We start from the raw sequence: 70,348 nt of genomic DNA, 5'->3' as shown, positions 1-70,348 counted from the left end.
GGGTCTAAACTGGAATCACTCTGGGCCAATAGCAAGATAAGGTACAAAGGCAAAAGCCTAACCCTAGACACATGGATTAAGAAAGGAATACTCTTCCCCCATCAACTAGAAAACAACACATACCCAATTACATTCTCAGCCCTCCAGGCGAGGTATGGTCTGGCGGACTTGGAGTTTGACAACTTCTTAAAAATTAGATCAGCCCTCAAAAGCCAAACCCTCTACCGCCCAACCGTCAAATTTCCTTATTTGTGACAAATATGAACAAACTGGGCCACCAAGTCTCGCAAATATACACACTCCTCCGACCAAAATCCTCTAGACTTAATGGTAAGGTTACAGCCTTCTGGGGGCAACTGCACCCAGAGCCACCAAAAGAACAGGACTGGCCCGCAATTTGGAGATCCGTCTCATGTAACAAGATCTCCCCAGTTCTCTCCAAACCAAATACTGGCTTCTACACAAGGCATATTGAAACCCGGCCAGGCAATTTACACTAGGGCTGAGAAAGGATGCAATATGCTGGAATTGTAATAGAGAAACAGGGGACCTAGCCCACCTTATCTTTCAGTGTACAGTACTTAAGTCATTTTGGGACAAAGTCTTTGCCCTCATAAGTGGTGTTTTTGAGTGTACTATGCTCAGAGACTCCTTCAACTTGCCCACGGCATGCATAAACACAAACTTGAGAAATTATTCTGACAAAGACCTACTTGACCGGTTACTAACCTCGGCAGTGAAAATGGTTCTTGCCAATTGGAAGGACACGAGTAAGACTACATACAAGAGCTGGTTAAACTGGATCATCCATCTCAGAGGGGCGGACACCATAATACAACAAAACTCCCCCTGGAAGCCGTCTTCCAGCTCGCTGTGGAACTCATTGGACACGTTTCTAAACTCTTATGAACCCCCATGAACAAAGCCCTCACCACAGAAACCTAATCGGTGACCTCAAAGCCGTTGCACCTGTACTATTGTATGTAAGCAAAATATTCTTTATTATGCGTACCAGTACGTCAAAGTATGTAAAGTTGCCAATGTTGTTCCCATGTGCCAAAATATGTATCGTCTGACCGTGCCCCTCCTCTCTCCGCTACTAATTTCTCTTACTTTCCCTCTTCCTTAGCCTGTCCCTTTCTCTTCTACCACTGGACGCCTGATTGGGCTCATGGGGTCCATAAAGGCGCATTACCCACATGTTTTATACGCACGTGTAAATTTGGACACCTCGCTTAACTGAGTATATGCTTTCTGTATACCCTGTGAAAACCAATAAAGTATTTTGAAAAAGAAAAAAAAAAAGATTACGAGTTTTACAATTTTTTAATCTTTTCGGATAATACTTAGTGGTACAGGTCTTGTAAGAAATTACACAGTTGCTGTAGGAAGTTACACTGTTGCCGTTTACTCAGTCCTTGTTTAACAAGAAAGGAGGGAAAACATTTTGCATTTTAAAGAGGAAAATTGTTCAGTGCATGGTCTGATACTGTGTGGATGGTCCATTCTAGATTGCCTTCGTTTTATGATGTAATGTTCTTTCAAGTGCTGCGTGCAGCGGCATTAGAGGAATAATGCATAATGTTAGCCTTCGTGTCTTTAATGAAAGTCATATTCTCTTGCCATTTTATTTGGAGAATTGCAATTTAAACCCCATAGGAAATAATGTTAAATGATTTAGAATAGTTAAAATCTAAATAAATGAAATATAATGTTAAAAATACGTAAATTTACAAAATATTTATTAATGAATTATAAAACATTTTAATTACTAATTGGGAATTCAAAAATTAATGTAACAATAATGGTTTGTTAGAAATTGGGTTTCTGGTTGGTGGAGGAATGCTCCCTATCCAAGCAGGAACCACAGTCCTAGTCAGGGTAGGCCACAAAACAACCTAAATTATCCTGTGCTCACCCTGTGGTAGCTTGGGACAGAGCTGTCAGGCTTAACTTAAGAGGCAGTGTGTAAAGTATTTGTGCAACAGTTCATACAACAACACAAAACGACTCCACACCGGGTTAGACAAATAATTATGATTTTATAAATAAACCAAGACCAAAACAACAAAAATCCAATATGTGGAAGTCACGATATGAATTTTTAAAGATTAAATGTAAAAGAAGCACTTAGAAGCAAGTAGCACCTAAAGAGTTAATTGGTCCTGCTGAACCAGGACAAAGACAAGAGTTCAGGCCACCTGCAATGGAGCAAAGCAGGCTACAGGACCCTCGCAGCACAAGATGTGTCGATCATCCCCACGCAGTTTGGGTTTTGCACCGGAGTTCTCCATGCAACTGTGGCAATGCATCGTTTCCTTTGAGCGAAGTGCCAGTTCCGAGTGTGACGGTTTCAAAGGTGCTGCGCCGGGTTAATCCACACTGGAGGGGCGATACGTCGATCTTCTCCACGCTGTGGCACCGATGCGTTGGTTCCGAAGCAGTGGTTCTGGATGCGATGCGTCTGTTCCCATTGCAGTGCACCAGTCTGGTTCCCGCAACAGCGGCGATGCGTCGATTCTGTACTTGCAGCGGAGGATATATCGGTTCTACTGGAGCCAACCCCTAGGTCCACTTCAAAGGGTCCCGGACTGGGGTGGCACCACTAGACTGGACAGACTCACATGCAGGTGAGCCCAAGGGTTGGAACAGAAAGGAACTAAGTCTTTAGTGTCCCTGAGACTTGGGCAACAGGAAGCAAGCCAGCAAGCCCTGGAAGTCACTCTGAGTTCAAGTGATGCCAGTTCAGTCCATCTAACCCAGGCAGGGAATAGCAGGCAGCAGGGCAGCTCAGCCAGGCAAGAACACAGCCAGGCAAGAACACAGCAAGGCAGAGTTCAGCAAAGCAGAGTACCGTAAAGCAGCAGTCCAGCAGAGTGGCAGTCCTTTCAGCAGCACAGCAGTTCGTCTTCCTGGCAGAGTAGTCACATGTCCAAAAGTGTACTAAATTGGTAGTGCCAGAGGTCCAATATTTATACTCAGTGGTGCCTTTTAAGTGGGAGAGACGTCAAAGAAAGCTGTGAAGTGCACAGAGGCCCTCCCTTCCTGTCATAGCTCTAGACACACTACAAGAGGGTAATCAATCCTTTGTATGAGGACAGGACACAGCCCTTTCAGGTGTGTCAGTTCCTCCCTCACATCCTTCTCAAGATGACACATCTGCATGCAGATGACCACTCGGGCACACCTACCCTTCCTTTGTTTGTGGCTGTCCAGAGGAAAGGCGGGAAGCCAGCTATCACCCACCCCATATGTGTATTCCAGAAACAGACAGAAGCCACCAAATGGCTAAAGTATGTAAATGTCAGATTTCTAAAAGTAGCATTTGCTAAACTCGAATGTAAAATCCAACTTCGCCATGAGTTGTGATTTTAAATTGTGAGGTCAGTGACATTAAACTTTACAAGTCTATCTCTTCACAATTGGGAGCTACACTTAAAAGATGTAATAAGGTAATCCCAATGTTATCCTAAGGAAGAGATGGGCCTTGCAGTAGATAAAAACTAAATCGGGAGTTTTTCACTACCAAGACATTTAAAAGTATGTCCTGCCTTTTAAATACACGCCACCCTGCCCAGTGTGAAACTGCACACACAAACTCTGCAGTGGCAGGTGTGACACATGGTTAAGGGGCTACTTATGTGGGTGGCACAATCAGTGCTACAGGCCCACTAGTAGCATTTAATGTACAGGCCCTCTGCACATGTAGTGCTCTTTACTAGGGACTTAAGTAAATAAATATGCCAATTGAGTATGAGCCAATTTTACCATGTTTAGGAGAGAGAGCACAAGCACTTCAGCACTGGTTAGCAGTGGTAAAAGTGCACAGAGCCCTAAAGTCAGAAAATATGAGTTCAGGAAAAAGAGGACGAGGGAGGTAAAGTTTGGAGTGATCCTGCAGAAAGGGCCATTTCCAACATTTATTATAAATAATGAAATTATGTTTAATTAGTTCTATATATCACTTTTAGTAAAATTAATGCATACTAATTTTTTTAGGTGGGAGATATTTAAGTGGGAGGTTGTTTTTACATTTTAACTTGCATTGTATTTTAATTTAATACTTTTCCATGCATTAAAGTTTTAATTCAAAACTAAGTCATAGTACTGTACCATTTTCTATTTTGTTCTACATTTAAAAAATATGAAAACATTTTTAATATTTATTTTTCCCTTTACCTTACTATGCACAGATTTGGTGTCTCCCAATGGTAAAGCAGAGGAATAATTATAACAAATATTTAACTTGTAAATAAATTTAAAAAATATCTTTTTTCATTAACTAATATAAAATGTATTTTATATACAGCTCCTATAGGGCACATTATAGCTACATTGTCTTCGCAGAGATAAATGGACATAAGCAAGAATCATGTGTGTATAGAGAACAAGGGAAACCCAAATAGAATAGGTCAGGGACCTTGGGAAATTACAAAAAACAGTGGTCCCTGGAATAGGGAAAAGTATACGCACAATGAATATAGCACCAATCAGTGCTATATTTTAGCCACTGTCCAGCCGGACAATTGCAAGTTTAATATGCAATATAGTTACAATAGAACAAAGATGCAAGTCGATTGACAGTGGGATACAAGCCTGTATCCATGAAGTCACATATTAGGCAAATAAACAAAGTAAAAAAGGCTCAGGCAGTTTGTAAGAATAGGGAAACAACAATTATAGAGAGGTCACCTTTACACAAATTATATACAGAGATCACTGTGTATAGGGCTGACAACTGTGTCGACAGCGTTTCGATCCTTATCTGTAGGATATTGGATCATCATCAGGACTAAGAGATAAAGTGCCTGAAAACATTTGCCTGTAAATTACTGTAATCTGCAGTCAAGCCCTGTGGGTGGGGGGTGATTAATCTTGGTCCGGATTGCAGGTGGGGCAGCTCCCCTTGTACTGCGCCCACTGAGGATCGAACTGCAATCCTTGCCCACTCTGGACCCGACCCCCACGGCCGGAGTCTGAGTGACTCACCTGTCCAGTGAAGTCTTCCCAGCGATCCTGACCTCGACTCCAGCGTTTACTGACCTCTCCTGGACTCCACGAAGACGCCTGCAGCCTCATCTTGAAGAGTCCTCCTGACCGCTACCAGCTTCGGTAGAGAAAATCTGACACCAAAGGGCACCCCTACAACCCAAACCCCCAACTTTGGGGAGCCCAGCCGACAGTGCCCAGCCCTCCTCCGAAATACCAACTTACCTGCCCTGCCAATGGTCACCTTCATCCAGCCTCCTGGTCCAAGCCTGTAGCCTCCTTGTGGGACCAAGATTGCCCATTGAAAATCATTGGGTGCCCGCCGCTAAATTGCACTCTGCACCCGACTGCCCCAGTGTTGCTGGTGGTGTAAGGTTAGTGCTTTCTTGTGCCCCCCCCATACTTTCTTTAACCCCAGAGGCCTGTGCCCTAAAACCACGGGTACTTACCTGCAAACCGCACCTCTTGTGGGTGCTCCCAGTCTCAAATGACTAACATTGGGCCCAGTGACCTCTGCACCCGGCCGACCCAGTGCCGCTGGTGGTATAGTACCTACCTAAATCTGATCCTTGCCCTGTGACGGTCCCCCCCAGCCCCCCGAAGAGTGGATGTGTAAGTGCTACTGTTTGATTTACATTGCTAAAGTATTTTCATATTATTGTAAAGTATTTGACTGCCTTTACAAAACAAAACCTACTGCATTTGAAAAGTCCAACCATTCTTAAAATTGTTACTTACCTGCAACGGCGTTCCTCTAGGTTCTAAAATAAAAATAACATATACAAATCAATTGGTCTTGGATTCAGTCTTTGAGTGTGTGTAATCCTTTCTTGTCTGAGTGTGTACAACAAATGCTCAACACAGGCTTATGATAAGCCTAACTGCTCGACCACACTATCACAAAAGAGAGTTTTTAGAATTATCTACTTAAGCCTCTATAAGCCTCTAGTGGTCCACTGGACTCTGCACACTTGAAGAAATCAAAACCTTCTCAGGGGTTTCACTGATACACCTGGTCCTTTTAAACCAACAATGAAGAGATTGGCACAGAAGCTGTAATATAAAAGACATCTTTTTTTATTAACCTCAGATGAGGGAGATTGCATCACACAGTAATCTTAAATCACTGTAGGAGGCATTCTAAGGAGTACAGAGAACAGGGGCCTTATATACCCAATCATTATAATCAAGGAAAGGGTAAAGTAATATTTGTTAACTGCTCAGATGAACTTTTCTCTCGCAGAATAAACGTTATTACTAATGCAAATATTAAAGCAGTCAGACATATTATTACAAAAATAATCCTGGATCCAGGGGACCAGGAGGACCACACAGGGCCATAGGAATTAGGATGAAGAGCTGCAAAGGGCTGCTCCTCCTCAAAAATGGGACGACTAAAGGGGTACATTTTTAACAAAAAAGAATAAGTCCTTGGGAAATTGAAGCCACTGTACAACCAGCCAGAGGAGAGTCTTCTCCCTATGTCCGTTTGAGCCTCACAGGCAGGCTCTTGCTGTTCCCACGGTGGAGCTGAACAACTCGCAACTCAGGAATCACGGCCCAGTTTCAAGGGAAAAGTTTCTTCTTTCAGGATAGGGCAATCACCCACCAGGGCAAATGCCCTCAGCGATCCGGTCCAGTGTCTCAGGCAGTGCACCAGTTTTTTTCACTTCAATCTAATAGGCACCAGAGACACAGCATCTGTACCCTGAACTCCTGTATTGCTCTGCTGGCACACTGCTCTTTCGTTGGGGCCACACATTGCATCCAGTGTGCCCAGGTATCTCTTGACCAACAAACAAAGGTGCATACTTGCAGTCACATTGGGACCAGGATTCAGAGGCCTGATGCTAGGATCTCTGAAGCAAACCTTGTTTTAAAAGGAAAAGAGAAAAATAATACAGACATACTCCAAATCCTTACATCTGTGTATTGCTATATTATTCATCTGAAGACCCTCAAGAAAAAAGGAAATATTCTACACTTTTACTCATAGACTTTGCATTACTTGTACAGGACTGCAGACACTTCTAAAATGATTTCTCTTAATAAAAGCACCTACATTGCACGCTTAGGACCATGCTCTCATGTTATAGGAGCAACAGGAAAATCTAAAACTGCTAATTTAACAGGGATTTTTATTACAAAAAGAACTAAAAACGTCAACATAAGGGGTACATACATTTCTCCAGCAGAACATAGTGTGACAAACAAACTCCTATAAAACAATTTCTTAAACATGTTTGCTAAGGATCACATGGGCATCTTTCCTGCATTCTACTTTTCACAATCCAAACTATGCAACATCAGCTCTAATAAGGACTGTCAGTTTATTTACACAGACTAGCTAATAAAAGACTAGCAATGCCATTGCAAAACTGTATGTAACATGAGAATAACAAACAATAATGGTGTTATCACCTGAGAAGTTTAGAACAAAAACTACCCACATCTAGTTCCCCTTAAAGATCAAATAAGGGAACAGCAATCTAGACTACTCAGCCTTTCATAATTTCATCAGACAGGATGGGCAGTAACATAGCATATTTATTTATTCATTTTATCAATGCTAACAATTTGTAAAACCGTATTACTGAATAGTCAATTAAATGTATCATGGCTATTTCATATACAGTTTAGACAGGCTCAAACGAAATTGAGAAAAAGAGAGAGAAAACATAAATTTGCCTACCCTTAATTTGTAGAGGAGCTAGCCTTCTTCCCCCATTTTGACAGTAGGAACCCTGAAACAGGTTTTACTTCTGTCAACACTATCAACCCATATTTGTAGCAACTAGGCACAAACAAAGTTATAGGAGGTAAATAGCACACTGAGCTAGCTAGAGAACATGAATAACCAACCACCAATTCCTTTAGCAAATGTGCAAGTGTAACATGAGGGTGCATGAATTCAAACTAAATCCCATTGCTTCCTTATTTATCTCAGTTTTTGCACAGTAATCTTCAAACCAAAAGCATTAGTGCTGTATATATGGCAAAGCCATCTGTTAATCATAGCTCACATATACCATTATATTGCCTTTTGTTCATATCAGTGCACAAAAACTTGCTTTTGCCAAAAAAAGTAAGCAAAAACTCTTTCTCTCCCTGCCCTGCCATCTCGTCTTTCAAAAAGTTTCAAATGTCGAAATGTCAAAGCAAACCTTGCTCGGAGCCCTGCTAGGCTTCTAAATGTAGAACTCAACCTTTAACCCATTACCAGCTGTGCCATTTTGTTTGCAAGGGTTTCCATGTGGTTCTCCCAATTCAAAGTGACCCTGGAGACTGAGAGCTGAACAGCAAACTCACTCCATTCCTGTCTACCAGCAATTCAGAGGTAAGCTTAATAACTTCTGCTGGTTTTTTTATACATATTTATATTTGTAAGCAGTGTGCGGAGTGCTTGTCTAGCAGTATAGATGTCAGCTACTCATTCTATACTTACATATGTGCATATGCTGGAGCCGAAGGCAGTTTAAAAGCTGTTCTGATTGGCAGAACCTCATTTAAATAGTGAATTTTGCCCAATTTCGAATTTGGTGTTTGGGGCACTTAAAAATGAATATCCTACAATATTTTTGCATACTAGTCATCCTCAGAATGTTCCATACACATTCCAGAGATGTGGCATCAGAAATATATAATGTATACCCTTATAAAAATGAGTTTTGTACGCCTGGGTAAAGTGACATTTCACATGTAAGTTACCCCCTATTGCTTGTAAATCACTGCTTAAATTCAATCTTAATGCTAGGAGTTCACAGTATTATTATTAGGCATTATAAAAGATTAAAAAACGAATTTAAAGCACTTATTTTTAATAATATTTTTTTCATATAATTCCCCCAAAAAATGTTTTCATAAATCCAATCATTTTGATGAGTCCACATATAAAAAGCAAGCTGCATCCCTTGACTATCATATTTAAACGCATTCATTCATAACCCTAAGCACAGAAGCCTAACTTGGAACATGAAAAATCTGCGCCACTTTTTAAAGGACAGTCATTATTTAACATCAAAACCACAGATATGCTTATTTAAAAAGGCATTAAGAAAAGAAATCCCTACTGTCAATCTGTTCTCTGTTATCCAAAATAATGAACCTGATTTTTTGTAACTTTTTAAAAGCATGCAAGCATCTATACCATGTTAATACTGACTTAAAATCCTAGTTGAGTCAGCATCCCTTTCTCTCTGTGGGCTGAAGGCAAAAAGACAGCTGCTTCTCAGTGAGACAGTTACTACACAGCTGTTGGAAAGCTTCTTTTTAGTGTGGAAATGTAAGCACAGTGACAGTCTATTTAAAACTGAGGCATTTCAATGCAGTCAAATCTATCGTTCTATAATGTATGCTTAGTTCAGCAACAACCAAATTCACTCACATGATGTGAATGCCTTTTAATATCCAATACAATGTATCTTAAGGAAAGTGCTGTAACATTTTGTATATTAGTTTATTTATTGCAAAACACACAATTTCGTTTTTGAGGCCTATTTTATTCCTATTCAATGTGAATTCTAATTGTATCTTTAGAATTGTGGCAATTTGCACACATGTATAGTGTCTTACTCTGTCAATTTTAATGATAGCGTGCATCTATTTAGCATATATTACATAATTCATTGCTGGATTATTTTAAAATATATTTTATTTTAATGATATTTTGCATAACAGAATGATGATAAAGAAAAACACATTGAGCTCATTCCAGACATTTTCAGAAGGGGGTCATACACTCAGAACACACAATACAGCGCGCTTAAGGCTACCCATTCTTGCACCAAGACCGCAATCACTACTTACTCACACAAGTACCACTAATGACAAACCACATAGACATTTAAACACACATTTAACCCACAGATCAACACTTAGGACAGAAACAAAAGACAGCCCACAGACTGTACTTAAACCAAACCATTTGTAAATACTAGTTGTAAGTCATATTTACAAGAAAAGCTCTCAAACGTAGTTCAAAAACAGCCCAAAAAGACTTTCCCATTTTCAAGAGGCCAAAATACACCAAATTCGCCAATTTGGCTGGCAGAACACCAAAAATCGCTCTGCATATCACCACTTATGCATGTTACTAAGTGCATAGACCAGGATCATTTTTATGTACATATTTAGTTCCTTGGGGTACTAGTCACCGAGGAAGAAATATGTTTTTATACCTAAATCTAGTTAGGTATCCCCTCTAGGGGAGCCGGCTGATTTCAAACAAGTTCCAAGATGGTACCTCCAAGAAAGCAACACATTCTACGATGTGTGCTAAGAACAGGCATGCCAAGAATATTGCAGCATATACAATATTATACACAAAGTAGCACTTAACTCAAAGTGCGCCGTTCAAGTTTAAAAAAAAGTTTCTCATTACCTGCCTACATAAATTGCAATTCATATATTTCCAAATTCCAAAAATTGGCCAATTTCCATACAATTCCAAAAAATCTCCAAACTCAGTGCCAAGTTCTGAGTGCCCAAACGGTTGTTTTTTAGAATACTCACACCAAAAATGTTCTCAGTCAGGAGTGGTAAGCAGTTGGAGAAGTCAAATCAGGAAGACCAGAAATATACTGGACTGCAGAGACAGAGAGTCTCAGTTTAGGGTACATTCCTTCTAGAGTCCTGTTCTGTCCTCCTCAGTAGATTCCTGTCTCCCATCAAGACCACTCCCTTGGATAGCCACTTCTCTGATGAGCCTCACAGAGGGCACCAATTGAAGAAATCAAAACCTTCTCTGGGGTTTCACTGATACACCTGGTCCTTTTTAAACCAACAAAGAAGAGATTGGCACAGAAACTGTAATATAAAAGACATCTTTTGTATTAACCTCAGATGAGGGAGATTGCGTCACACAGTAATCTCAAGTCACTGTAGGAGGCATTCTAAGGAGTACAGAGAACAGGGGCCTTATATACCCACACAGGGGCTCAAAAGAAGGTGGTACAAGTACTACACATGAGAAGAGTTACACACATAGATGGTCATACAGAAAATGCACAGTCAACTAGTAGGAGGAGTAATAATTTGCTGACATCAGTTAGAACAGCCTGACAGTTCTATACTAGGAGCAGGTGCATTCTACTAGCTAGGCCCTTCTGAGCATGTGCAAGGCTCTGGAAGAGGGAAACAGCAAATGGCAAGCACATAGCTAACTAAAATGGCTGCCAAGTACAAAATGGCGTTCAGCTCATGCTAAAAGATCCCTGTAATCTTTAACACACTATGCCTTACTTTGGTATAGTATATACAGAGCCAGCTTCCTTCAGACTTCCACCATGTGGGGAAACTGCATTCCGTGCTCCATCTTGTGCTATGTTAAACCAGGAGCTATCCAAAATTGGTCCCCCTTTTCTTATTCTCTTACCACATTCCTCATATGCCCACACTCAACACAAAAACGGGATGTCAGTTTCACAGGAAGTTGGGTCACTAAGGATAGAGTTAGATACCCCTTTACCACTATGTACCATGCACTGGAAATTCCAGACACAGCAGAAGGTGATTAGAATCAGGTGCTGCCAAACAAGTGCACATCATTATTACTTGATCACCGGAAAGTGCTGGCCCTGCACATAACATCAGAAACTTTGTCAATGTGGTCAGTAGCATTCATGATTCTGGTAAAATGTCATGCTTCGGTCTAAGATTATCTCCGAGGGTCTCAGAGAAACAAAATGCAGCTGTTCATCAGTCTGTGAAGGGCTACAAAGCCATTTTCCATCAATAGGAAGTCATTCTCCCACCATGATAAGTATTGACCCCAAAGGGTGTAGCTGTAATCCACACGTTTGGTGAAAACCAAATCCTGCTTTCACCTCAAGAACCTGGTACTCATTGGCGTGCATGGTTATTGAGGGGTTATGATTTTGACCAGTTTTGCAACTTCAGGTCCCAGATTCCTCATAATCATTGAGTTGACCATGAATTCCCCTCTATAGGACTGCCTTCTGGAGAAACATTGTGAGGCCATCTTCTCAACAGCTTAAGCTCAGCCGAGGGTGGTTGTGCCCCATGACAAGGATTCAAAACACTCCAGTACATCTAAACCCTAGGTTTCAAAGGAGCAGAAAGACTCTGCCTCTTTCTGGAAGACCGTGCACTCTCAGAGTCAGGAAGAACACCCCTGAAGGTGGCGCATTCCAGGAAAAGAGCGAGAGAAAGAAAAACAACTGATGGGAATGCTGCCCAGGACTTCACACAAACTTGTCAGACCTTTGGGTTTCTACAGCAAAAAGCAAAGAGTACATTGGAAATAAAACTTTAACAAGTGTGCATCACTCCAAAACTCAGAATCAATATAGTGCTTAAAGGGATCAAATAAGGGTAGCTTTGCAACTAGCCACATGGCTACAGCCAGAGAACGGAAGCGTGAGGGAGCATGGGCAGAGTTTCGGTCATAGAGAGCGCCAAGAATGGAGGAACGCCACTGGTAAGTCACAAGGAACAGACACAACTGAGACCTGCTTAGCAGGGGAACAACTTCAGAGGGAAGGGAAAACACAAAAACGTGAGGGGGAGCAGAGTGGGTGCAAACTGAGTTGAAAGCACAGTACTCCATGCTTGCTGTCCTTTAACTGCCACTCATGGGGCTGATGCACCATGGAAAACTTACACGTTTCTTTAAGTTCGCACTCGCAGTAGTAACTTGACTTTTTGCTATCCACAAACTAAATGTCATTTTAATAGTAGTAAATGTACTAGTGATAACGTTTCACTCATAGTTTGTGAATACCAATGACAGTAGTAAAGGTCCCTGCGGGACTAATTCACAAAGGTGTACTTACACTTTTGAGTATGTTTACTCGTGCTGTAGCAACTTTGCTACTGTTTTTGGAATTCACAAAGTAGTAATAAAGTTACTAAACTTAAACAAAAGTGTAAGTTTACCTTTGTGAATCAGGCCCGTAGCCCGGAAGTGAAACCAATAGCTGACCCTTCATGCCTGAGCTTTGCAGCCTGCCCACCCCCACCCCCTTAATTGGCTTTTCAGGTTCCATCTACCTGGTCTGCATTGCTTCAAGACCTGTGTGTGTTTCCGCTAGTGTAATAGCTTTTTAGGGCTTTGGGAAAACAGTGTCCTTACTGGCTGGGAATATATGTTTGTGGCCTGCACCCTGGAGAACCTAGAGCCTGAGACGGATTCCTGACATGAAAGGGTAAGACAAAGTGCAGCCCTCAGTCCAGTTAGGATGCTGCGGGAGACCATGAAGAGAGCTGGGCATTAACAAATGACACCAAACATCACCACGTTTTAGAAGACTTGTTACAAGAGAGGTAGAGATCCTCCCAAGTGATGTGAAGAACTGATAAACTCTCACAAGAAACTTGTAAAAGGATTTAATTTGTTAAGAAAATAAGACATAACACAGTAATCAAAAGAATATTACATACACACAGAATTATACAGCTAAAATATCTGGGGAGAGGGAAAGGAACGAAAGAGAGGGGGGTAGAAAGATAGAAAAGAAAGAGGAGGGGATATAAATCTCACAACAAACTTTGACTTCCAGGTTTTGCTGCTATAGAGTGTCCTCGCATTATGGAATCCCAGCTGCTCTTACCTTTTCACACAAGGTAGCTGATAAGTGGGTGATTTTGTTTGCATTGTAAATTACAACAAAGTGAAATGTGTTGTTTGTGACATTAGGTTAGTAATATTGAATTTTGAGACTTGGTGAGAACTAAAACCAGAGATGTCGTAGTATGTAAAACCGCAGAATCTTAAGAGGATAGGCTTTAAATTTCACATCACTGTATATTTTGCTACTAACTGAAAGGTCATAGCCCATGGGTAGCGAAGGTGAAATAGATTCTTGCATTAAGAGGCAATTATTTTGGAATTAACTGACACATTCTAGAACATCACCTGCAGTTTAGAAAAGGGTGAAACATACAGACAGACACCCGGGTATATTTTTATAAAAGGTTTGGGTGGTCCTTCAATGAATGGACTGAAAGTATTAGACTTTGAAGGGCAGATTCTGAGCATAGCTAAAAAAAGGTTGGCTCTGGGCAGTCACAGCCCTTTAGATAACTCCCTGGGTTCTGCACCTGCTGCTGTTACTGTTGTACACCTGCAAGATCACAGACTCAACCTCAGCAAGGAATACTTAGCTTTTCATTTTTCCAAGGTCAGTATGATGAATATCCCTGAACTGTGTAAAAAATAACACCAAGGGGCTTATTACGATGTCCGGTGGACTTGCGTCTGCCCAACACCGTCATGGATACAGGTCGGCGGTCCCAACCGCTTAACTTTTATGCGACTGCACATGGTGCGGTTGCAAGCACCTGCTTCTGTATGGGAGCTTGTGCTGCGGTCGGAAACTGGCCACAGCACAAGCTCCCATGCAGAAGAGGGAGTTTGTGTTCATCCCTGCACCACGTGGCAGGCACCTCAATGTGCCTGTCATACGGTGCAAGAATTAACAGGGAGGCACAGAAGCCACAGGAAGAAAGGAGCCCTGCTGGGGGCCCCAAACTTGCTTTCTGACAGGCTTTCCATGTCGAAAACCGAGCATCGTAATTCGGACTGCATAGAACTCTGTCCATATGGATTACGTGCTGGTTACGACTGGCAGGTGGGCTCCTTGAGCCCATCGGAAGCATGGCAGAATGTCCTGCTGGTTTCAAAACCGCCAACCTCCATTGTAATGAGGCTGTCGGTTTTGAAACCGACTATCTCGGTTGGAAAGCCTCCGACCGAGATCGTAATCAGCCCCCTAGTGTTCAAAGGCCTGGGTACTTTCTATATTAAACGATCAGCGCAGATGTTTGGCCCTCACTGCTTCAGTACATTTGTTATATTAGTAAAAAGAACTTCATTTGAAAACTCAAAAACAATTTTATGTTATGTATTTATTTGCCAAAATGCATCAATAAGAAGCTTGTACCCAAGCTGGAGTATATATAATACACAATGAAAACATAACTTACACGTAGTGCACATTTTGCTGTATAAATAAATAGTTATCAAATAACTGTGTTGAGTGGAGGAAGGATTATTAAATTAAATATATTTGTTGAGGAGCAGTCTGAACATTATGCCACGAACACAGATGCTCTATTTTCAACTTGAGACCTTGTGTGTTTTTTTTAGATTGGAAATCCAAGACGTTCGCCTTAAAGTGGTAAGACAAATCCAGGCTCTGTGTAAAGTGCATTGCTGGTGCTGCTGCAAAGCCAGATGGGTTGGTGTGTGGAGAGTCACATGTCCAGAATGACTCTTCCCCAGCACCACCATCCTGTCCTGCTTATTCTTTGTTTCCTTGCAGACAAGTCTACCTCAGGTCTAAAGCTGCCTTCAGCACTCTGTGTGCATCCTGGGCTATCTCATCAAGGTTGTTCCGCAGCATATTGTATGTGGTTCCAAATGAAATGGCTGCAGCGGCCAGAGATCCGAAGACTGGGAGGCGTCGGAGGACAGACTCCGCGATCATTCTTCCCCCACCTGTAGCATTGGCCAACAGATTCACCACCAGGTTGGCTGATAGTTCCTGGATCAGCGGGGACTTGATCAGAGCTCTCAGATCCACAACAGATATCTTGGTTTTGGCTGCCAGTTGCTCCAGAGAGGTCCCATCCAGACCAAATGTTTTGCAGTAACCTTCGAGAGACCTTACCAAACTGGCAACGTCACAAACAACGGATAGTCCTGGAATAGGTATGGCAGAGATGGCACAAGAAACAGTGGCAAATTTCCAGATCTGCCTCCTCAGGGCTGTTTTTTTCTTCTCCAAAATGGTCACGGAAACATTGGGAAGGGAGAGCAGGAACACGTGCCTCTTGTAAGTCGGGAGTTCTACTTCCAGATCTTCTGCCAGCATCTCAAAGTCATATTTACCCAGGTCAGAGCACGACAGCAGGTAGACATGAGGCTTTTCCAAACCTTCAACCGCTAGGTCTGAAATGCTGCTCTCGCTGATCTCCTGTAGGATGCTGTCCTTGTCATAAGTTGTGCCTCTTAGACTTTTATCTTCACGGTCAACATCTGTTGAGCACACAAGGAATACCTTTTTTCCTGCTGTTTGAAGTTCCTGTACTAGCTGGCCATGAGGCCCCTCAAGGGATTGGTGCGTGATGATGATGAAGACATCATACCTGCTGAAGTCGACCTTCTGGTGGTACGCTGCAGTGGATACGTCTGTGCTGAAGATACCCGGCACCACCCAGAATGTCAGCTTTGGATACTTGGGATGTGGGTATGGCCTTGGCCCATTTGTCTTGCGCTCCACTGCGGGCGCTTCTTGTTTGACTTCTTCCTCCCCAAAGCCAAAGAAGGACCTGATGAACTTTGACTTGTCACTTTCGGACCCCCCAGCTATAGCAATATCCAGGGAGGAGTTTTCCAGATTTATCAAGTGTTCAAGAACCTTGGTGGCCACATCTGTGAGCCTCCCCTGCTTCAAGTCGGGTGAGAAACCCTCCAACTCTTCGTCCTCGTTGGACTGTCCATCCGTCTCCGCTGGCCATTTCTCCAAGTCTACAAAGGTCTCTAGCTCCATTGCGGATCTGTTAAAACAAAAACCACACTCTTGAGAGCTTTCAAATACATTTTTAAGACACAAATAACCAAAACTAATAACTGTGAAGAAACAAGATACGTTTCCTATGAGTGGTGCTGTGAGATATCCAGGCATTACCATACCTGTCCTTATGTCCAGCATGCTGCGATAAATGAAGTCCTGTGTGGTAATCCTGTATCCAATATCTATATCTATATCTAAATATAAATATATAATCCTGCATTCAATATATAGAATTGTCTATTTCCTTGGTGCGGGATCTTAGAATGTAGAATGTGGAAGGTGCCTAGCTGGAGGGTTCCGTGATCGACAGTTGCGGATGAACCTCCTGTGGCTGGGACGCGGTTTCTTACTATCCTGAAAATAAAGAAGCTACCATCTACACTTCAACATTGTGCAATCCTGCTTATTACACTGGCGACGAGGATGGGATCACTCAAGAAGACAAGACACCCATGGTGAACTCTTTTCGCCTCGTTCATTCGATGATTCACGAAGATACTTCTGGGTGAGGTGAGATCTAACCATTTAAGCGTCCTAGCCACAGGAGGTTCATCCGCAACTGTCGATCACGGAACCCTCCAGCTAGGCACCTTCCACATTCTACATTCTAGATCCCGCACCAAGCAAATAGATAATTCTATATATTGAATACAGGATTATATATATATATATTGGATACAGGATTACCACACACCTCCCCCCGGATCCGATCAGGAAGAGTCGGCCTCCTAATTATTTTTCATCCAATTCCAGATGGAAAGAGGATAACAGAGTCAAATGTTTTTGTTGTGATCTTTACGGTCATCTTGCTAATGATAAATCCTGTCCTGCTCTTTAATCCAAATGTCATAGTTGTGGGATAACTGGTCATGTATCTAAAGCCTGTAGGTCTAAGAAACCCAAGTCCAGCAAACGTGTTAAAGAAATCTTCTTTGATGATGTTGACTCTGAAAGTGAACATGAAGGTCTACATTGTGGAGAAATTATCTCTTCAGGTGTTGGTGTTCTTAACAAGTGTCAAGGTCCTGTAGTTTCTGTTCTTGTGAATGATTGTAATATTAGAATGTTGTTTGATTCTGGTGCTAAGATTTCTCTAATACGGAAAGATTTCTTTGACTTCAAGTTACAAGGTAAAGTGGAAGTACATAAGCCTGACATCAAACCATTGGCGTATGGGGGGCAACCCATAAAGCTCTTTGGTTATTTCCTTGGTAGTATAGAATACAAACGGAGATTAACAGCTGGAAAAATCTACATATCATGTAGGGGTGACAGCATCATCAGCTGGTTTCACCAGGCCGACCTGGGGGTCTCCTTAGTTCCTGGGGCAGATCCTTGTATTGTTCTTAGGGATTTAACAAATTCTGATTTCTTAAAAGCATTAGGTGTGTAGGACTTCATGATAAACAGGTTACTTGCAGGGATGATTTCAAAATGAATTTACAATCTGAATTCCGTGAAGTCTTCAATGAGAGCCTGGGTTGCCTTTCTAACTATGTACACGAGATTGTTTTGAAACCTGGTTCAAGTCCCATTTCTTGCAAGGTACGGAACGTTCCCCTTGCTATGAGAGATTCTATGCATCTTGAACTTGAGAAATTAAAACGGGATGGTATCATTGTAGAGACTGAAGCTGGTCAGTGGTTGGCTCCGGTTGTTCTTGCACGCAAAGCCTCAGGTGAGGTGCGTCTTTGTGTGGACTTGCGCGCACTTAACCGTGCTGTGGTTGCGGACAAGTATCCACTTCGAAATATTGCTGAAATGCTCACGCAACTAGAGGACTCATGCGTTTTCTCAACTCTTGATTTGCGTGCTGCTTACCATCAGGTAAAAATTGATCCTGAATCCATGGATCTGACAGCCTTCGTCACCCCGTTTGGGACTTTTAAATTCACTCGTCTTCCATTTGGGCTTGTCTCCGCCGCCTCTGTTTTTCAGAGAGTCATGGAAGATGTGTTGAAGGATATAAAGGGAGTACAGATTTATCAGGACCATGTCCTGATCCATGGCTCTTCACAAGCTGAGCATGATTCGAGACTAAGGTGTGTCCTTGAACGATTTAGCAAATGAGGCTTGACGCTTCGCGAGAATAAATGCAAATTTAATCTTAGGGAAATAGAATATCCTGGACACAAATTAACTCCTGATGGTGTTAAACCCAAGGAATGTTTAGTCAAGACTATTGATAACTTGCCTGTTCCTCAGTCACGTGAGGAACTCGTAATTTTTTTAGGTATGGCTGAGTATTATAATAAATTCATGCCACACTTCGCCAGCCGCACTCATGCTCTTAGCTCCCTCTTAAAAAAAGGGGGGAAATTTATTTGGACATCTCAGTGTCAGTTAGAGCTTGAAGAAGTCAAGGAAGCTCTTAAGTCAGCTCCTTCCTTACAGAGCTTCGACACTTCCTCAGACTATCTTGATCACAGATGCAAGCTCTAAAGGTTTGGGGGCAGTCCTTAAACAATTCAAAGGTGGAAAAGAAGAAACCATTATGTTTCTGTCTAGAGCGCTTGTCGGACCAGAATTACAATATTCTGCAATTGAAAAAGAAGCACTTTCTATCTACTGGGCCATCAAAAAACTAAAGAAAGTTTTGTGGGTTCCTCTTTTCTTGTTCATTATGACCATAAACCTCTCAAGGATTTATTTGGCAAGAAGGATCTTAATGCAGTTTCTTCTAGAATCTGTAAGTGGATCATTGCCCGGCAAGATTTTGAATTACTTGTCAAATACATCCCTGGTGTTGACAACAAAGTTGCTGACTGCCTGTCACGATTGGTACCTGTATGTCATGATGTATGTGACCCAGAAGATTACTGGGAGTTTGACACATTCAAGGTGTGCGAGATTGCTGATGGTGTTGTCTCAGATGGAATGGCGAGTCTTTAAAGAATGACAAAGTATTACTTGGAGTATGCCTGTTTGTGTCTGATGGATGGACAGGCATTAGATCGCTATCTGATGATGCAAAAAAAAAAAATTGGAATGTGAGACATGAACTCTCTCTAAACAAAGATCTGTTGTGGCGAGGTTCTCGTTTGGTTCTACCTAGTTCTTTACAAGAGAAGATTGTTCGTCTTGCACACGATGGCCACCAGGGTATATCAAAAACAAAAGAGCGAATTCGGGTGCACTTCTGGTGGCCGGGGGTTGATATTTTAGTAGAACGGTTAGTTAGAGATTGCTCAGAATGCAGGTTGTCGGACAAAGTGTGCAAGACAAGGACCCAACCTATGATTATTCGTGAACCTCCCTCTAGGTGTTGGCAAGATGTTGCTTTAGATCTCCTGGGACCAATTCATTCCAACTCTGGTCAGTTCTTTGTTTTGGTTCTTGTTGATATGTACTCCAGATGGCCAAAGTTCAAAGTCACTCAGAGCTCTGAAACCAGAGATGTTAGAAGGTTCTTAGAGGAGGTATTTTTCAGAGAAGGTCTCCCTGAGACTTTGTTAAGTGACAATGGTGTGCAACTTGTCTCAAAGGAGATGGAAGACTTTCTGTGCAAGAGGGGTATTGTTGATAGAAAATGCTCTCTCTATCATTCTGAATGTAACAGGATGGTTGAGAGATTCAACCGTGTGTTGAAGAAAGCTATACAGTCTGCTAAGGAACTAGGGCGTGACTGGAGAAATGCTATTCAAGAGAAAGTTTTAGCATATTGTTTAACTCCTCATTCCACAACGGAAAAGGTTCCTTTTGAGTTGTTTAGAGGACGTACTCCTAACACTCAACTATTTCAATCTTGGATGAGAGGTTATGGTTCTGATGTTAGTATTCCTGAAGATTCTCAGTGGAGGATTCGTCAAGATTCCAAGTCAAGAAAGATGAAGGCGAATTTCGATGTTAGACATGCTGTTGCCCATACGATAGTCAATGTAGGGGACTGTGTGCGGGTTAGGTCTCCACAAAAGAGTGGAGGTAACAAGTTTTCCATTACGCGTAAAGTTGTTAAACTATTTCAAAATGCAGTGAGACTTGATGATGGACGTATTTGCTCCTGTACGTTATGTTACTCCTACTGAGTCTTCTACTCGCCAGCCTTACCCTGTGCAACATGCACCTCCTCTGCGTAGGAGTTCTCATACTTGTTCTATTCCTTCTAAGTTCCAGGATTATATCTGTGACTAGGTTATCTTCTTTTGCTTCTTTGTTTATGTCCGGGGGGGGGGGGGGGAGGGGGGAGGTGTGTGGTAATCCTGTATCCAATATATATATATAATCCTGTATTCAATATATATAATTGTCTATTTCCTTGGTGCGGGATCTAGAATGTGGAAGGTGCCTAGCTGGAGGGTTCCGTGATCGACAGTTGCGGATGAACCTCCTGTGGCTGGGACACTGTTTCTTACTATCCTGAAAATAAAGAAGCTACCATCTACACTTCAACATTGTGCAATCCTGCTTATTACACCCTGCTACTCAAAAAAACTTTAATTTGCTGTTCAGCCACCAGCACATTGCGAGGCCAAGGTCAGTGGTTATTGTTATTATTTTTGCCTTACAACTTCCGGGGTCATTAGAAGCAAAGGGACGGACATTACTGACCTCTGGGCTGTGCCACCGCATTCATGCACTTAACACCCTCGCTGCCAGAATTCTAAGAAAAACCCGGGACTGGACCATCTAGTCACGCCTGGACCTGGGAGGCATGGCAGCTGTTGAACACCGCTGTCTAACCATGCGGAGGCGTTTTAAGTCTCATTAGAGCTTTCCGCACTCACAGAGCCGATAACATCTTTTTCTGGCTCGCCCATGGGCACGATTCTTTCCATTTTTGTCAGTTAGAAAAGTCAATGTTACTAATTCCCGAGGATTTAGAATAGAAATGAGAGAGACCCCTTTAGCCAACCAGGGGAATAGGGTACTACTTTCTGGTAGAAAGAATTTTCCTGTGGTGCAATATAATGTAGGAATTAATCGTGTTAGGAAACTGAATTGTTACATTCAGATACACAATCATAAGCCCATGTGTTAGGATATGTCTAATTAATATAAGTCATGCCACTATACAATTTAATAAAAACATATTTTATAAAAAACCAAGCAAAACAAAAGCAATTTGTGATCTTGTCATAAATGCGCCTGTTGCCAACATACAAATAACATATGTACTTAAAGTAAATTCTACTAAATTCAAGAGCACAACTGATACACCTTACTTGAGTACAGTTTTTCGGCCCTAACAGTACACAATAAGTACACCCATCAATTAACAATCCCACGAACTTAAAACAGAGAGACAGAAATAGACAGTACGATTTGTCATGAAGTAAACTAATTCCCGAGGGCATGAAGCGCACATGAAAATGTAAAGAAAACCCCAGCGGCCTCCAGTTCCTTTTTGCCCTGGAAGTGGCGCTTTGGATTTATAAGAAGTCTGGAGGGCGCCACTGAGCGGCGGTGGGTACAGGATGCTTAACGGAAAAGATAAACCCCCACATGAGGTATTAAAGAAGGAAGAGGGCGGGTACATTTAATACTTTATCGTCCATTTTACGAAGTAAACATTTAGTAGACTCCACAGAGTATTTACTACATTTAACGCAGCAGTACACCGACCTGCCCCCCCCCCACCAGCTGTTGGAGCCCCTTTACCCCAGACTGTGTAGCTACGTGTACCCCACATGCTCCCCAGGCACACCTGCTCTCGGGTTACGCCTACTCTGTTCCAAGATGTCATTCCTTCCGCTCTATCCGCACCCCTCGGGTCCCTCAGTCCATGGAACCGGAATGCCGCTGCCCGCGTCCCACGCAGTGGGACATCAGCAGGGCAGCTCTCTAGTGGCCGCCCGTCGCAGCCTTCCCCCTCCCCCTTCTCTTGCCTCGCTAGGGAGGCCACGCCCAGGGAGGAGATCTCCCAGTAGTGTGTAGGAGGAGTCGGGCCGTTGGGGGGGGGGGGGCGAGGCTAGCCCCCCTATTTAGGCGTGCAGCTTGCCCAGTTCCCCCTCTGCTTCCCGCGCGCCGCTCCAACTCGGACACGCGTATTCCCACCCTTTCCGCTTACCCTGCGTGACGGAGACAGCGCGTTATTGGAATGTTTTTAATGTTTTCTTTTGCGTTGCAGGCGGAGTTACAGGGCGATCTGGAGGCAGACGGGTACAGTAAGGGTACCTCTGCGACAGGCGGTACAGTAAGGGTACCCCTGTCCGGCACAGTAAGGGTGCCCGAGCCAAGGTCCACGAGCCGAAGGAGGTTCTGGGAAGACCGCGACGGCGCCCCGTTAGTCCTTCGGGCGGTTGGGGGGCCTGACCAACCGGGGGTGTGCCACAACACGCTCCGCCCCTGTCAGAAGGGGCGGGAGTAGGAGACAGATCACGTGACCCAGTGGATGATCTGAAAATAAATGTGCCGCACTGCCGGGCATCGACCCACCGTGCGTGCTGGCTCACCAGGCGGGCGGAGCAGCTAGGGGCTGCTTGCCTTGGATCGCCCGTAAGATAACCCATTTATTGTCATACTTGTGTTGTATGAAATAAACCTGCAGCAGTTCTTCACCCACAAAGAAAGTGTCAGTGTAATCATTGGGTGACGTCTGTGCTTGCGTGTTGATTGAAGCGGATGACGGTGTGGTCACTAGTACTCATTCCTGCCATCAGTGCAGCTACTTGGACCAGGAGTAGACAAGCTGCTTACGAATTACTACAAGTCCAACTAAGGGAGGCCTTCTCTGCTCCTACCTGCGCCAACTAATGCAGCTCATATGTTGACAATACTTGTAAAGCCGGCGGAAAACCCAGGTAAGCGTCTTTTCCAGTGATATAAAATAATTGTTTTTTTCCCCCGAGTGGCTGTCACGGAGTTGAAAGTGGAGTGAAATCCGGAAATGCGTCATTTGTCAATGTTGAACCACAGCCCTGGACAGGAAAGGCCACATGGCAGACTTCCTGCTGTAGAACGCCCCCAGCATGTACCAAACCGAATCATAATCACTAAACATTTATAGCGCACTCTACTATTCGCCAGGACTCTAGGCACTGATAACAAGTGCTATTTACTCCGTACGACTTCCACCTTTCCCCGTTGATTCCCCGAATCTTTTAAAATACATGCTATCAGCAGGTTTGATCTTCAATTGTGAATATGTTTTCTTATTAAACTTTTTTTAATGATTAGTTTGCTTGACACTTTTCTTCTGCATTTCATCTAATGTTTTGTATGTGCAAACATAAATTAAATATTGCTATTGGGGAAGTGAGCAGAGGGCACGCACAGAGAGAGGAGACAGGCAGGGAAAGAACTGGAATCTCTCAACCATACTAGCATGATCTTCAGATGACACTCACCTTAAACTCAACGCATGCCGCTTCTCGCAATGACCTTTCAGAACTCCCAACGCCCAGGCGGGAACACACTGTTTGCATCGTTTAAAGCCTTACCTCTGCTCACCGTGGTTTCACAGTGACTGCAGCTCGTGTGCGCTACGCACTTTTATTTTTCTCAACGACGTCCTGAACTCTCTCTGCCTGCCTCCCCCACGCCAGCTCAGCCACCAGCCCGCCCTCAATCACCTATATCCAATGGAGTTTGGAAATGAGGACGTGCCTTGGGGAAAGGCAGACGTGCACTGCTGACATCACTAAACGTGATGCAGTCATTGTGCCTGGACCCGGGTGGTTCAGCCCATGCAGACATACACAGATAGGCATCGGGACCGAAGAACAAGAACAGCAGGTAAATTTAATTTAAATTTTTAGTGGGCACAACGCCCAGAGAGGGAAAATTCAATAGACCCGGCCCTGCAAAATAAGTTCTGGTGCTGAGCACCGGCACAAATTAAGCACTGTGTCTTCCACTGAGTAACAGTGAAGGCACACGTCCTTACCTGGATGTCTGTCCCGGCAGGGTCGGGCTGGATACCGCAGCAGCAGGAGAGCCGTGCCAGTCTGACAGACGTGGCTTGGAGTGGACTGGCCAACAGGTGCCAGGGTAGGAGTACACATGCCAGCCTCATCCCTGCGGCACTACCTGCCGTAAGAAGCATTCCCACATTCCGGGAGTCCCGTCCAGGCACCCCTCCCAGGCGGGTGTGGGCTGGCCCAGGCTGTTATTAATAGCAGCCATCATTGTGCGTGGCTCACTCACTCTCTTGACGCGGGTTGGTGAAACCGTTCCCTCTGCTGCTTTTAATAGCAGTGGCCCTTGGCTCGGGGCGCGGACTAGGCCCTGATAATGGCCCTGCGCTGTTCTTCCTTGGGCGGAGGCGCGGGCGGTGTCGCCTCTGGATTCCTCTCCTTGACTCAGGTGCCTTTTCCTGCTCGACATGTCGGACACTCACGGCCCTGGCAGCCGGGGTTACATAATCCGCAGGAGGGAATGACAGCAACGTCATCAGCATCAGCAGAGACAGGTTCTCTGATGACGTCATCGCATAGCATGCCCAGCCGGTGGAGCGGTGGCACTGGAAAATGCCAACTACCAGAGGTGGTGAGAGGTGGGACAGGGACGGGGCAGTACGGGGCCCCGCCCCACCCCGCTCCAGAGCCATGGCAGTAAGGGCCCCTCTCCAGGGCCAGGGCAGTAGAGGCCCTGCGCCAGGGGGCCCCAGGCACGAGGGGACCCGCTCCCTCTTCCACCCACACACACACACAGGCTGTCGAGGGTGAAACACTCGTGTACACCTGTTGTTTTTTCCGCACCCTCAAAAGTTTCGATTCTGTTTGCCGTGGTTCGCCACGTACCCCCGCTGTACCAAGGGCGTAGCACAGCCCCCTGCGGCGCAGGGGTGGGTGCATGCCTCTAGGGCCCCCAAACCCTTCGGAAGTGCCTCATTCTGCACAAGGCCGATGCATAGTTGTGAGATCTGGGAGACTCCGGGGCCCCTCTTCACCTTCTGCGGGGGGGCCCATCATCTTACCTTAGGCCGCTGCATTGTGCCCTTGACTCTCCAGCTGTAGATGTGGGTGAGCACTCGAGGCTCATTCTAGGAAGAGAGTAGGGCGCAGTTCACCCTACAAACAATAAAAGTCACTGTCTGTAGAATTATTTTATAAGAGACTGCTTCTCTATTGACAGAGTTAGAAACGTGAAACAAGTAAAAATAGAGTCTTGAATTGAATTTGATTAACTGTACAGTTAATTAAAATCATTACAGTAAAAACTATAGACATGTAGAGAGGTAAAAATAGTAAGAACTTCAGTTTGTATTTGGTAAAAGTGCCACCCCCACACCCCCGGCACCCACTGGTACAGCCGGCATCTGGATTTGTCGTCATAATCCAGTGCCCTTGCGCAACTTTGTGAAGCCCCCAATGTTTCATAAAAATAGTCTGCTTAAAAAATGTATAACCAGTTCGCCTTGGCGCTTCCATTACAGTCCATGCGATAGCGCAGTCTTACTGGGGCGGTTGAAGGGGTGCAAGAGTCTCAGTGCTTGTTCGGGGCTCGACTGCTTTCTTCCGCTGGTTTTGCAGTGCTCGTCGCCGGGGTTCCATTGTGTTCATTGGCAGCCTTTAGGGCGATCCTGATCTGATGCGTGAATTTCCCCAGTCTTGCTAGGGTCATCGTGGTTGTTGTAGAAAAGCACAAGGCTGACGCTTCACTGCATGACTTTATTCCGTGGGCAATACAAATCGGAACGCAGGAGTCGCCGGCGCTCGTTGTTGAGGTTAGGGCAGCAGCAAAGGAGGTACAGCCAAGATTCCCCTGTGTATGAGCACAGTCTACAATTTGTGATTTCCCCCATGCGGGCCCATGCAGGGTTAAAATCAGCAATTCCTGGTGCGCTTAGTCTCGTGAAAAGGATTTTGTTTCATCCTTGCGGTGTGAGAGCCTCGCTTAGGTAGGGTTGTGCTTTACCTACCATGTAGGAATCGTTCAGCGGGTCTAAGTGGAAGCTTGAGCGGAGAGATTTGAGATCAAAATCAAAAGATATTTAGCGCACTTGTCTGTTTATAGCTTTTTTCCAGGCATTCAGTGGAATTTCCAGCAACGGTATACTCTCTACTTCGATCTTCAGTATGTTGATCGCATTGCTAAGGCTGGTGTGCCCGTCCGAGCGTGGCCCCTAACATAGATCTCAAATGATGTTTTAGAGAATCGGCTGGAGCACTTAGAATCCTTAGATAGAGCTTAATGATCTCCCCCTGGCACGTCGGATCCGGCCTCGCCAAGCCTAGCTCCAGTCTTAAACTTGATTTTCTCGCTGACCTCGGGATGTGGAGCACTGATTTATATCCTCTGGCTTGGGCCGAGTTGTAGAGTTCGTCCTGTGACCCTGGGAAATCCAAGTGGCCATAACTAATAGCCGGGAGCAATTTCGCTTTTAAGACGGTTAATATTGGACTGGCAGATGGGCTTAACAGGTGTTGGTTCAGTTGCTTTAGTAGGTGTGTGACCTTATTGGCCTTATAGGACTGCTGTTTCAGGTGAACGATCGCATTGGCCCGTTTCTTGAGCCAAACCCCTGGATAGCTATACGAGGCCCCTGTGTTAATTTACAGGTTTCCCATTAGCCACTGTGCTTTCTTTTTCATTCGGTATCTCCCAAAGATGACGACCTTGGTCTTCCCCTGGTTAACTGTCAGGTTGTTCTCGTTGTGGAAGCGGTTTAGTGCGTTTAGGGCTCTTTGTAGGCCCACCTTTGTGTGGTCCATTATAGCTGTGTCATCGGCGTATTGTAACACCGGCAGCCTCACGCTTCCTAGTCTTGGTGCTACTAGACTGGCTCCTTTCAGGGCGTCCCCCAAATCCGCAGTGTACAAGTTAAATAGATGGGGGCCAGCACGCATCCTTCTTTCAGCACATTATTCGTTGTTATTTTGGGTGACACTGTGCAGGCGCTTGTTTTAACCCACACTCAAGTGTCCTCGTATAGCGATCTTATTGCCTTCAGGAGGTATGGTGGAATGCCCCAGGTTTCTAGTTTCCACCATAGTCTTCTGCAGACTACTTTATCGAAGGCTGTCCTATAATTGGTGAAGCAGCAGAAGAGCGGTGGGTTTTTCTTCTTTGCTTCCTGGGCTGATAGGTGCGCTAGCGCCAGTACATTGTCGATGGTCGATGACTGTGACCTAAAGCCGGTCTGATAGAAGGGGATGGTGCTTTTTTCTTCAGCCCAGGTCTCCGGATCCTTCAGTAGGAGGTGGGCATAGGCCTTGGCTTCGAGATCAAGCCGGGCGATGAGCCTGTAATTTGATGGCTTTAGACAATTCCCCTTTTTTATAGATAGGGACCAATATGGAGCCCCTCCAAGAATCAGAGGTTTTAGTTGTCGAAAAGGTGTAGTTGTAAAGGGGAGTTAGAATTGTTGCCCAGAAGTCGGGGGCCTTTTTAAGGACTGGTGCAGGTATCACATTGGGCCCGGGGGCCCCGTCGTTCTTCATGTTTTTGAGGGTCTTGATGATCATTTGAGGGTTTAACTGGACTGGCGGAATGCAGTGCACCTCGGCCTGGGCGCTCTCACCCATGGGAGAGTTGCCAGGGCTTGGAGTCGTTTCTTCTGTCTTTGTACTTAATTGCTGAAGTTGTCCCGCCCCATGGCTGGTCTCTTCTGAGCTGCCTTTGTTTACAGGGTCGATTGAATATAATTGTTTCACGTGGATCAGCTAGTCTTGCTCTGCTACTCCATTTTATCTTAAGACTCCTCTGCTGCTCAGCTGATTTATATGTCTCCAAAGTCCTGATGGGTTCTTCTGCTTGAGCAGGGAGAAGACTTTGAGCCATTCCCTCTCTGTGTGGGCTTTCTTGTGTTCCCACAGTTTCTTCCTTAGGGCTGCCCTCAGTGATGAGACCGGAGGGCCTTCCATTTGACTGACCCCTCTTTTCTTTGTTGCGAGGGCCTTGCGCAGGAGCCGCTTGCTTTTCCGTATGTCTTTGGTTAGGCTGTTGCTTCCAACATTTAGTTGCCCTTTGGACCTGGGGCATTGTAACTCGGGGTGACCCATCCTCGCATGTAGGTCCTCTACAGTGTTCTTCCAGTCCTTTATGGGTGAGAGTGGAGTTGATAGGCTCCCTTCCTGTTTCTGATCCAACCATATTTGAAGCTTCTTGCCTATCTTGTCTGACCATTTGATCCTCCTCAGGACGCAAGGTTTTTCATCCCCTCTTGCCTCTCCAATGACTTGGAGAATGGTAGCTGACCGTACTTCCACCTGGAACACTGCTCTTAGTGGCCTGTGATCGCTTTCCGTCCTATCCTCAACTACGAAGTCTTCCAAGCTAGTCGCCATTGCTTCACTGACCAAAATGTAGTCGATTCTTGAGATGTCCCAGAAGGTAGGCTGGGGATGCCAGGAAATCGAGCGTGCTTCTTTTAATACGTGGGTTGTAGTCAGCTTGTGATTGTTGAGGAGGTCGTGAAGGGGAGCTGCCCGGCCCAGTCCCCGTGTGGGGGATTCGGCTTTGTCAAGATCCTTCAAGTGGAAGTCCCCGGCTAGGATAACCTGGTGAGATTTATATTTATTTAAAAGATCATCTAATTTCCGTGACAATGCCTCCACCTGGTCTTTCGTGGTGATCTGTGCCGGGTTTATGTACCAATTTATTAACAAGAGGCGCATTGGATGTAAATTTAGATTCAGGTCTCCGATCTGTAGAGCTTGCAACCTGGATGAGTTCAGATTGATGTCTGTGGCAGCAAGGGAGCTTGCATGTTTTATAAAAACTGATAGACCGCCAGACGGACGGCCGGAGGGACTCTTTTTTGTTGCTGGAACATAATGTTCGTGGTACCCTGCCAGTGGAGTGCTTCATTTTCACTGATTTTACTGATCCCTGCAATGTTCCATGAGATTATTGTTAATTGCTGCTGAGAAGGTGTTCCTCTCCTGGCCCTGCCATGCCTGCTGTGCCCACTGTTAGGGCTGCTGCTGCTATGTTCTTGAAATTCCGATTTGGAACGGTACGAGTGGGGTTGCGCAGATGACCCGATGGTTGTTTCTGCATGAAATTCTGATGCCCATGGGGTCCTTGATGCTTGTCCGACTTCTGCCAGGGGATTCTAAGCTGTTTGTCCCGTGCAGGACCGACCAAGGGCCCTTGGCCCCATTGTCTAGTGCTAAGACGTGTGGGTATTTTGGGTGCGACAGAGTCTGAACGTCAATGACCCACTCGGCGAGTTGTATGGAATTATTCAGGACAGCTTGTATTTCTTTTTGCTTCAGTCCCACCACTGTTGAGTCGCCATGTGTGTCCCCCTTAATGCTCAGAAATCTCACCCATTCTAGATCCCCAGTTTGTATCTGGTCTAGGGTGGCAAGGGGTTTAAAAAGGCGCAGAATGTTGCTCCAGTTCAGAATGTCGTGCTGCCCCGTGCTGTGGAATCTCAGGTAGAGTACTGTTGTAAATTGGCAGCGATTGGATTAGCATTTGCGGAATCCATCTTGTATTTAGAGGCTATCTTGTCCATTTTGTGGAATCCATTTTGTTTTTCTGGCAGCCATTTTGTTTACCATGTGCTGCCACGTGCTCACCATGTGCTCTGTCCTCCCTCAGTGTTGACTGCTCTTGTAATCTGCCTAGAAACGAACTATATTTAGCATCTTCCACCTTCGCACATGCCCAGTTGGGTTTTCAGCTGTCCTTGCAGCTGTTAGTAGTATGTAACTGTCAGGATGTGTTTACTAGCATTGGCAAACTGTTAACTCCTCCTACTTGTCGACTGTGCATTTCTATATGACGTTATATGTGCATAAAACCTTCTTCTGTACTTGTACTGCCTTCTTTTTGAGCCCTTGTATGGGTATAAAAGGACCATGCTCCTTCTGTTCGGTGTGCTACTTCATTCAATACCGAAGGGTGCTGTGTGAATGTAGTTCCACCTCATGAGGTTTATTAAACTTTGTATTTTCTATTCCAGTTTCTGTGTCAACTTCTTCCTATTGGTCTGAGGACTCTGTGCAGAGAAGGGCGAACCCCTGGCACTGGTAGTCCTAGCTGAGGTCCACTTCGACAGTACTACCTCATGGACGCTTGTTGGTGTGCCGGGGCTTTGGGGCGCTCTTCCCCTTCCTAGGGCACGCTCTGCCAAATTTGGTCTAGGGCTTGTGCTTCCTTGTTTGCTTATGGCGGATCCTTCTTGGGACCTCTTACTCAGGCCTTGATTGCTGCTGGTGCCAGACCGGTGCTCGTGGCATAGCCGGGATGGTTTTAAAACATCTGGCTGCAGCGTTGTTGTGTCCATAGCTGGCTGGGTGATTAGTTCCGTGGGTGCAGAACTTGTTCCCGCTATTGATTCGTTGCCTATGGGCCATTCTGAACTTGCAAGTGGCTTTTGGCTCTTCACGTTGGGGTTGTTTGATTAGATTGGCTGCGTTTGCTGGTCTCCAGGAGGCGGGGCGATGGAAGAGTCATTCTTGCCCCAATTTTTGGCAATGAAGATTGGATAGAGCTGCCTAGCTTTGGCATCCCCTTGTGGTGGTTGGCGGTCGGTCTTCCTTAGCTGTGATTGTCTCTTTCTTACCTTTGTTTTTATCAGTTGTTTCTTCAGCTTCTTTTTTGCTCTCCTTAATAGAGTAGGTTCGTGAATGTCCGTTTTGCTGTGAGAGCGTTCTTGCGAGGACGTCACTACCTCTTCTTCCCCCACTATTGGGGCTTTGTGTCCCCTGGGCTACTTTGGATCTGTAGGCCGGATTCTCGAACCTGTGTGACACTTTTTGGCCTGATCCGACCATTGTCTCCGGGCCGGTTAGGGCTTCTTCTGTCTGTCTCGCCGCCTAGAGATTGGTGTTAGCCGTCGCCTTATCATCCATGTTGCTCGAAGTCGGGGACTCCCTGCTTCCTTTGGCTATCTCTACTATACCCGCTAAGACCTTGGGAAGAGACGCCCATTTTTCCATAAGGATTGAGCAGAAACATTCCCCCGGATTGGAGGCCAGGTACTGGGCGATCCTATTTTCTTGTTCTTCCATCCTGGAGCTTATGTTGACTAGGCGGCCTGCTATTGATTGCAGGAGATCTAATTGGACTTCCATCTTAGATGACTTGCACAGCAGGGCTCTGTTGGTAGTGCTGTTTAACTCGGTCGTGGATAATTTCTGCAGTTCTGGGTCTTCGCTGTCATTGAGGGTGTAGTGGTGTGCTTTTGTGTTGGAAACCCATGGAGGCACTAATAGCCCCAGCAGGTTTGGGGTTAGTTCTAAAGTTCTTTCGATCTTTTGGCCTAGATTTTGGAGGAACAAAGCTGTGAGCTCCCCTGGCGCTGGGGACTCTAGGCACAAGTCAGCTGAGTACGACCGTGAGCTCGTAGGTGTTGGTAGGGGCTCAGTGCTCTTTTTTTTATTTTATTCATTTATTTTTTTATTTTCATTTTGCAAGAATAAAAATACAAGCAATTTGGTTGCGCACTGTAGGATCGTGACAAAAGCACGTACAGTCGGCTGAGGACAGTTGGGTACAGAGATACCAACAAGACAGGACATCTACAAGTGAAATTTTCGGTTTGCGTACTGCAGTAAAGCATGTCGCATGGCCATTGTGCCATAGTGGGTGTAGGGCCCCTAGACCACCTGATCGCCACCCTCCGTTTTGCAATTAGAAGCCCCATATCAACCAGTCTCCATATGTTCCTGGGAATCTGCTTGGAATATCCCAAGAGGGCTAGTGCAGGGTCTGGAGATAAAGTCGAATCTGTGATTTTCCCCAGCTCACTGAAGACTAAGTCCCAAAACTGTTGTCCCCCGGACACGACCAGGCCAGGTGTAAAAAGTCTGCCAGATGAGTGTGGTACCGCTCGCACGCTGGTGAGTCTCTTAGCCCGTATCTATGTAGCCTATCTGGGGTATAGTATACCCTATTTAAGAACTTGAAGTTGATCAGCCTATGCTAGCCATTCAAGGAGACACGTCGCGGGTTAGTGCAACAGTAAGTCTACATGTCGTCCTCGATAGCGCACTGCAAATCCCATTGCCAGGCCAACCTGGCTTTGGTATAATGGTTCGCCCTATGTGACATCGATAATTTATATATGTTAGAGACTATCTTACGGGAAGACTTAGCTTTGATGATATAGGTCAGCTCCTTCAACTCCGGGGGTTCCTGGAGGTCCTCCCCCAATAAGTCGTGCAACGCGTGCCGTGTTCTATGGAACTGGAACCTCTGTAGAAGCGAGACAGTTGGCACCAAGGGCTCTAGATCCTCCCCTTTTTTAACAACCCAGTTAATGAACAGGTCCCTTGCCGTCTGGATGTTTAAGGATTGCAATGCGCGTATAACTCCTTAATCTCTGCATGGCGGTAGCCAGCGGGTCCATTAAATTGGCATTGCCAGGGCATACAAGAGGGCGCCTGCTTGTAAGTGTAATAGGTGATGCCACGCATGACGGGTCGAGTTAATGCAATCTAATATGCCTGTTCTTCGATCTATGGTTTCGAAAATCGTGGCTGGCAATGGGAGCGGGTCGGCAACAATCCTCTCCAAGCGAATATGCGGGACGTCTGGCAAACCGTGGATCCAATAATAAGCCAGGGCGCTCTGTGCCGCTTTATAATATACATTTAGGTCTGGCTCAACCAGCCCTCCCATGTGATATGGTAAAGTAAGTGTCTGCCATTTCACCCTAGATTGTTTACCCGCCCTGGCCAGTTTGATCAATAGTTAGGGGCTCAGTGCTCTCCACATTCTGGAGCTCTAGGCCGTGGTCGTTAGACTGATGGATTTGCGCCATTGTCACTGCGACATGATCGTCTTTGAACGGAGCTGTTTCATGGTTCTTGCCGATTGTGGAGTCGTGCACCATGTCTCTGTCTATGGGTAGAAAAGGGGTTTGTTCAGTGGGTGATCCATTGGTCTTCCCTGAAGCCAGTTGGCCGCAGGCTGAGTCAGCCGTGTCCCGCACATTGCTGGGCTCCGCTCAGAGGGGTGAGCCACTCTTGAGTGTGAAGGTATGCTCACGGGGCTGTCCATGAAACTTTGTCGGACTGCTCTCGTGGGTGATATGTGGGCTGTAGCTATGGGATGGTTTGTCCTGGGCTACGTTCACTTGCCAGCCCTTGATGGTGCCCTGGTCAGTACAGGGGGTGCCGTTTATCTTCAAATAGTATCTGATCGACCCCCTTTGTTCGGCGTCTTGAGGCATTTAGTTTAAGCTTTTTGTTAGTGATTTGCTCCTTGTGATCCCTTTGATGGAGGAATGACTATTTGCAATTTCCTCAGGGGTCATATGCAATGGGCCCTTTCTTTTGGGGCCCATTTTGCTGAGTGAAGGGCTATTGGCTCCTGAGCTAGGGCAGGGGCTAAGGCAACCCCCCTCTACTTGACTCATGGCTGGAGCGTCTCTTGTTCAGTGGATTATCCTCAGATTGCCTTAAAGCCAGTGAAGTAACTACTCCCAGTCCGGAGTCCAAGGTCTCCCTATGCAGCTCAAGATTGACTGCGGGTGATGAAGGCTACTGACAGTGGAGAGATTGGGCGTTGATGTTAAGGAACAGTAAATTTTAGCAAGGCACTGAAGAGCGCGGGAGAGGAAGGCAATTGACTGGCGGGCAAGCAGGCAGTAGGATGGGCAGAAGACTGGCGGGCAAGCAGGCGGTAGGCTGGGCAGTAGAGGGAGCAGCGAGATGGAGACAGAAGAACAAAGGGAGCCAGGGAGCGGGAGATCTGAGAGCAGGGCACACTAGTGAGCCACAAGCCGTGCCCAACCTAGTTGGGCTGCTTCTGCGGACTCACCGGGCACGCACTCAACGGCCGCCGCTAATGGCGGCCGCGCTCTCTTACTTGCAAAGTCCACTCTCTTGCTTGCTCTTACCCACTTCTGCTGCTGCTTCCCCTCGTGTCCCTCGAATCCTCGGGTGGCCAAACAGCCTGGGGCTGACCAGCTAACCAGCTATTGCAACACCGGTGTCTAAGGGTGGGACTGACGGTCTCCTCCTTGGTCCTCGGTCCAGTCGCCTCCTGTGCGGCGGCCGCAATGTTTTAAATGTGGAGTGCAGGGTGTCGAGTAACCCTGGGCGTAGTGGGGCTACGCGGAGCATCACGGAGTGTGCCCAAATCTACGCGCACCCGCACATTCTGCGTAGCCCCACTACGCGCCGCCCACCTCCCTCCCTCCCTCATTTTAAAATTACTTAGAACCTTTAAAATAAAGAACATTACTTACCTGAGCTGCGGCGGCCCAGGGCTCCATCTTCCTGCTTCCTCGATGGCTTCTTCCTCACAAATGCGCATGCGCGGGCACCCGCGCATGCGCACTTCTCCCGCATTTGTGAGGAAGAAGTTAGCGAGGAAGCAGGAAGATGGAGCCCCGGGACGCCGCAGCTCAGGTAAGTAATTTTCTTTACTTTTAAGGTTCTAAGTAATTTTAAAATGAGGGCGGGAGGGAGGCGGGTGGCGGGCATCTCTGCTCCACCGTGGCGTGTACATAGTCTGCCTGCTATGCCTACTTTGTGAAGCGCAAAGTAGGCAGCACTACACACAGTCCACGGGCGGAGCGGAGCACTGCACCCACCCTTAGTGTCGAGTGGGACGTGGAGGAGACATGGAACAGAGTGGACCAAGAGCTAAATTCGGTCTCGTTCTCGCGCCTCTCCCCCGATCTTTCCCTGCTGTGCTCGCAGCTCGCTGCTCTGCTGCTCCGCTGTGCGTCGTCAGCTGCTCCGCCTGAGATTCGAGTAGATCAAGGATTTCACTGGCCGAGAGATAATCCTTAAGTCTTCTGGGGCGAGAGGTATTCTTCACTTTTGGATGAAAAAGCTGTACCCATGATAGCACCTGGGGTTACATAATCCGCAGGAGGGAATGACAGCACCATCATCAGCATCAGCAGAGACAGGTTCTCTGATGACGTCATCACATAGCATACCCAGCCTGTGGCGCGGTGGCCCTGGAAAATACCAACTACCAGAGGTGGTGAGAGGTGGGACAGGGCAGTACGGGGACCCGCTCCCTCTTCCACCCACAGACACACAGGCTGTCGAGGGAGCAGCACTCGTTCTTCTTCCCGCTCCCTCAAGGGTTTGCATTCTGTTGTTTGCGGTGGTTCGCCACTTCCTCCCTCTGTGTCAGGGGTGTAACACAGCCCCCTGCGACACAGGGGTGGTTGCAAGCCTCCAGGGGCCCCCTAACCCTTCAGAAGGGCCCCATTCTGCTCAAGGCTGATGCATATTTGTGAGATATGGGAGACTCCGGGGCCCCTATTCACCTTCTGCAGGGGGCCCATCATCTTACCGTAGGCCACTGCATTGTGCCCTTGACTCTGCAGCTGTAGATGTGGGTGAGCACTCGAGGCTTATTCATGGAAGAGAGTAGGGCGCAGTTCATCCTAAAAACAATAAAAGTCACTGTCTACTCAGTAGAATTACTTTATAAGAGACTGCTTCTCTATTGACAGAGTTAGAATCGTGAAACAGGTAAAAATAGACTCATCAGGGCAATCCAGTAACCACTTTCAAAAGTGCAGAAAGGTGACCACTCCATTGATCAGAGGAGAGTTAATGTTTAATACAAAGGTTGATCTTTGGCCCGCCATGACATCCCACCAGTGCAGAGTAAGTAGCTCTCCCGTCCCACCCCGCCCACGCGTGTCCTTCAGCGGGACTCAAGCACAGACATTGCTAGGCCAGAGCGGTATCGTCTTGATGGGGCTGCTGCAAGTTACCTTTAAGGCTGATGACAAGCCACGATGTGGAGAGAAGGCCTGCTGCCTTGAGCTGGAAGAAGAGGAAGCTATAATGTTCACTGTGGAGAGGGGCAGGCCCCAACCAGGAAGACCCACCAGCAAGGCCCAGTGGATGTGTGATCTGCATGGAGGCCGTCACCGCAAGCCAAAAGGACCTTGCATCGCAGATGAACTGAACCAACCAAACTCCTCTAACACTGGTGCTGACAAGAGGCAGCCGCTGCAGGATTCCTGAACTCCCTACACCAGCCCTGATGTCCTGGAAGCTTCACCCACCCGTGTCCAGCACGAAACAGACTCTGAACATTTTCTTGCATGCCCTGGGCTCTAGCGTATTCTTCTTTCTAGCTATCACATTGCTCGAATCATCACATTTGATGTTGTCCTCGAAGCCAAGACAGAATCTAGTAAACCAGAGTGTTCAGTGGTGTTCCACCATCCAGAAACTTTGATTAGGACCAGCCACTGTTTGTAAGGATTGCCAGAAATTCCGCGGGAGCGTCAGGAACCTGATGAGAATACCTCAGCCTTCCCTAGCGGTCTTCCGACTCTATCAGACTCTAGAGATCCGGAAGACTCGCCAGGGGAAAACAGGGAAACAAAACAAGGGAAGGCGGGTTCGCACTTCAAATGGCTTAACTGACGTCTGGGTCTGAATAAAGGGAATTCACACGTCGATCACACCCTGTAAAATAAAGACTGTGTGAATACTAGTACATATGAACAACCCTCCAATAGAACTCGGCTATTGACCTCACCTACCCCTGTGTGGTGACTTCTAATCTGGTGAAGAGAAGGCTTCAAGGAGTAAACTGTAATATCCTAAGTAAAGGAGAGTACAACGTTACACAGGAGTAAGAACCACAACTGGAGTCCACTCTGCTTTCTTTCTATAACTTACCCCTAGTAGTTCTGTTGAAGGACTATCGACTTCCCGGATTCTACCTTGCCTTGTGATCACTGTGGAGGGTAGGTGTTCTACTATGACATATATCACAACCTGTCAACACAATCAAAATCCTACTTTAGTCCCCCTTCTTTATCATAATAAACACTTATTAACAAATAAAGCAGCGCATTGCGCTGTTACCGTGATTCTGTCGAACGGAGAGTCAGCACAGTGATCCACGCAACAATCCCAAGGGGGCAACTGGATGCATTTGTGATGGTAAATGAAAAGGGAAACACCTACACTAGTGTGTTCCACACAAAATTACACCACCAGGTAACACGTGTCAAAAGAAGACCTGGTCAGATAAAGGATCACAGTTCACAACTGGATTGGAGTGCTACAAGTAGGGAATAACGGAGGAATAATGAAAGAGGAAAGGAAGAACCTGAAACAATATGTAAGGGACCATGCGAAGCAGGGAATCTCCGGCTTATAAAATCAGCCCGAGCGTAGGATGTATGTAAAGGACACTGCGAAGCAGGGAGTCTCCGGCTTGTAAAGTCAGCCCGAGCATAGGATGTATGTAAAGGACACTGTAGGTTGCTGCACAGCTAGGGTAATTACAACAGAGAACGAGAACATAAAGCCAGGAACGCTGGGGTAATCTCTCTCTCATTGACGGAAAGGTAATGAGGCAATATCCGACCTGCAAATGGTGGTATGGCTGCGGACAGGACGAAGGAAGGAGAAAGCGGCAAACGATACCGCCAGCCGCCTTCGTTCACGGGAACGAAGACGGAAACAGGAAACACTTGACCGGAAGTCAGGCAGCTAAGCGATGGGACAGAACAGGATCTCGAAGCAAGAACGCTAAGCGCGTTTACTTGCCTCGAGATTCTTTATATACTACAGCGTCGCGGAGGTGGAATCGCGGGGCATGACACTGTTACGTTATGGACCTTTACTATCTTGGTATCTCTGTGGGAGGCACTATGGATGTTAACCAACCTCCTACAACAAATTAAGATTCTGAGAACAAACCCTTGGTTACTCTGAATTCCCATTTCTCAGCATGAACACTCTTCTCAAGCCGGATCTGTAAGATTTTTGCAAAGTTTATTTCACCCGCACACCAGGAATCCTCTGCCTTATCAGGGTCTCAGTGAACATGTGTGCCCCTGGTTGGTTTGAGGAGCATCACCAGAACGTTGGTGTTTTTTTAATCACCACCACCACCTAGGAAGCATGGACCTCTGGTGCTGTAAACTCTTCTTCACAAGACCTGTCTGTGCCCGCGGCCTTCTGTAGTTGTTGCAGAAGGGACGTGTATTGCTTTCAGAGGAAAGGTTTTTTCTTCTCACTCATTGCTTTTATCCAGATGGGGGTTAAGGATAAGTGATGCCTAAGGCATCAACATGTGTTATGTTATGTTATGTAGATTTATACAGCGCAGCATTTATCTTAGGGTGCCTTGGTGCTAATAGAAGGAAAGTAACAGAACATGTTGAGAGATTACTGGTTAAAAAGCCAAGTCTTTGGGGAGGAGCCAAGATGGCGACCGGAGCAGACGCTTGAGCGCCCGGCTCCGTCGGCCCGTGGCCTCGGACTACTATCCTGATGCCCATCCTTGCCGAATTTCGAGGTGCAACGTATGCGAAGACGCGCTGACCGCGCTGCCGCTTTCCCGGAGTCTCAGCCCGCCCGGATGCCCGAGTTGTGGGTGCTTTTGTCCTCTGCACTAAACCCCTGCGCCATTATGGCCTTTGCCGGCCCCCTGGAAGCTCCGCAGTTACCGGACCAGCTAGCGCTAACCTGAGCCCCGCGGTCCCGATCTCACCTCGCACCACGGATGGTTGCCGGATGAGCCCGGGGAGAGACGGCCGGACACCTTCTGCACCCTGTGCCTGACGGGCTGGAGCTGTGGGGTGGGCCCCGGTGCGGCGGGTCTCCTGCCCCGCTCTGAGGACCGCGCTGTGGGAGGCTGCTGACCCCCTTCACCTATTGCCTAGCCGGCGGCAAAGAGAACCTGCGAGAAGAGAAGCGACTGTCGGCCTTCCCTGCTGCGGCGTAGACCTGAGGGGAATTGACTCCTTGCCACGACCCCCCCCCTGGCCTTTGTAACGTACAGCGGCAAAACATGGCGTTGAGTGCCTGCTCGCGGCTGGGGGGTGATACTCCGGTCTCGCCCGCTGCCCACTTCGCCCTCCCTCTTCCGGACACCAGCTCCACAGTGCCGTCCCGGATTGCTGCCGATGTGGGGGCCCGGCTTCCGCTGACATGCGGCTCCGTTCTGGCTGTCCTGCGGGACTTTCAACTACAAATGTGCGCTGGCCTGCAGGCGCTGAGTGAGCGGTTTGACCCCATACTGTCGGCTGCGGGTCGTGAGCGCTTTGTTTGTCATCCACAGGGCGTGGGTCTCCCGGTGCTTTTGTCCTCTTGCGGGGACACAACGGCGGTGTATGATTGTGCTACACTGGTGCCTTCATCCGGCGTTCCCGGCACCCGGGATCCACCGCTCTCCACCTCAACTGCGGATACTTTGTCCCCCTGGTCATGGCTGCCTGCTTCATTGTTGCCTGCCTCACCGCGTCCGCAAGAGTATCCTGCTGAGCGAAACCTAACGGCTTTGAGGAACCGTCCGCGGTGGCCTACTGCTTCCTTTTTGTGGAACTCCTGTTCTTTACTTGCCAGGTTTGGATTTTATGTGGTGCAAAGAGGGACCTCAATAGATGGTCGGCGGCCATTTCGTGATCCTACTTCACCATCTTCTCACAAGCGGCCATCTTGTCTTTGTCTGCTCGGGACACGGGGCCTTCATGTAGGGGCTGGTTTAATCCCAAGCCCGCGATCGGGCCAGGGCTAGATTGACTTCTATCGCCAGGGTTCATGGACGGGCTGGCCTGGGACTGGAACTGTATGTATGTTTTGTGCGCACTCGTCGCGACTTGTCTTCCTTCGCTTAAATTGTGGTGACATGGTATCTTCGCATGCAGTTTTTTGGCGTAGTGGGCTCTCAGTTTGTGGAGGCCATAACTGGCTGATGGTTTGGGGCGCTCTGGTGTCCCGTGGGCTCCTCCCCACCTTCTTTTCTGTTTTCTTAATTTCTTTACTCTATTCCTACTTTCTCTCTTGTCTATATTTCGGGTTCATTGGGCGACAGGCACTATGCCGGGGGGGGGGCAGGCCGTAGCCTCCGCATTGGTGTAGGGTGGGGGGGTAATACTCTGTTCTTAATTAGTTCTATGGGCCTTTTTCTTTTATGTCTCTGTGCTCTACTTGCCTCGATTCGGGGTCCGGGTGTGGGGTGGATCGAGTGGGGGCGGCTCTGGAGGGGTGCGTACTTGCTCATGTGACTATCCTGATATATCTCTGCACCGCCTCACTGCTTGAGATTTTACTTCCATTGTTGTTTTTACTGATGTTGCTGCTCTCCCGTGTGGTGAAGCTATCTTGCGGACTCGAATCTACTTTGTTCTTATCCTTCACTGACCTTTTTTTCCCTGATAAAATTATCTTAAAAACTTAAAATTAACCTTCACTTCTCCTTCCCCGGGTGTCAAAGATATCTCCAGTATGTAACTCATAACTCGTTGCTAATCTTGACCGTTGACGCACGGGGGATGTAATGTGGGTATCAGTGCTTTACTGTATCGTGGCCGGCCTGACGGTTGTAGGCCCGTATTTGTTCTTTTAAGATGCACGAATAAAGGTTTTTAAAAAAAAAAAAAAAAAAAAAAAAAAAAGCCAAGTCTTGAGGACCTTTCTAAAAGCCAGCAAAGAGGGTGCAGATCTAATGTGGAGAGGAAGGGCGTTCCAGAGCTTAGACGCTCCTACTTGGAAGCTACCACCTCCCCATCTCGCTTTCTTAAACCTGGATGGGGTAATGGAGTATGAACCCAAAGATCTGATGTTCCTCTTAGGAATATACCATGAAATTGAGTTTCTCAAAAATTCTGGACCAATGCCATGTAGGGCCTTATAAGTGAGACAGAGTGTTTTAAATCTGATGCTGTTCCTGACCGAGTCTTCATCTTCCCTGTGGTCTAGGTGGAAATGTAAGTCTCCCAAAAGAGTTACAGATTAGACCTTCTAGTAGAGCACTAATGGAATTAAGAAATCTGCTTCTCGGGCCGTGAGGACGATAAATGAGTAGGCCTCTAAAAGATATATTTTTAGTTACTTCAAACCAGTATGATAGTGCCTAACAGTCTTCATTTGATGAGGCATCAAATCTGTCTTTAATCCGGTCTCTGTAAATAATCCCCAGACCTCCTCAAATCTGGCTTTAATCCGGTCTCTGTAAATAATCCCCAGACCTCCTCCTCTTTAAATAGGTCGGTCAAGTCTAAAGATAGTGAAACCGGGCGGGACTGCCGATACAAGATCCGGCATGGATGAACCAGGAGCCCACGTTTCAGGGATAAACAGAATATCCAGCTTCTGGGACTCGATGAGCATGGTTATTTCTATAGCGTATTTTACCAAGGAGAGAGCATTCTCAAGTGCACATTAGAATAATGGAGGAGAGTGCGAGTCAGATGTAGTGCGGACTATTCTTAAGGAGTAACCACAAAATATACACCTGTCCCTGATCACCCCGCAGGGATGCCATGTCAAAACTAGCGCACCCTCCAGTACCTTTCTTAAGCCTAAGTAACTCCTTATTTCTATATTTTATGATACTCAGCTGCTTTGAGATGCCGGGGGTTGTGGCGCTGGATTCGGTCCAGGCACGGATGGGCGCAGACGGGCTTGCCCTTGACGAGCCTTCGGCGCGCCAGTGGGATTCTCACCGCGTTTCCGCTGCGGATCCGACCCAGCTTGCGGTCTAAATAGCTAGTGTTCCAAAAACACTAGACTGCCACCCTACCAGAAACTGGTGCAGCAAGGGGAGGAGCCGCGACACTACGTGCAATCGACAGGAACCTGCCACGGCGGACCAGGGAAGCAGCCGAAAAGGCAGGTGCGGAAAGTGCAATTTGTAATGCAAAATGAAGATTCACAAAATTAAAAGCCCTTAGCATCCTGTTTACTAGCCTTCTATGCAGTGTGTGTCCGGCCAAGCATGCGGTCTAAAACCGCATGCTGGGCCATTGTGATCAAAAAAGGTCAGAAAACCTTGTAAATATCCCTGGCCTCGAAATGTTGGTTATTGAGTACAATTCTAGCTCTTTCTCCCAAATAGAATGCCGACCTTTCTTTTACTGGAGTCCAAACAGTGGTTCAAGTAAAACAATAAAAATAAGAAGGAAATTGAAATAAAAGAAACTACATTCAAAGAGCATAAAGTTAAAAGATAAAAAAAAGAGAAAGAGCCCAAAGACTAGTCCTAACCAACGAGTAAAACACCCACAGCCCATGTACAACGAATTATTTTTGGATTAATAAAATCTTTATTATCAAAACATTTTAAGCATAAAACAAAAATGGCGCTCACAAGGTTACCCAGACAGTGTTACAATTATTTAAATAGGCGTCCCGGTTTTATGGTATTTATTTTTTGAACATTTCCGTCTGTATTTATCCATATTTATTTTTTGGCCCTTTTATCTGTATTTATCCATATTTATTTTTTGGCCCTTTTATCTGTATTTATCCATATTTATTTTGTGTTTTGTGCATAAATGAAGTTGTCAAACTGTACATTTCCATATTTATTTAATTGATAGACGCGCACTCATACTTTGATATCTGTCGTGTTTTAGCTATTTAGGCTGCCAAATATTACATAACAATACATCCACTGGTAAATACTAGCATAATACTATAAATGTATGTTGACATATGCCATTATATAAAGAAATTTTATCTTGTTTTTTAATTTCCCATGCTGTCCATCTGCTCAGCTGCTGGCCTATAAGTCATGAAAGACAGCACGAAGAGTCACTTAAAAGTAGCACACTTTTCTGTATTTTTCCACTTTTAAAAATAAATGCAGACAGAAAACAAATTTATCTGTGTCTGTATTTATCTGTAAAAATCCGTAAAAACGGAAAACAGGGAGCCTTAATTATAAACAATGACATGTGTAAACAAACAGAACATGGCTGAGGAAAAACTTTACCAATATAGTTCAAAATAAAACAGAAACACACAACAAAATATGTATCCTCTTCATTTAGGGCCATATGTTGGCTTCAACAGCGTTTCGACCCAGAATTAATTTAGAGTAACTTAGAGGGTTCATAACCGACCTTTCTTTTACAGCACTTAGGATCTGATATGTGAAACTGACATTATGTTCCGAAGACCTTTATTAATTAATTGGCTACTCCGAAGTCAGAGAGTGTAGGGAGAAATATGTAGGATCTACATCCTCTCCAGGAGAGTGTCTAGCTGAGATGATCTGAACTTTACTGAACTCTTGGTTGATTCTGTACTTTAACTGAGCTTTGCACTCTGATTTATTGACTAATCGATTTTTGACTTACATTGAATTAACTTCTGAATGGAAAAATCCTTAAAATAAAACCTCTAAGGTTGAAATTTCATGGTCTTTAATTTCTTGTAGGACCAAGTGTGTTCTACACTTTTGTTATTTGAAATTGCCACCTTTCACTTCTAAAATTGTTCAGCGGGAAACACCAATGTCCATGTAGAGACTACACTGCTCCCAGTCCATCAAGGTGCACTTTGGGGCAAGATCAAATGGGTTTTGCGTGCATCCAGGCATAATGCAGGCCCCTGCGGTACAGAAGGGGGTGTCAATTCTTCAAAGGTCCCTCAGCCGTTCAGGGGGGCCCCATTCAGCCCAAGACCAATGAACATCTGTGAGATAAGGAAGGCTTGGGTCTCTTCATCAAAGTTGCAGATGGCCCAATGATTTTGCGTTACGCCACTGGCTTCACTATATCACTTGCCTCCTATGACACAATTCCCCTGTTATTGCCATGGTAAAGTAAACCCGGGCACTACCCAGAATGCCAGCTTAATCAGCCCCTTTCCAATTCACCTAACCAAATATTCCTGCTTCTACTCAAAAACTCTTTCTTATCTTCCATTTATTTCCCATGATGTTAATAAGACACCAACAGAGGCCAAGGTCAGAGGGCGACAACAGTTGCACAATAAGCTCATTACTGAAGCATCTCACTGCAGCCAGTGAACAATGCATCATGAGTTAGGATATGAGGGCCCAGAACGTTCCAGCCGTCACTTTGGATTTTGGTGTCTTATATTATGAAAATCATATCAGTTATGGCTCAGAAGGCGCTGCTCCAGTCATACGGGTCATACGTATGAAAAAACTCACGCAGCGCAGGAAGGCATCGTGCAGTGCTGCGAGATAAGGAAAGTGTAAAAACAACAGTTGATGGACAGAATGCAGAACAATGTCATACATTCACCCCAGTACAGAGATCTGGGCCTAGATCCATCGTTTTTTTTGCTCACCATGCCATTCCAGTTTGAACCCAGCCATATGCAAATCAGTCTTGACCCTGTGCCTCATGGGAACAGTCTAGCCCGAACTGCCAAGACAGGTCCTCCCGGACTGGAAACAAGCATCCTAGGACCGGTTTCGGGGTTGCACCCCTCTTCAGCCAGGATAGCTTGATTCCAGTGGCATGGAGAGCACGGGACCCACGTCTGGGCATACCCTTCCCACTCGGGGTGACAAATGCAAAAACAACAGTTGATGGACAGAATGCAGAACAATGTCATACATTCACCCCAGTACAGAGATCTGGGCCTAAATCCATCGTTTTTTTGCACACCATGCCATTCCAGTTTGAACCCAGCCATATGCAAATCAGTCTTGACCCTGTGCCTCATGGGAACAGGAAAGGGAGATAAGGAAAGGGCAGGAATGTGCCATAATTAACACTATATGGCAAATTCCTGCCACTTCCCAGTGCTTGCGCACAATGTGCAGCCTGGTGCCAATGCAGACCCCCTTGCACCATGGTGCAAGGGTGCCTGCGTTGGAAACAGGATTGTTTTTGTGCAGGAACGGACACCGTTGTTGCAAAAAAACAATCCCCTGAGGCATTTTCAATCAATCAATCAAACATTTATAGAGCATTGCAGATCACCCGTGAGGTTCTCGAGGCGCTGTATTTTCCTCTTTCTGTGTGTGCTGCAGAACGCAGCACACACAGAAAGAGAAAAAACTTGGAGAAATATACATATTTATCCTTGTGGCACTTCATCAGGGCAGTGTAGCATTTATCGCTGTTAGAAATGGGGGTCTCTAGTTGGCAGAGGTGGGTACCTTTGTCGAAATAGGGACCCTTGCTTCTAGTCAGGGTAAGGGGGATTTACTCCCAAAATAACCCCTTCTCACCCCCTTGGTAGCTTGGCACAAGCAGACAGGCTTATCTCAGAGGCAGTGTGTAAAGCATTTGTGAACACATACAGTATAACACAGGGAAAATACTACAAATGGACAACACACCGGTTTAGAAAAACAAGTAATCTTTATCTAAACCAAAACAAGACCAAACGACAATACAGTATTAAAAATAAGGCTTTCAAGTGGTAGAAATAGTTCAGTTCAATGCAAGTTGTAAATGCAACACTTTCCTCACAAATTACCTGGAATGAGTCACGCAAAACAAACAAAATAGCAGGTGATGCGTCAGTTCCTTACATGCAGGGAAGGTGATGCGTCGGTTCCTTGCTTCGGGGGAGGTTATGTGTTGGTTCCTTACTGCAGCGCAGGGAAGGTGATGCGTTGGTTCCTAACCGGAGAGGAGGTGATGCGTCGTTTTCTTACTGTGTGGGGAATTGATGCGTCTGTTTCTTACTGCGTTCCCCAATGATGCAACAGTCTTGGTGCCTTGAAGCGATGTGTTGATCCGGTACGACGTGTCGCTTCATGCAGGCAAACAGCAGACTTACGTCATGATCGGTGCAGGGATCTTGGACTACGGAGATGCGCCGTGCGTCGATTTCTCGAGCCGCGACTGGCACTGCGACGGTTTCTTCGGTGATGTGTCGGAAATAGCTGCGGATGCGACACGCTTCTTCAATGTTGCATCGATTTTCCAGCTCCCAGTGACAAACGATCGCTAGAGGTCCTAAACAGCAGCAGGCACCTCATTGCAGGTTGGAATTCCCAGCAAGGAAATTCATGGGAGCTGGTAGTGAAGTCTTTGTGGCCCTGAGACTTCTGAACAGGAGTCAAGCTCAGTTTCAAGCCCTTGGAGATCTTTTCTTCAAGCACATGACAAAGCAAACAGCAAAGTCCTTTTTCTCCTTTCCTTGGCAGCAAACAACCACTGCAGGCCAACCCCAGACGGCAACCAGCACAGGGGCAGTATTTCTCCCCAGCTTATCCGGCTCTTCTCCTTGGCAAAGGTTCCTCTTGATTTCCCAGAAGTGATATAAAAATCTGGGGTCCTGCCCCTCTTCTTATACACAAAAATCCTTTGTCCTCTGAAGGCAGAGAGTGTCAGTACCCAGCCACAACCAGTTCTTTGGGGGCACTTTGCAAATGCACAACAACCTCTATTGTCACTGTGAGCCCTGCCTTCAGACACACCACAGGCGGGCGGAGCTGTCATTGTGGAAGGCAGGCACAGCCCTATTCAGGTGAAGGTGCTACTCCTCTCACCAAAATGCAGACCAGGCCTACTCAGCCCAGCCCTGACCCATCAGACTTCTGGAGCCGCTGCCCTTCTCCAGACCCTGTCATCCAATAGCTAGAGATGCAATACACAAACCTAGCAGAGGCACACTGGATGGTTAGGCAAGAAAATACCTACTTTCTAAAAGTGGTACAAAAGGGGGTGGTGATGGACGGAGCATCAGAACCAATCAAACACTCACACCCAGTCAACAGATCTGGGTTTGATCCATCACCGTTTGTACCGCTTTGTTCGCCATAAGTTGGCAGGGTATGCTCAGACGTGAGTCCTTTGCTCACTTTGCCACTGGATTCAAGCAAGCCTGGCTGAAGACGGCTGAAATGCCAGAAACCGGTCCTAGGAAGCTTGTTTCCAGTCCAGGGAAGGCATGGCTTGGCAGTTTGGGCTGGACTGTTCCCATGAGGCACAGGGTCAGACTGATTTGCATATGGCCATGTCTCAACTGGGGTGGCAGAGTGGGCTAAAGAACGGTGATGGATCAAACCCAGATCTGTTGACTGGGTGCGAGTGTTTGATTGGTTCTGATGCTCCATCCATCACCACCCCCTTTTGTACCGCTTTGTTCGCCATAAGTTGGCAGGGTATGCTCAGACGTGAGTCCCTTGCTCACTTTGCCACTGGATTCAAGCAAGCCTGGCAGAAGACGGCTGAAATGCCAGAAACCAGTCCTAGGAAGCTTGTTTACAGTCCAGGGAAGGCATGGCTTGGCAGTTTGGGCTGGACTGTTCCCATGAGGCACAGGGTCAGACTGATTTGCATATGGCCATGTCTGAACTGGGGTGGCAGAGTGGGCTAAAGAACGGTGATGGATCAAACCCAGATCTGTTGACTGGGTGTGAGTGTTTGATTGGTTCTGATGCTCCATCCATCACCACCCCCTTTTGTACCGCTTTGTTCGCCATAAGTTGGCAGGGTATGCTCAGACGTGAGTCCTTTGCTCACTTTGCCACTGGATTCAAGCAAGCCTGGCTGAAGACGGCTGAAATGCCAGAAACCGGTCCTAGGAAGCTTGTTTCCAGTCCAGGGAAGGCATGGCTTGGCAGTTTGGGCTGGACTGTTCCCATGAGGCACAGGGTCAGACTGATTTGCATATGGCCATGTCTCAACTGGGGTGGCAGAGTGGGCTAAAGAACGGTGATGGATCAAACCCAGATCTGTTGACTGGGTGCGAGTGTTTGATTGGTTCTGATGCTCCATCCATCACCACCCCCTTTTGTACCGCTTTGTTCGCCATAAGTTGGCAGGGTATGCTCAGACGTGAGTCCCTTGCTCACTTTGCCACTGGATTCAAGCAAGCCTGGCAGAAGACGGCTGAAATGCCAGAAACCAGTCCTAGGAAGCTTGTTTACAGTCCAGGGAAGGCATGGCTTGGCAGTTTGGGCTGGACTGTTCCCATGAGGCACAGGGTCAGACTGATTTGCATATGGCCATGTCTGAACTGGGGTGGCAGAGTGGGCTAAAGAACGGTGATGGATCAAACCCAGATCTGTTGACTGGGTGTGAGTGTTTGATTGGTTCTGATGCTCCATCCATCACCACCCCCTTTTGTACCGCTTTGTTCGCCATAAGTTGGCAGGGTATGCTCAGACGTGAGTCCCTTGCTCACTTTGCCACTGGATTCAAGCAAGCCTGGCTGAAGACAGCTGAAATGCCAGACACCGGTCCTAGGAAGCTTGTTTCCAGTCCAGGGAAGGCATGGCTTGGCAGTTTGGGCTGGACTGTTCCCATGAGGCACAGGGTGTCAGGAATCGGAGGCGCGGTAAACAAACGCGCCTACCTAGAGTATAGACTACACATCCCAGCAGCCTCCGGGGCCCGGAAGAGGAAGCCCATATAACGGCGTCATACCCGGCCGGAGGTGTGCGTTATTCATTTACTTGGATGAGGTTCGGAGGAAGGAGCTGCGGAGCGAGGCGATCCCGGACGACGGTGCTCAGAGTCCCGACTTCCGTCGAGCGGTCACAACAGAGGGTGTGTTCACCGCGGCCGGCGGCTTCCCCGAAGATTACGGAGCAGGTAGGAAATGTCCCTGGCTCCCTGACTGTTAAACCCGGAGGGTTGCAAGGCGACCTGTCCCAACCGCTGAGGAGCGGTATTCGTGTTACACGCACCGTAGGAGGTGCACCTGCGCAATTAAGGCCGAGGGTGTCCAAATCCTTTCTAACCCCCGCATCACCCACCCTGGACAGGGAGACTTTGCCGTCTGGCATTTAGGGATGGGGGCTTATCAGAGGCAAGGATTCTAGCTCGGCAGGACGGCGAAAACTTCGGGTGTCTTGACACCAAACTGAATGCTCCTGGGAGTGCGCAAGCGGCGTATATCCCATTGGGAGGATCCCCGGGTGAAGTTAACCAGGGAGAGTCCTCTAACTTACTGTGTCAAATCCATGGGCGTGTTGATCCTCACGTTGTGAAGGAGCGCTTCTACATACGAACGCCGGCGGCGGTTGTACACCGTGGAAGCCTCTTGGAAGTACTTGAACTCCGTTAGTAATAGCGGGGAACTAGGATCCCTCAGTCTGAGGCAAGACTAAGGATAGGCCAGAGCGTTGCCTGGCCGGTGTGTTGTTTTGAACTAAGAAAGCCACAGGATTGGTCTGTGGGCTGAGAGACAAGATTTAGTGGTCCTGAGAGAGGCATCTCAGGGGTCACGGGGAAGGACTCCCATACACCTGGTAAATACTGGCGCTAGTGAGACCGTAATGAGAGTAGAGATAAGTGTTGTGCTTATATGAATATTGTCTTGTTTTGTCTTTCAGGTTCGATTCCCTGCTGTTCCTTTCCCCCCTTCCTTTTTTCCCTCACCTGATCGCCTCTGGGCTCTGTAACCTCTTGGTTGGAGTCCGGGGATATCGGGAGGTGGAACCCTGTTGCGTCGCCCGGATCCTGAGGAGCCCTGTATTCGTAACAGAATAACGCACCCACGATACGCGCTCCTCCCGGTCCGGGGTGGGCAACATGGCTACCTTGGATGAAGTAGTACAGGCTTTAGCCTTAGTCCAACAGGAACTAGTGGCATCGCGTACAGAAACCGCCGCCTTGCGGGACAGGGTAGATAGGCTAACACGTAACCCCTTTGATGCGTCCGCAGCGGGCGGCCCACAGATTCAGGTGACGGTGCCACCCCCCATTCCCTTAGCCAGCCCTGAAAGATACGCAGGAGATCCCCAGAAAATACAAATCTTCCTGACGCAGGTCATGATGCATTTCTCGTGTAAGCCATCGTCCTTTCCCACCAATCACTCGAGGGTAGCTTTTGCCATTTCATATTTAGTGGGGGACGCGGCGTCTTGGGCGGTTCCGTTGGTCAGAAATAATGATCCCGTTCTGTCCGATTGGGATGCGTTCAGGACAGCGTTCGAAGCCGTGTTCGATAGACGAACCACCACGTTTAGCACAGACAAAGAGTTGTTATCCTTGAGACAGGGAAAGAGCGATCTGGTGACCTACCTTACCTCCTTTAACAGATTGGTGGCGGAGACGGCATGGCCCGAAGAGAAGAGGATGTCCCTGTTTTATCAGGGTTTGAGCGATGATCTCAAAGACATAGTGGCGCAGATAGACCCCCAGCCTACCACCTGCGCCGCCATGATGAACCTGGTCTTGCGCCTAGACGGGCGCCTGGCCGAGAGAGGTGGTGATAGGTACAGAGGAGGAGGCTCCGCAAACAGATACACCCGGAGGGAACAGGCTCCTTTGGCCACAGACCACGAACCTATGGAGGTTGGGGCAGTGAGGGCCCCCTTGTCCAAAGGTGAAAGGGAAAGTCGCCGCACGTTGGGCCTTTGCATGTATTGTGGGAAACGCGGGCATTTTGTGCGCGACTGTCCGGCAAAGCCCAAGGCCACCACTATTCCCTATAGGGGAAAAAAGGCGGCGGTGTCGGCATTGGGTAAAGACACAAGCAGCCAGGAGAGAGGCCAGGTGGGAACGGTGGGGGACACGGAATGGAGAATACCGTCGAAGACCACGACCCGTTCCACTGACACCGAAGCACATATCGTTCTGCAGGCAAGACTCGAGGTAGGTCAACAAGTACATCAGGTCCTAGTGATGCTGGACTCAGGGGCCACGGGCAACTTCGTAGACCAGGGGTTAGTCAGAACCTTAGCCATAGGGGTCGTACCACGGGGGTCGCCGGAGGAAGTACTGGCGGTAGATGGGAAACCGTTGAAGTCTGGCCGCATTACCCTCCACACAGAAAGCCTTAAGATGTCCCTTAAGGACGGGGCCAACCAACATACGGAAGAAATAGAACTGAACATTATAGAGGCCCCTCAATACGAGGTCATTCTAGGGATGCCGTGGTTTTGTAGCCACAATCCGACGGTGGACTGGAAGGAACGGACGGTCCGGTTTCTGTCACCCGGGTGTGCAGAGCATTGTCTGAGGGAACATCAAGCGATAGCCTTAGCATTGGCGTGTCCCTTTTATGTAGCTACAGCCGCCGAAAAAGAAGTGGAACTACCGGCCGAGTATTCTAAGTATGCTGACGTTTTTAATAAAACGCAGGCGGAACGTCTACCCCCACATAGACCGTATGACTGTCGGATTGACCTGGTGGAGGGAGCAGTCATCCCCACATGTAGGGTGTATGCTCTGTCAGAGCCGGAAACACACCATTTGAGAGAGTATTTAGATCACTACCTGACTCTGGGGTTCATCCGACCGTCCCGATCCCCGGCTGCATCCCCGCTATTTTTCATAGCCAAGGCCAACGGAGAGTTGAGGGCGTGTTGCGACTACCGGAGTCTCAATAAGAACACTATCAGGAATAGGTATCCGTTGCCACTCATTAGCGTCCTGTTGGATCAAGTGCGGGAGGCAGTGATATACACTAGGTTAGATCTACGAGGGGCCTATCACTTGGTAAGGGTCAGACAGGGGGACGAGTGGAAGACTGCGTTCAAGACCCGTTTTGGGCTCTATGAATACCTGGTAATGCCGTTCGGGCTCTGCAATGCCCCGGCGGCATTCCAGTTTTTCTTGAACGAAGTCATGAGGGAGTACATGGATATCTTTGTAGTCGTCTACATTGACGACATTTTAATCTATTCAAACACCGTGGATGAACACACTAAACACGTAGGGTTAATTCTCGAGAAACTAAGAGCCAATAAACTGTATTGTAAGCTCAGCAAGTGCGAGTTTGGGGTGAACACGGTGGAGTTCCTGGGAGTGATCTTGAGTCCCACTAGGTTGAACATGTCAGAAAGGAAAGTGAAGGCCATTCGCGAATGGCCCCTTCCAGGAAATGTGCGGGACGTTCAGAGCTTTCTGGGATTCGCGAACTATTATCGCCGTTTCATACAGGAGTTCTCCCAGATTGCAGTGCCGATGACTCGTCTGCTACGGAAAGGAGTGCCGTTTGTGTGGACTGAGGAAGCCACCATAGCTTTTGAGCACCTTAAGACAGCGTTCACCTCGGCTCCCATACTCCGGCATCCGCAGATGGATGTTCCATTCATCGTGGAAGCCGATGCATCGGAGGAGGCCGTCGGGGCCGTTCTGTCCCAACGAGACAAGAGCACAGGAAGGCTGCACCCGATCGCCTTTCTCTCAAAAAAGCTGGATAAGGCAGAACTCAACTATACAGTCGCCGAGAAATAACTACTTTCGATCAAAAAGGCCTTTCAAGAATGGCGTCAATACTTGTGGGGGGCGCAACATACGGTGACGGTATATTCGGATCACCGAAATCTTCAATTCATGAAGACGGCGAGACATTTGACTCCAAGGCAAATGCGATGGACTCTCTTTTTTGAGGAATATGACTTTATAATCACCTTCAGGCCTGGCTCAGAAAACCGGAAGGCCGATGCACTGTCCCGTCAGTCCATGGAAGAAGACCGACCATCCCCAGCGCCGGTGGCTATCATTAACCCGTCCAAGGTAATCTGTGTGCTAAGGGCAGACCGGTTCCTGGAAGAAGTGCGGATCAGCCGTTCCGTGGAGGAATGGAAGAAGTGGGCTCAGGAGAAGGCAGTGAGAGGGCTAAAGAGGGGACTCCCTTTTTATCTAAATCGGCTGTTTCTACCGACAAGAGCATTGCAGCGACAGGCGTTTCAATGGTGTCACGCAGCGCCCGTGGCCGGTCATCCGGGGATCCGGAGAACCTTGGAAGCCATGACAAGACATTTTTGGTGGGAAACCATGTCCCAAGACATACATCGGTGGGTAATGCAGTGCGAAGTATGTGCCAGAAACAAGGGAGAAAGATGCCGCAAGAAGGGGAAACTGCTCCCTCTACCTACGCCTCAACAACCCTGGAGAAACATCAGTCTGGACTTCGTAACTGGGCTCCCCAAGGATCAGGGGTGCTCGGCGATCCTGGTCGTGGTGGATAGTTTGACCAAGATGGGTCACTTCATCCCATGTAAGAACCTCCCTACTGCAGGACAGACCGCACAGCTGCTGTTGACCCATGTGGTGAGGTTCCACGGCCTGCCGGGGGTGATCGTTTCAGATCGAGGCCCGCAATTTATAGCCAGTTTTTGGAAAACATGGTGCAAGGCGCTGCACATGGAGTCCGCCACCTCGACCAGCTTCCATCCGCAGACCGACGGTCAGACAGAGCGCCTAAATCAGACTTTAAAACAGTTCTTGCGGTGTTATGTGACAGAGGCACAAGGCTCCTGGGTATCCTGGCTTTGGTTGGCAGAGCTGTCTTACAACAACGCCCGGCACAGCTCCACCGGAGTGTCCCCGTTTATGGCAAACTTTGGGTACCACGCCAAGACACTTCCAGTAGAGATACCAACAGAGGTAAATAATCAACCGTCGGTGCAAGAACATGTCCGCGCTCTAAAGAATCTGCATAGGAAGACGCAACAGGCACTGCAGGCTGCCAAACAGTCCTACAAGAGGTGGGAGGACAAGAACAGGATCGATGGGCCTCAGTATGCTGTGGGAGACAGAGTCTGGCTGTCCACCAAGAACATCAGGTTCAAGCTTCGCAGCATTTTCCACCCACGCTACATAGGTCCGTATACCGTGGTGCGGCAAGTCAATCCGGTGGCGTACCGCCTCCGGTTGCCAGGCTCTCTCAGGATCCACCCCGTTTTCCATTGCGGCCTGTTGAAACCGGCATTATCAGCCAGGAAGAGGGCGCCACCGCCGATTTGCGGAGAACAGGGTTTGGAATACGAGGTTCGAAGCATCCTAGACGCAAAGTATCGCAGGGGCAAGTTGTGGTTCTTGATTGCCTGGAAGGGGTACACGGCGGAGGACGATTCATGGGAACCGGCGGAGGCGGTACATGCGCCGAATGCGGTGAAGAGGTTCTATGACAGACATCCCGGGAAACCCGGTGCTAGGAGGCGCTTGGGAGGGGGGCCTTCTGTCAGGAATCGGAGGCGCGGTAAACAAACGCGCCTACCTAGAGTATAGACTACACATCCCAGCAGCCTCCGGGGCCCGGAAGAGGAAGCCCATATAACGGCGTCATACCCGGCCGGAGGTGTGCGTTATTCATTTACTTGGATGAGGTTCGGAGGAAGGAGCTGCGGAGCGTGGCGATCCCGGACGACGGTGCTCAGAGTCCCGACTTCCGTCGAGCGGTCACAACAGAGGGTGTGTTCACCGCGGCCGGCGGCTTCCCCGAAGATTACGGAGCAGGTAGGAAATGTCCCTGGCTCCCTGACTGTTAAACCCGGAGGGTTGCAAGGCGACCTGTCCCAACCGCTGAGGAGCGGTATTCGTGTTACACGCACCGTAGGAGGTGCACCTGCGCAATTAAGGCCGAGGGTGTCCAAATCCTTTCTAACTCCCGCATCACCCACCCTGGACAGGGAGACTTTGCCGTCTGGCATTTAGGGATGGGGGCTTATCAGAGGCAAGGATTCTAGCTCGGCAGGACGGCGAAAACTTCGGGTGTCTTGACACCAAACTGAATGCTCCTGGGAGTGCGCAAGCGGCGTATATCCCATTGGGAGGATCCCCGGGTGAAGTTAACCAGGGAGAGTCCTCTAACTTACTGTGTCAAATCCATGGGCGTGTTGATCCTCACGTTGTGAAGGAGCGCTTCTACATACGAACGCCGGCGGCGGTTGTACACCGTGGAAGCCTCTTGGAAGTACTTGAACTCCGTTAGTAATAGCGGGGAACTAGGATCCCTCAGTCTGAGGCAAGACTGAGGATAGGCCAGAGCGTTGCCTGGCCGGTGTGTTGTTTTGAACTAAGAAAGCCACAGGATTGGTCTGTGGGCTGAGAGACAAGATTTAGTGGTCCTGAGAGAGGCATCTCAGGGGTCACGGGGAAGGACTCCCATACACCTGGTAAATACTGGCGCTAGTGAGACCGTAATGAGAGTAGAGATAAGTGTTGTGCTTATATGAATATTGTCTTGTTTTGTCTTTCAGGTTCGATTCCCTGCTGTTCCTTTCCCCCCTTCCTTTTTTCCCTCACCTGATCGCCTCTGGGCTCTGTAACCTCTTGGTTGGAGTCCGGGGATATCGGGAGGTGGAACCCTGTTGCGTCGCCCGGATCCTGAGGAGCCCTGTATTCGTAACACAGGGTCAGACTGATTTGCATATGGCCATGTCTGAACTGGGGTGGCAGAGTGGGCTAAAGAACGGTGATGGATCAAACCCAGATCTGTTGACTGGGTGTGAGTGTTTGATTGGTTCTGATGCTCCATCCATCACCACCCCCTTTTGTACCGCTTTGTTCGCCATAAGTTGGCAGGGTATGCTCAGACGTGAGTCCCTTGCTCACTTTGCCACTGGATTCAAGCAAGCCTGGCTGAAGACGGCTGAAATGCCAGAAACCGGTCCTAGGAAGCTTGTTTCCAGTCCAGGGAAGGCATGGCTTGGCAGTTTGGGCTGGATAGTTCCCATGAGGCACAGGGTCAGACTGATTTGCATATGGCCATGTCTGATCTGGGGTGGCAGAGTGGGCTAAAGAACGGTGATGGATCAAACCCAGATCTATTGACTGGGTGTGAGTGTTTGATTGGTTCTGATGCTCCATCCATCACCACCCCCTTTTGTACCGCTTTGTTCGCCATAAGTTGGCAGGGTATGCTCAGACGTGAGTCCCTTGCTCACTTTGCCACTGGATTCAAGCAAGCCTGGCTGAAGACGGCTGAAATGCCAGAAACCGGTCCTAGGAAGCTTGTTTCCAGTCCAGGGAAGGCATGGCTTGGCAGTTTGGGCTGGACTGTTCCCATGAGGCACAGGGTCAGACTGATTTGCATATGGCCACGTCTGAACTGGGGTGGCAAAGTGGGCTAAAGAACGGTGATGGATCAAACCCAGATCTGTTGACTGGGTGTGAGTGTTTGATTGGTTCTGATGCTCCATCCATCACCACCCCCTTTTGTACCGCTTTGTTCGCCATAAGTTGGCAGGGTATGCTCAGACGTGAGTCCCTTGCTCACTTTGCCACTGGATTCAAGCAAGCCTGGCTGAAGACGGCTGAAATGCCAGACATCGGTCCTAGGAAGCTTGTTTCCAGTCCAGGGAAGTCATGGCTCGGCAGTTTGGGCTGGACTGTTCCCATGAGGCACAGGGTCAGACTGATTTGCATATGGCCATGTCTGAACTGGGGTGGCAGAGTGGGCTAAAGAACGGTGATGGATCAAACCCAGATCTGTTGACTGGGTGTGAGTGTTTGATTGGTTCTGATGCTCCATCCATCACCACCCCCTTTTGTACCGCTTTGTTCGCCATAAGTTGGCAGGGTATGCTCAGACGTGAGTCCCTTGCTCACTTTGCCACTGGATTCAAGCAAGCCTGGCTGAAGACAGCTGAAATGCCAGACACCGGTCCTAGGAAGCTTGTTTCCAGTCCAGGGAAGGCATGGCTTGGCAGTTTGGGCTGGACTGTTCCCATGAGGCACAGGGTCAGACTGATTTGCATATGGCCATGTCTGAACTGGGGTGGCAGAGTGGGCTAAAGAACGGTGATGGATCAAACCCAGATCTGTTGACTGGGTGTAAGTGTTTGATTGGTTCTGATGCTCCATCCATCACCACCCCCTTTTGTACCGCTTTGTTCGCCATAAGTTGGCAGGGTATGCTCAGACGTGAGTCCCTTGCTCCCTTTGCCACTGGATTCAAGCAAGCCTGGCTGAAGACGGCTGAAATGCCAGAAACCGGTCCTAGGAAGCTTGTTTCCAGTCCAGGGAAGGCATGGCTTGGCAGTTTGGGCTGGATAGTTCCCATGAGGCACAGGGTCAGACTGATTTGCATATGGCCATGTCTGAACTGGGGTGGCAGAGTGGGCTAAAGAACGGTGATGGATCAAACCCAGATCTGTTGACTGGGTGTGAGTGTTTGATTGGTTCTGATGCTCCATCCATCACCACCCCCTTTTGTACCGCTTTGTTCGCCATAAGTTGGCAGGGTATGCTCAGACGTGAGTTCCTTGCTCACTTTGCCACTGGATTCAAGCAAGCCTGGCTGAAGACGGCTGAAATGCCAGACACCGGTCCTAGGAAGCTTGTTTTCAGTCCAGGGAAGTCATGGCTCGGCAGTTTGGGCTGGACTGTTCCCATGAGGCACAGGGTCAGACTGATTTGCATATGGCCATGTCTGAACTGGGGTGGCAGAGTGGGCTAAAGAACGGTGATGGATCAAACCCAGATCTGTTGACTGGGTGTGAGTGTTTGATTGGTTCTGATGCTCCATCCATCACCACCCCCTTTTGTACCGCTTTGTTCGCCATAAGTTGGCAGGGTATGCTCAGACGTGAGTCCCTTGCTCACTTTGCCACTGGATTCAAGCAAGCCTGGCTGAAGACGGCTGAAATGCCAGAAACCGGTCCTAGGAAGCTTGTTTCCAGTCCAGGGAAGGCATGGCTTGGCAGTTTGGGCTGGACTGTTCCCATGAGGCACAGGGTTAGACTGATTTGCATATGGCCATGTCTGAACTGGGGTGGCAGAGTGGGCTAAAGAACGGTGATGGATCAAACCCAGATCTGTTGACTGGGTGTGAGTGTTTGATTGGTTCTGATGCTCCATCCATCACAACCCCCTTTTGTACCACTTTGTTCGCCATAAGTTGGCAGGGTATGCTCAGACGTGAGTCCCTTGCTCACTTTGCCACTGGATTCAAGCAAGCCTGGCTGAAGACGGCTGAAATGCCAGAAACCGGTCCTAGGAAGCTTGTTTCCAGTCCAGGGAAGGCATGGCTTGGCAGTTTGGGCTGGACTGTTCCCATGAGGCACAGGGTCAGACTGATTTCCATATGGCCATGTCTGAACTGGGGTGGCAGAGTGGGCTAAAGAACGGTGATGGATCAAACCCAGATCTGTTGACTGGGTGTGAGTGTTTGATTGGTTCTGATGCTCCATCCATCACCACCCCCTTTTGTACCGCTTTGTTCGCCATAAGTTGGCAGGGTATGCTCAGACGTGAGTCCCTTGCTCACTTTGCCACTGGATTCAAGCAAGCCTGGCTGAAGACGGCTGAAATGCCAGAAACCGGTCCTAGGAAGCTTGTTTCCAGTCCAGGGAAGGCATGGCTTGGCAGTTTGGGCTGGACTGTTCCCATGAGGCACAGGGTTAGACTGATTTGCATACGGCCATGTCTGAACTGGGGTGGCAGAGTGGGCTAAAGAACAGTGATGGATCAAACCCAGATCTGTTGACTGGGTGTGAGTGTTTGATTGGTTCTGATGCTCCATCCATCACAACCCCCTTTTGTACCACTTTGTTCGCCATAAGTTGGCAGGGTATGCTCAGATTTGATCCCTTGCTCACTTTGCCACTGGATTCAAGCAAGCCTGGCTGAAGACGGCTGAAATGCCAGAAACCGGTCCTAGGAAGCTTGTTTCCAGTCCAGGGAAGGCATGGCTTGGCAGTTTGGGCTGGACTGTTCCCATGAGGCACAGGGTCAGTCTGATTTGCATATGACCATGTCTGAACTGGGGTGGCAGAGTGGGCTAAAGAACGGTGATGGATCAAACCCAGATCTGTTGACTGGGTGTGAGTGTTTGATTGGTTCTGATGCTCCATCCATCACCACCCCCTTTTGTACCGCTTTGTTCACCATAAGTTGGAAGGGTATGCTCAGACGTGAGTCCCTTGCTCACTTTGCCACTGGATTCAAGCAAGCCTGGCTGAAGACGGCTGAAATGCCAGAAACCGGTCCTAGGAAGCTTGTTTCCAGTCCAGGGAAGGCATGGCTTGGCAGTTTGGGCTGGACTGTTCCCATGAGGCACAGGGTCAGACTGATTTGCATATGGCCATGTCTGAACTGGGGTGGCAGAGTGGGCTAAAGAACGGTGATGGATCAAACCCAGATCTGTTGACTGGGTGTGAGTGTTTGATTGGTTCTGATGCGCCATCCATCACCACCCCCTTTTGTACCGCTTTGTTCGCCATAAGTTGGCAGTGTATGCTCAGACGTGAGTCCCTTGCTCACTTTGCCACTGGATTCAAGCAAGCCTGGCTGAAGACGGCTGAAATGCCAGAAACCGGTCCTAGGAAGCTTGTTTCCAGTCCAGGGAAGGCATGGCTTGGCAGTTTGGGCTGAACTGTTCCCATGAGGCACAGGGTCAGACTGATTTGCATATGGCCATGTCTGAACTGGGGTGGCAGAGTGGGCTAAAGATTGGTGATGGATCAAACCCAGATCTGTTGACTGGGTGTGAGTGTTTGATTGGTTCTGATGCTCCATCCATCACCACCCCCTTTTGTACCGCTTTGTTCGCCATAAGTTGGCAGGGTATGCTCACACGTGAGTTCCTTGCTCACTTTGTCACTGGATTCAAGCAAGCCTGGCTGAAGACGGCTGAAATGCCAGACACCGGTCCTAGGAAGCTTGTTTTCAGTCCAGGGAAGTCATGGCTCGGCAGTTTGGGCTGGACTGTTCCCATGAGGCACAGGGTCAGACTGATTTGCATATGGCCATGTCTGAACTGGGGTGGCAGAGTGGGCTAAAGAACGGTGATGGATCAAACCCAGATCTGTTGACTGGGTGTGAGTGTTTGATTGGTTCTGATGCTCCATCCATCACCACCCCCTTTTGTACCGCTACTTTCTAAAAGTGGTATTTTCAAACACAGAATGTTAAACTCACCCTCACTAAAAGATGCATTTAACATTCCGAGTTCAGGCATACTAAACTTTATTTTCCCATCTTGTTCCCAGGGTCAGTTATGTTTATAAGATGTTATAAATAAACTCCCCATTCTGGCCTATGGGAACAGATAGCCTTGCAATAGTGAAAAACGAAATTGGCAGTATTTCACTATCAGGACATGCCACACACATCAGGGCATGTCATACATTTCACATACAATACACCCTGCCAACAGGGGTACCTTGGGTCTACCTTAGGGGTGACTAATATGTAGAAAAAGGAAGGTTTATGGACTGGCAAGTGTGTGCACTTGCCAAGTCGTCATGGCAGTCCCAGACTGCACACAGGCTCTGCAATGGCAGGCCTGACTCACATTTTACAAGCTGCTTCTGTGGGTGGCACAATCAGTGCTGCAAGCCCACCAGCAGCATTTAATTTACACATAGTGCACTGTACTAGGGTCTGGCAAGTAAATCAAATAAGCCACTGATCCATAACAACAATTAATAAAGGGAACACTTGCACTTTGGCACTGAACGGCAGTGGCAAAGTGCCCAAAGCATCTAGACCAGCAAAATGGAGTCCAACACTGATGGAAGGGAGACTCACGCCAATGTTGCCAAGTCTAACACTCGCCGTCCCAGGTTTATCATTGTTGGTAAGTCTCGTAATGCTCCAAAATCCATGGGTGGATGCATGAGAACACCCTTGCTCCACCCATGGAACGTCTCCCTGGGGAGAATATCGCAACGTTGTGTTACTCTGAATCTTTCAAGTCACGCAGGGCATCATAAAGTAGCCTTGCGTGACTTGATAAATCCGAGTTAGGTTTTGCGTCACTCTTGCACCCCCTTGGCATGGTGCACGGGTGGCTCAAACCCTTTATAAATATGACCCTCAGTTTAATGCTTGGACCGACATGCAAAGGAGCACAAGTAAAATATTAAACCACCAGCCATGCGATTTCAGCACATTATGTTACTGCAGCTGGTTGAGCAAGAAAGTACTCCTTTGTGCAGATTGCAGAAGGACAACAATAAATGCTCTCCCACTTATTGCCAAGCATTAACAGCGCCAATAGATCTCACCTAAAGGGACGACAGAAAATAACAGTTCCAGAGGAGCCGACACAGAGGGAGAGCAACACAGGATGATAGGGGCAATTTAGGAGAACTTAAGAGGGGGGAGCAATGGAGAGTGGGCAGGGAAAAAGCAGTACGAGGGAGAGCAACATAAGCGGCAGGGGACAGAAGCACACAAAGAAAACAATAACACAAAGCAGGGGTGCATGCCAGGGATAGAAATAGAAACACGTACACTTTCATGGAGCGTTTATACAAAAATAAAAAAGTAGCTTCCTAAAAGTGAGCAGTGCTAACTCCCTGTTGCCACCCCTTCTCCCGCCCTCTCCCCGTTGATATCCTCCTAACACCCACTTCCCATCTTGCCCACTACCTATTTGTAACTCCATCCAGCCCACTCCCATTGATAACCCTTCTCCCCTCACTTCCTGTTTGCTACCCTTTCCCACCCACTCCCGGTTGCTTCCCCACCTGCCACCCACTTCCTATTTCTTGCCCACCTCCCACCTACTTCCTTCCTCTGGCCCACTCATTATTGTTTCCCCTCTGTCACTTACTCCCCTTTGTTCCCCCATTCCCTCACACTCCCGTTGCTTCCCCCCTCCAACACACCCCCAGTTGCCCACTCCTCATTGTTTCCCACTTATCACCGACTCACCATTACTTCCCCCTCCCACCTATTCCATGTTGCTTCCTCCAGTTCAACCTACTCTTCGTTGCTTCCTCCACTCCTGCACAATCCCTGTTGCCTAACTCCCTGTTGCTCGCCCCGCACACCCATTGTGGCAAGCATCAAATAAAATAAAAATTGTTAGCTTTGTAGGGCATGGAAGCTGCCATTTGCTGGCTAATTGCTTCACAATTAAAGCATTTTTGCATTAACAAATTTACATTTTTTAAACAATGTATTGATCCATGTGATGCCATCTTGATTCAGTAAAAAAAAAAGGGGAAAATGGCACCTGTTTCATTAAGTTGACATGCACATGCACGGTTACACATAGGAATTCTGCAGCACACAAAGAAAGAGGAAAATGCCTCAGGGGATTGTTTTTGTGCAGGAAGGTGTTTCTTCTTGCACAAAACAATCCTGCTTACAACGAGGGCACCCTTGTACCATGGTACCTGCACTGGCGCTAGGCAGCTAAAAGGGCATCAGCGCAAGGAAAGGACAGGAATGTTTCGTATTATGTTAAATACGGCACCTTCCTGCCCTTTCTCTTTCACACAGCGCAGCAAGGTGGCTTGCTGTGCTGCATGAAAGCTACATAAATGTGTCCCCTAGTTACTATAAAAATGTAATTTACTACAAAAGGGCAGTTTGTGAATACTGAAAGGTAGTTAAATTACTCAAAATGTAAACTTACTCAAAAGTGTAATTTACCTTGATAAATCAGAACCACAGTGATTAAAGAATTTTTTCTTTTACTTAAAAGATTGTTGCCTGGCTGGAAAATACTATATTATGTTGTTTTGGTTGATTGTTGAGATCTGAACTCTTGGCCTCCCTCACACTACCTCCCAGAGAAACCTGTGACTTCTGGCCCTCGCTATTCAGAGAGTGAGCTTGGCCCAGTTTGCTGAGCCATAATAGATGTAGACACCAGTGGCGGCCCGTGCAGGTAAGCGTGGTGAGGCAGGGCACGGCGGGGGAAGGGTGTGTGGGGTGGAAGTGGAATAGTGAAAATAAATAAATAAAACCACTTACATTGCACTCGCTGCTTCGCCGACTCGGTGATGCGGCGAGCGCAAGGTAAGTGGTTTTATTTATTTCTTTTATTTTCGCTATTCCGGCATTTGTCACTTCCACACCCGCCCACTGTGCTTACCAGCGCAGGCCCCCACTTGTAGTCACCAGTAGCAAATGACCTCAACCACCACAGTTGTTGTCTAGTACCTCTTATAACCTGAACTGGGTCTGAAATACAGTGAGTTGTATTAATTTGCAGAGTTTGCAGTCCTTGGCGGAGTGCCCTTGTAAAGTCGCATTAGGAAATAATCCACATGGTGCTTATTTCTTTGAGTGCAATGCTCACGATGAGACATATATTCATACGAGTAGTCGTCAAGATGAATGTATTAGTGAATAGATGCCTCACTCCACATGCTGCCTGCTCGCAGGTGACTTTGAGGAGCTGTGAGGGAAACACATTTTCAGGTCTCACTCTACCTGTAACAGGAAGCAGTTTCAGGCACTTGTTTTCACATGCTGAAGCTCCTTCAGAGAGTGTTCCACCTACTCCCTTTATCTGTCTGTAAGACTCTACTCCAAGCTTTAGTGGTCAGTTGACTGGACTACTGCAATGCACTCCTGGCAGCAGCAAATGAGGTGGTGTTACACAGGTCGCAAGTAGTCTTAATATGCCTCCCAGAACTGCCTCTCTGCCATTATTGAAATCACTTCACTGGCTCCCCATCCATGACAGAATTACGTTTAAAATCTGCTGCTTAGTCCATCAATTTATCAGTGATAGGGGGCCCAGATATCTGGCAGAAAAACTCATCCACTATGGTCCCAGCAGATCTCTGCGCTCTGGAGAGAAGGCTCTGCTAGTAGTCCCTCGATTTATTAAACTTCGAACCGGGGGCAAATCTTTTGCCTATCTAGCCCCACGTTTGTGTAATTCGCTCCCCACCGCCTTATGCAAGTGCACAAATCTGCTTAAATTCAGGAAACTATTGAAAACTGAACTCTTTAATAAATGTGTGTTCCTCTATCCTTTATCTTCCTCTGCTCTCAGCGCGGAGATACCCTTTCAGGGGTGATTCCAGTGCTCTACAAATTCATTCATTTATTCATTCATAGGAGTGTAACCTCTAGCTGCAGATGCTCAAATAAAGGCTTAGATGGCCAGCAATGTTTTAAGGACAGACAGCTGGGCCTGGAAATGTTTGGATGGCTTGCTGACTGGCAGTGGACTGGTATGACTTCCGCCCATGGGAGGGATATTACTGCAGTTATGCACACTACAAGAGCTCATTGTGCACAAGCATGCTGACAGGAGGGCTGCAGCTGGAAAAAGTCTGCTATAATATGATGTTACCTTAGTGTAATATCACACTCTACCACTGTAAGATTGCGGGATTGCCCCCAGTGCCTGGCTCAGGCAGTGTCCCTAGGGCTCTGTGACAGGCAAGGGCGCAACCCTGAGAGCAGCAGGGAATAATGCAGGAGCTGGTAGCAGCATTTCTCCTACCGGACTCCCTTCACTCATTGAACTGCCAGGCAGCAGGCATCGCAGCAGCTCCGGCAGTACAAAGACTTAGCCCCATATGTACGAAGCTATTTAGCATTTCTTAATAGACCGACTCACTATTTTGGGCGCTAAGAAATGCTAAATAGCCTTTCCATATGTACAAAGTCAAAAATGAGCCCGCAAAATACGATTTCTACTCAATAGCATTTTGCGATTCCCAAAATAGGAAACCGCAAATAGAAATTTCCTATTTGCGTTTTCCTAGGAACATGGCATTTGCTAACTGCAATTGGGCATTTAGGAAATGCTATTACCATCGAATCCCATCCAATGGTAACCATGTGCAAATAAAAATAAGGCACACAAATGCTCTTTTAGCAGTGCCTCATAGAGTGCACCATTGCCCGAGGGCATTGGAGTAGTTTATACTAGCACCACTTATTTTTTAAGGATATAGGAGGGGTGCCTAATCCCCCTAGGTATGAAAGGTTTTGCATTTCCAATTTTGCGATTTCCTATTAGGAAATTGCAAATTTGCATTTCCTAATAGTGATTGCAGCTCCATAGGAATCGCTATTAGGAAATCTCAAATTTAGTGCATTCCATTTTGCATTTCCTAAATAGTGATTTTCTAGGATTCGCTAGTTAGGAAATGCAAAATAGAAGTTTCGTACATACGGGCCTTAGTTATTTATGAAGCCTCTGTGTTGTGTTATTGCATCAAACAAGGTGACACCAAGATAGCGCAAAGGCTTTGCCAATATTTACAAAGCCACGCAAGGATTGATTTGCGTGGCCTTGCTTGTTTTTGTAAAGAAATGTAATGCAAGGCAGCAGCTTGAGGTTCACTATGTTATATTTCAATCTGCGTGGCGTTCCATGTGTGGAGCATGGGCATTCCCACTCATCCATCCATGGATTTTAACGCATTTCCAGAGTTACTACAGCTAGAAAAGCCAGGAATGCCTCAAAATGCTATGCCTTCCCTAGTGAGGAATAACCAGGAAAAACATATTTATTTCTCTTTGTTATTTCCTGTTTATACATGTGCTGCATTTTGCAGCACCCATAGAAAGAGAAAAAAATGCCTCTATATTTTTTGCAGGAAGGTGTTCCTTCTTTCACAAAAACAACCCTGCCTGTAATGTAGGTACCTTTGCTCTATGGTGCAATGAAGCGTCTGTTGGTGCTAGGCTGCACACAGTGTTCCAGTGCAACGAGACGGCTGTCAGGATTGTCAAACCTCGAGTCAAGAAAACACTGTTGGTGAACTCCGTATGGGCCAAGACGAGAGGAAGAATTAGGAAGGCTAAGAGCCTATGTAAAACGCTGACAAATACTGATTCTAAGATGGCCGCCAGGAGTTTCCAGTTAGGACAGCGGGTTAGCGCTCTAGCGCTCACTCGCAATCTGGAAGATCCAGGTGAAGCGCCGTGCTGTGGCGCACTTCACCTGAGTACTGAGGAAGAGTAGGTTGCTAAGGTGCGTCGCGAAAGATAGACTGGGAAACTTCGTCGCGCACCGCAAATACTGATTTGCCTGTTCCGGAATTCCTGTGGAGGTCATTTGAGGAGAGCCTTAGGCCGTTCTGTGTGGAACTTGTCGTCTGAGAAACGCGGTAAGACTGTTCCGCGAGGAGCATGAGAGACTGGCGCTAGGAGAAATATTGAAGTGTCTTGTCAGCAATCATGCGCATTAGTGGAGGAGAACACGGAGAGGTTTAAGCCTAGTTATCAAGAGTTAGAGAAAAGCGGAACCAGCACAAGCTACGAGTTAATCATTAAAAGAGCAGCAGACTAACTAGTAGTTTTAAATTTGTTGCTGAGAGTCATACAATGAGTTAAGATACCAGCGGAAAAGATAAAGAAAATTACTGAGAAGAATACACGAACTAGTATACAACATTCAAAAAGAATTAAGACAGTTGAGAAAGAAAAAGATTAGTATAATTCCTCAAATAAAGGGTGAAGCAAGACTGAATTGATACTCACCAACACAGAATCCCTTGTAACGCCCAGCTGTATTCATAATTGGTGAGGAACCTGTAAATAAAGAATAGAGTTGAGAAAGAGAGAATTCGAACACAGAATTAACACTCTTAAAAAACTTTAGTTACAGCACATTGAAGCAAGAAAAAGAAAAAAACAACAGAAGAGAGGCAAGGGTCACACACAAACAGGGTAGGTCACAAGACGATTAAGTACAATAGGAAGAATAGCAGATAGATATAGGACTAATGGTGTCATCTTATGTTACAGTCTCAAAAATCTTGCGCTAGCCAGAAGAAGACAGAAGGAAGATACAGAAGCAAGAGCAAGATTAGCAGCAGTGTGGCCGTCACTTCTCTGTCCCATCCCCTTTTGCCCCTTTGGATTTGTTTGGCACCCGTGCAGTTACGTGCTGGTGCCGGAGAACCCGGGTGGGGCATTGGGAACTTGCGGCGTTCTGCTCCTGTGCATAGAATCGAGTCTGGGTCGGACAGAGTGAAGTGCCCACGAATTGAATAGCACCTGAGCGGAATGGCGGAAGGTTTGGATTTGAAGAAACTAGGAGAAATCTTAGAAGGAATACAAAGGGAGTTAATAACAGTTCGGGAAGAGAATAGGGAGCTTAAAAAAGAGACTACAGATTTGGCCCAAATAGTGAGTAGTTTAGTATCCAGCCCCAGTTTTAAGTATTCAGCATCACTAGAAGGGAATCTTAGTGACACGACAGTTCTCCATCCCAAGATGACAACTCAAGTTATTCATTCTCTGTCACCGGTAATTCCGTTGGCACCTCCTGAGCGTTTTGGAGGAGACCCCCAGAAGGCTCAGGTGTTCCTTACACAATGCACCTTACATTTTATGTGCCGTCCGGCATTTTTCCCTGATGCGCAGTCTCGAGTGGCATTTATTTTGTCGTACTTAAGCGGAGATGCGGCATCTTGGTCAATGCCTCTGGTGACCAGAAATGATCCAGTATTATACGATTTGGAGGAGTTTAAAAAAGAATTTCTTCGAATATTTGACAGACGAAGGGTCTCCCAAGCAACAGACAACGAGTTATTGGAAATAAAACAAGGCAATCGTGATTTGGTGGCCTATTTAGCCCAGTTCAATAAGTTGATAGTAGAGACTGAATGGCCAGAGAACAAACGAGCAGCAGTGTTCTATCGTGGTTTAAAAGATGAACTAAAAGATGCCTTGGCCCAGGTGCCCAACAGACCCACGGAGATTTCAGCGCTGATAGATCTAGTTTTAGAAATTGATTTCCGTCAGAGTGAAAGAAGAGGTGAGAGAAAAAGAGAATATCGTCCTAGTGTTCCTAGATTTGATAGAATCAGAATAGAAGGCAGTAAAGAAATGGACTCAGTCAAGGGTGGAGAACCTATGCAAATCGGAACAATTCAAGGACCTCTCTCTAAGGAAGAGAAGGAGAGGCGAAGATGAAATAAACAATGGCAGAAATGTTCAATATCTTTGTAAATATGGAGTATTTCTCCCCTTTCACGCAATGCAGCGCAGCAACTTTGCTTGTTGCCCTGCGTTGTGTGAAAGTTTAGGTATTATACCCTTCTGCAGTTGCTTTGTGAAACACAGGATACAAATCACCAAATGAGCAGGGGAAAAGGGAAAATAGATTCAGCAAACAGTACCATTACCTGTAACTGAAGCTCTGCCAGAAGAACATGCTGTGCTGCTTAAAGGACTCTCCTGAACTGCTGATATGGGAGGCCTGCTTTTCTGTTTGTTGCCCTGCTGACACATTTCTTGTCTGTGTGTATCATAACTGACGCATCGACCCAGTTGCAGGAGTAACATTGGCACCTCAGTCTCTGAACTAATCAGCACTGCGAGAGCCCGAAGCATCCGTACCGTGCATCGGCATCGCAGCAGCTCGGAGACGCATCCCTTGACTCCATGGAGAAACCAGGTGCATCTCTCTATGGAATCAATTAATCTTGGCCTGGCGTCTCGCCTACGGAACCGACACTTCGCCGTCCCGGCGTGCAGAAAAATTGACGTACCCCGACCTGCGGGATCGACATCGATGCATCTCGCATTTGTGACCAGAAAAGGTACTTTGTTCACTGGGGCCTGCGTGGGTCCTGAAGCCGGCTGGCGCTCCATCGCTGTCAGCCCAAACTTTGACTTTGCCCCCGTCCAGTATGAACTTAAGTAACCTCTAACGCGCTATTTACTTCTAAGTGTTATTTTTCACTTATTCTTTTGAAATTCAGTATCTCAGCTTCTATACATTGTTTTGTTCAGAATATAATAATTTATTTGGATTCTTTTTGTGGTGTATTCATTGTGTTACTGTGTGTGCATGTGTTGCACAAATACTTTACACATTACCTCTTGATATAAACTATCTGTCCTATTTTGTATTTTATTTTTTAAAACACAAGCAGCCTATCAAAATGCACTTTAAAATATTCTCATTACATAAACTGATCACACCTGCATGATTGGCAAGCTAATCTTTTGTTGATTAATTATCAACATAACATAGTAAAAAATAAATAATGTACCGATCTTTCTTTTAACTTTACCTGGTACTTTATAGGACCTGATTGTCTAAATAAAGTATGTTTTGATTTGCCTGACTTCTCTGTGCCAAGCTACCAGTATGTTAGCACAGCCTATCTTTAGTGTGTACTTAGCTTACCCTGAGTAGAGTGGTGGTTCCTGTCTGGCCTTGGTGCACACCTAAGCCAACCAAGAATCCCAGTTGTAATGTACTGGTTATAAAATGATGCCAGCTACTGTATTATGTGATGGTAAGGGATCATGCAGAGTACCTGTCCTACCTACTACTTTGGAAGAATTGTGGGTAAATATAAACCTACACAAAATATTGTGGGCAGGTCTGAAAACGTGAAAGGCAACCAGCTAGTGATTGCCTGAAGAAGGGCTGCTCAAACAAGCCAATAACTGAAAGCTTAGGATTCAAAGGCTCTTTCTGTATGTTGTGTATTGTGTGTGTGTTTGGTGGGTGTTGAGTGACAACATTAGGTCTTGCCGAACATGTAAACTGACTGTAGCCAGACCTGAAAATGGTATGTTACTACCTCTGCTAAATGTATATGTCGCAAACAAGGATGATCATATCATGTTGTGGAAATGTACCTTTTCAGGGGTACACTGGTGCAGGGTCACCCTTTTTTCACGGGTTCAAAGACCAACAAAATAGAGATCAGCACTGGAGTTGGAATAAAAAACAAGTTTATTAATCACTCATGAGTGGCACCACATCCACACAGGACTCTCAAGTGCTGCATGAGGTAGTACACTGAAGTCACAGAACACAGGTCTTTTATACAGGTTTTCTGCAATGTACGCATGTGAACAGAAATAAGAAGAACAACTTTTAGCAGTAGCTATCAGCAAACAAGGGCAGATGAATAACCATGTGGTCAGCAAAGTGGGAGGGGGAGCAGAGAAGCTTATGGCAGCAGTAAATGGTTGACAGTTAACATCTATGGTCAGGTGCACTGGCAGCTACAACCCCTCAGCATGACATTGCTTTTAGCTGAGTCAGAAAGTCAACTAAAATAGATAACACAAGCAGAGTGAAATGACGAGCAGCAGAGGACGAGAGAATTATGAAGGAAACGAAATGGACACCACAGCCAAAATGGCAGTAGCCTATGCTAAGTAAAATATTACACGTTTTCCACAAACGGCCCTTTTAGCATAAGCTAAGACATTTTCTTATGCTTTAAAAAGGGTACGATAAATATCATGTATATCAATAAGCATCATATCGCTGACTTCTCAGTCTATTGCTAAACGGGCATTTAAATTTTGGACATTTGTTTTAGATGGTAGACAAGTAGTACAAGTGGATATACAGCTAGAACAAAGCATCAGCCCGCATTAGATACATAAACAACAAGAGAAGAGAATTGCAATAATTATGAACAAGCCCGATAATATCTTCAATCCCCATACAGAAAATACATTCCTGAACCATCCAGCCCAAGTCCATGTTCCTGAATCTTGATGTATCTCAGTGGCTATTTTATGCATTTTGGAAATGGCATCATAAATAGAAGGGGCATGATCAGGGATAAAAACACAGCAGCTACTCTAGATAATGCGACATGCTCCACCATAATCAGCTAGAACCACGTCTAGCACCATTCGGTTTTGCAAAGTCATAATTCTCGTAATTTGGAGTTCTTCTGTAATATTTCCAAGCTCCATTGCTGTCTGATTAATCACAGCCTCTACTACACAGGTTAGGCGTCTAATCTTCCTACTATTTAAAGCCGCCCCAACAAAGAAAAAGAGTCCCAAAGTAAAGCCAACATATTGCTGCAATGCAGTGTCCGTTTGATCCACTTCATCATTATTTATATTTCTTTTGAATTGGTTCAAAGAAATTTCATTAAACAGTTTTTGATCTTTATGATAAGATGCATGTGCTAGGAACACAGGAGGAAGCAAAAAGGACACATAACAGGTTCCAGACCATCCAATTGGTAGATGATAG

General features: G+C 47.0%; 1 protein-coding gene across 4 annotated transcripts; it reads right to left on the bottom strand.

The window, feature by feature from the left end:
- Positions 1-14,562: 14,562 nt before the first annotated feature.
- LOC146808932 (interferon-inducible GTPase 5-like) lies at positions 14,563-65,875 on the bottom strand. 4 transcript variants are annotated; one of them, XM_085615737.1, is made up of 2 exons: positions 65,857-65,875; positions 14,563-16,509 (listed from the first exon to the last, which is right to left on the bottom strand). In XM_085615737.1, exon 2 carries the CDS (start codon positions 16,500-16,502, stop codon positions 15,279-15,281), a length of 1,224 nt encoding a protein of 407 aa, XP_085471863.1. In that variant the 5' UTR covers positions 16,503-16,509; positions 65,857-65,875; the 3' UTR covers positions 14,563-15,278. The 4 variants fall into 4 exon arrangements, with proteins under 4 accessions (XP_085471863.1, XP_085471861.1, XP_085471862.1 ...); XM_085615735.1 differs by lacking the exon at positions 65,857-65,875 and adding an exon at positions 24,352-24,518; XM_085615736.1 differs by lacking the exon at positions 65,857-65,875 and adding an exon at positions 23,906-24,046.
- Between the last annotated feature and the right edge of the window lie 4,473 nt (positions 65,876-70,348).

The sequence above is a fragment of the Triturus cristatus genome, chromosome 7 (assembly GCF_964204655.1).
Source record: "Triturus cristatus chromosome 7, aTriCri1.1, whole genome shotgun sequence".
Taxonomy (NCBI): domain Eukaryota; kingdom Metazoa; phylum Chordata; class Amphibia; order Caudata; family Salamandridae; genus Triturus; species Triturus cristatus.
The sequence above is the reverse complement of the archived record's forward strand: the minus strand, read 5'-3'. Positions and strand labels throughout refer to the sequence as shown.

Excerpts from the sequence above, each read along its gene's own strand:
- LOC146808932 (XM_085615737.1), bottom strand. The coding sequence starts at position 16,502 with ATGGAGCTAGAGACCTTTGTAGACTTGGAGAAATGGCCAGCGGAGACG.